Source organism: Haliotis cracherodii, unplaced genomic scaffold (genome assembly GCF_022045235.1).
Source record: "Haliotis cracherodii isolate W230 unplaced genomic scaffold, xgHalCrac1.p SCAF_7, whole genome shotgun sequence".
In the NCBI taxonomy this organism is placed as follows: domain Eukaryota; kingdom Metazoa; phylum Mollusca; class Gastropoda; order Lepetellida; family Haliotidae; genus Haliotis; species Haliotis cracherodii.
Window position 1 is genome coordinate 48,723,642 of NW_027266330.1, and position 72,089 is coordinate 48,795,730.

The 72,089-nt window shown below is 40.0% G+C and overlaps 1 protein-coding gene and 1 pseudogene across 1 annotated transcript; both read left to right on the forward strand.

Moving 5' to 3' along the window:
- Positions 1–3,489: 3,489 nt before the first annotated feature.
- LOC139448939 (involucrin-like) lies at positions 3,490–10,289 on the forward strand (annotated as a pseudogene).
- An 11,588-nt stretch (positions 10,290–21,877) lies between these two features.
- On the forward strand, positions 21,878–59,228 carry LOC139447688 (growth hormone-regulated TBC protein 1-like). The gene is made up of 10 exons (XM_071229125.1): positions 21,878–21,957; positions 41,839–41,996; positions 44,135–44,181; positions 44,794–44,911; positions 50,957–51,084; positions 53,005–53,101; positions 54,961–55,024; positions 55,501–55,609; positions 56,489–56,674; positions 58,017–59,228. The coding sequence occupies exons 1-10, from the start codon at positions 21,926–21,928 to the stop codon at positions 58,095–58,097; spliced, it is 1,020 nt and encodes a 339-aa protein (XP_071085226.1). The 5' UTR covers positions 21,878–21,925; the 3' UTR covers positions 58,098–59,228.
- The last annotated feature ends 12,861 nt before the right edge of the window (positions 59,229–72,089 follow it).

A 72,089-nucleotide genomic window follows, 5' to 3' on the forward strand; every position in this document is an offset into this window, starting at 1 on the left:
CGCTGCTTCAAATGCCAAAAATTTGGTCATGGTCAAATTTCATGCAGAAATCATGTTGTGTGTTATCGCTGTGGAGATCGGGACCATGAAGGATCTGCTTGTGATGCTACCATCAAATGTTCTAACTGCCATGAAGCTCATGTGGCACCTTCCCTGAATGCTCTGTGTTCAAATTTGAGTCAGCAGTGCAGTGGCTCAAGTCAGAAAAAAATAAATTCTACGTTGATGCACGGAAGATAGTCTGTGGCAATTCTCCTGCAGGACCAAAAGTTCTGGTCTGTGTCAAACAGACTGTACATGGGTCAAGGCAAACATTCCTGCATATCTTTCTTTGAACACATATGAATCTAACAATGTATCTTCAGTTTCCGTTCAAACATCCCCCTACAAATGTCCAAACAGAGCAACAAAGAGAAATATCACCAATAGAAGGTATACCCAAACCAGAAGTAGCACGAGCAGAAGTAGTACGACCTTGAATTAAACAAAGTGTTCAAAACAAACCAGAAACGGACAGATGTCCAAAATGACTACAAGATCCTGTCCAAATTTCCAATCGGTTTGGCCTCCTAGAAGACATGGAAGTGACTCCTGAACCAGGTAAAAGTGGCCTTATACATGGCCACTCTTCAAAAAAGAAAGAGGGTTGAGGTAGATCACCTGTTCACCCTCCATGAATCATAATATTATACAATGGAACTGTCGAGGAATTGAAATCAAACTTTTAGCTAAAGACTTTAACCCTGTGGCATTTAACCTCCAGGAAACATTTTTAAGAGATGATCAACTATTTGCTTTACGTCAGCATGACAACTATAGTTCGTTTACAAGGGTGACGAATGGTAAGGTCTCTGGTGGCACAAGTATACTAGTGAAACAGGGAACACTTCATACCCTGTTACACTAAATACTTCCTTACATGCTGTTGCAGTGCGTATAACATTGCATATTACATAACTCTGTGTTCTTTATATATTCCTCCATCATGTGCTCTTCAACTCAGAGAACTAGATAATCTTATTGATCAACTTCCCAAACCACTTTTGATTATGGGAGACTTGAATGGTCATAATCCCTTATGGGGATCATCCCACCATAATGATAAAGGAAGAGTACTAGAAGAGGTAATAGATAAGCATAGTCTATGCCTTCTTAATAACACCTACCTCCATCCTGCAACAGGTACGTACCCAGCTTTGGATTTGTCCATTTCTGATCCATTCCTTTTTAATGAATTTTCATGGTCAGTTCATGGTGATTTGTGCGACAGTGATCACTTTCCTACCGTGCTTAAAGTTCTATCTCCCTTTGAGGATAGTTCCATTTCAAAATGGCAATTTTCCAAAGCTGATTGGCTATCTTTTAGCTCTGTGTGTAGCACTCAATTGAAAGTGGATCATTCCATACATGGCCAGGACCAAATGAAACTGTTTTCTGATACCTTATTAAATATTGCCACTGAAACCATTTCTAAGACCTCGACAACTCCACATATTAATACACCATGGTATAATGTTGATGGCAAACAGCTAGAAAAAAGGAAAAAGACTGAAAGAGTTTTCAATAAACATCCGACTCAAGATAACTTAAACCACTTAAGGATATCAAGAGCAAAGTCTAGTAGAACAATTAAAAACAATAAACGTAGCAGCTAGAGACATTTTGTTTCCAATTTGAATCTCCATACTCCCCTCATTAAGGTCTGGAATATGGTCAGAAGAATAAAAGGTAAAGGGTCCACTAGCAGTGTTCAACACTTGAAAACTGACACTGATACACTAACATCCAAAAAGGACATAGCTAAGAAGCTGGCAGCGACAATTAGTAAAAATTCATCATCTACCAACTATGACCCCAAAATCAGCAGGAAGCAATGATTCTGAATTTCAGATCCGATAATTCTGAAGATTTTAATGAATCGTTTTCCTTAAGTGAACTGCAAGAGGTTCTACATAAAGCTAATGATACAGCATCTGGGCCAGATGATATCCATTATCAATTATTGAAACATCTACCTGAGTCATCTCTTTTAACCCCTTGTACATTTTCAATTATATTTGGGAATCGGGTAGTTTCCCTTCTCTTGGCATGAGGCTACTATCATTCCTGTGCCAAAACCAGGGAAAGATCACTCGAATACTTCTAATTACCGTCCAATAGCTTTAACAAGTTGCATCTGTAAAACCTTGGAACGAATGATCAACAGGCGTCCTGTCTGGTATTTGTAATCTAATAATCTGGTAACTGATATTCAGTCTGGTTTCAGACATCAGAGGAGCACCATTGATCATCTCGTTAGATTAAAGTCATTTGTACACAACGGTTTTATTAAAAAGCAACATGTTGTATCAATCTTTTTTGATTTAGATAAGGCATACGATACAACATGGAAATATGGCATTTTAAGAGATCTCCATAATATGGGTCTTTGTGGACGTATGCCTGATTTAATTACACGCTTTTTAGAAGATAGACAATTTTAAAAGTTCAAGTGAGCTCCACATTATCTGAGGTATATGATCAGGAAATGGGCGTCCCTCAGGGTAGTATTTTATCAGTGACACTTTTTAGCATAAAAATAAATAGCCTTCCAAATGATTTAAATGATAATATTGATGGTTCGTTATTTGTTGATGATTTCAATGTATACTGAACCTAATTAAAAACTTCACAATCCTAAAATTTTAACATTTTGACCAGTTATCACTGTGGGCCCTTATTGTGTATTTAAACAGTAATGGCCGTGTATTGTCTTAAAAAAACACCCGTTTTTGTGCAGGTGAATCGATCAAAATCATGTGCACAGCACTATAGTGGCAAAAGTGTTTTTTCACGTGCAACTGGTCACGTGGCCATACTACCGCCTGTGTTTTCAGCCATACTTGTTAGCAGTCATTAACAAAAAAGAAAAACACAAGAAAACAAAAGTCTTTACGGTCATTTATCATGCCACGACTTTCAAATGTGCAACGTGAACGTGCCACCGGCATGTTGCAGACTGGAACAAGGACGATGGGTTGAAGTCGACGGAATGTTTATGATTTACAGACGCGTCTACAGCAAACGGGTACCACCGCTGATCGCCCGCGGCCAGGTCGACCACGTGTGACGTCACATGCAGGGGATCGTCAGATTCTCTTACGTCACTTCCGTAACCGATTTTTGACGGCTACATCAACTAGAAATGAACTGTTTAGGGGTAGACTGAGTGCGCAAACTGTTTGAAACCGTCTGAGAACTGCTCACCTTCAAGCACGACGACCATACTGCGGGTCGATTCTGACTCAATTACACAGACGTCAACGTCAATTGTGGGCACAGCGACACATACGATGGCCTCAGAGGAAATGGAATCAAGTCGTCTTCAGTGATGAATACCGATTTAATCTTCGAATTGCTGATGGTAGGGCGAGGGTGTTGAGGCGCCGTCATGAACGTTACGCCCAGTGTTGTGTTCAGGAAGTTGACAGATTTCGAGGCGGAAGTGTCATGGTGTGGGGTGCTTTCTGTGGCAATGCACGTTCCAGGCTTCTTGTAATCCGTGGCAACCGCAACGCTGCTGCTTACCGAGACCAGGTACTGGCACCAGAACTTCTGGCTTTTATGGCAGCGCATGGGCCCGGTTTGATGTTCCAACACGACAATGCCAGACCCCACGCAGCAAATTTGACAAGGAATTTCCTTCAGAATGCGGGAGTCAACGTCATGGACTGGTCGTCAAAGTCTCACGACCTCAATCCCATCGAACACGTCTGGGATGCTCTTGGCAGAAGTCTGCGCATTCTCCAGAACCAACCACAGAATTTGCAAGATCTTGGCACCATTTTGCCACAACAATGGCGTCGTCTTCCCAAACAAGTGTTAAAACCTGATGTAAAAGATTTGAAGGCAAGATGTCTGAAAGCACTTGATATCCTTAAGGTGGTATCAAATGCTAAATGGGGTGGATACCAACAAATTCTGTTACATAAAAACATTGATTCGGTCCAAACTTGGTTACTGCTGTTTCATATAGGGTTCAGCCAGTAAATCGTACATTAAAGAGCTTAACATCATTAACCATCAAGGTCTAAGATTGTGTCTGGGGTCATTAAGAACTTCCTCTGTTGAAAGTTTATATGTTGAAGCTAATGAACCTTGTCTTGATAGCAGAAGTATAAAACTGGAACTGCAATACGTAACAAATCTTCATTCGAATCCATCCAATCCGGTATTTAACATTGTTTTTAATCCCCCTTATCAGACTTTGTATGACAAGAAACCTAATTCAATTCCTCAACTTGGTATTCGTATTCAACACATTACAGATGCAGATCTAAATATTTCTTCCATTGCAACATATAAACTACCTGAAGTGCCACCATGGCAGTCAATACAGCCTAATGTCAATTTGGAGTTAACAAACTTGAAAAAGGCATATACGAACAATTCATCATATCAACAAGCATTCCATGAACTTAAACATCAATATAATGGATACACAAGTATATACACTGGAGAATCCAAAAATAATGAGAAGGCGTCAGCTGCAGGTGTCACGCATGATAGTATTCTATCAGTACGATTAACTGATGGAAGTTCACTTTTTACAGCAGAGGCTAAGGCTTTACCCATTAGCCTTGCAACTAATTGAATTTTCGAAAGAGACCACTTTTATCATTTTTTTCTGATAATTTATCCTGTTTACAGGCAATCAACAACCGTAAAACTGACTATCTCTTTCTAGTTGAAAGTCACTTGAATTTGTCCGTGGCTAATAATGACAAAATATTGTGTTGGCTCCCCAGGCATGTTGGAATCAGTGGAAATACTAAAGCAGATTCTGCAGCTAAAGCTGCTTTTGGGAAATCCTTCTCGGTTGGTACTTTCCCATATGCTGACCTAAAACCTGCTATTTTCCAATATGTTGGCAATATGTGGCAGCAAAGTTGGAATAAACAAGTATCGAATAAGCTCCTTGCCATACAACCCTACTGGATTAAGTTGTCAGGATGAATTTGTTATCCGACGGTGTCGTATTGGACACAGTCATTTGACTCATTCCTTTTTATTGGAGGAAGAGGATATCCCCCTCAATGTATTCCTTGCCATAGTCCCTTGACTATCAAGCACTTTTGTTGGAATGTGTTGATTTTGTACTTATTCGTCAACGCTTTTATACTGTTCAAACTATTTCTGAACTTTTCAATGCTGTTTTTAACCACTTAGTTTTAGCCTTTTTGAAAGAAATCAAAGTGTATGACAAGATGTAGATTTTAAATTTTGAATGTCAGTTTTTACAGTTAACTGTGATAAGGGACTGAAAATTTACTGATCGTCGTAATCACTTTTGAATAATGTTGACTAAAGGAAATTGATTTCGTTTTTTTAGTTGCGAGTAGATGGAATTTTGCTGATGCGGCTTAAAGCAACTATTACTCACTCAGTCACTCACTCCCATCCACACAATCAATCCTCTGCCCTTTCACTAATCTCCTTTGGATATATCTCCTATCCCCACAACCCCACCACCATTACCAGAACCCCATTCTTCCCCTTTCTCCGCATCTATCCCCACAATCCCTGATCCCCTTTTCCCCTATCCACAAAAAGCTTCCTCCCACTTTTCACTGATCTCCTTCAGATTAATCTCCTTATCCCCACCACCCCTCTTTCCCTGAACTTTAGATAAATCTTCCCATCCACACAACCACTCCTCACCCTTTTCACTGATGTCCTTTGGATATATCTCCTATCCCCACAACTCCTCCTCCTCTTTCCCGGCTCTTATTTAGATAAATCTCCCTGTCACCACAGCCAGTCTTCTCCTGTTTCCTGATACCCTTTACATAAGTCTCCTTATCCCCCAAAACCCCTCCTTCCCTTATCTCATTGAATAAATCTACCTATCCCAACAACCCCTCCTCCCCTTTCCCGGATCTCATTTACACAAATCTCCCTATCCGCAAAACCCCTACTTCCCTAATCTCATTGAATAAATCTCCCTATCCGCAAAACCCCTACTTCCCTAATCTCATTGAATAAATCTCCCTATCCGCAAAACCCCTCCACTCCTTTTCCCAGATCCACTTAAGATAAATATGCCCATTCCCACAACCTCTCCTCCCTTTAACACAGATCTGCTTGGATCCATCTCCCTATCCCCACAACCCCTCCTCCTCTTTCCCGGATCTCATTAAGATAAATCTCCCTTTCCGCCAAACCCCTCCTCTCCTTTTCCCGGAAACCCTTTAGATAAGTCTCCTTATCGCCACAACCCGTCCTTCCCTGATCTTATTTGGAAAAAATCTCCCTATCCGCACAACCAATCCTCTGCAAACCCCTCCTACCCTTTTCCTTTCATCTGTCTCAGATAAATCTCCTTATGCCTACAGCCCCTCCTTCCATTGATCTGCTTTAGATAAATCTCCCAATCAGCAAAACAACTTCTCTACTCTTTCCCTTTCCCAACAACCCCTCCTTCCCTGTTCTCCTCGTTATCCGCACAATCCCTCCTTCCCTGATATCATTTGGATAAGTCTTCCTATATGCAACACCCCCCACCCCCAGTATACTCAAAAACAACTGTAAACGGAAAGTACATATTGTTAATCAACTTTGTAATTGCATTTGTTTGTTTGTTTGTTTGTTTGTTTGTTTGTTGTTTACTGCCGCAAAACTCCAAATATATGACGGCTGTCTGTAAATAATCGAGTCTGGACCAAACTTGTATGAAAGGGACATGCATTCAGTGCAGGTATGTTAGTTAGTTGGTTGGTTTATTATTTAACGCCGCACTCAGCAATATTCCAGCAAAATGACGGCGGTCTGTAAATAATCGAGTATGGACCAGACAATCCAGTGATTGATATCATAAGCATCGATCCACTCTGAAGACCTATTCTAACCCGGATCTTCACGGGTCCAGTGCAGGTATGATGCAATAGTCACTTGTAATTACTACCAATTAAAAAAACATGATGATAATGGCAAACTGAAGCTAATAAGTATATTCAGCTGGATTATGATGCCAGTTAAAAAGTCACTAGTTGAAGATATTTTATGTGAGCTTCTATAATCCATTGTGTATCTTATAGAATCGTAGAATTTAATGTAGATTATTTAAATGTTTTTTTAAGGATTTGTCAATATGAACATCACAGGTAGTGAATATATGATATAAGCTTGTGTTATTATTCAGCGTGAAACCTGAAACGGTTTGAATAGCTCCGGCACACACTGCTTTTCTTAAAAGGGTTTGTCACCAACCCCAAATTCGTTTACCATCAACCACTTTTCAAGATGCTTTGTTGTTTTTACTGGAGTATAAACGCAGTACTAGAAACCTTCCAGATACCTTCAGCAACCTTCAAATTTCTTGGTATTTTCAAGATACTTTTTGTATGTGTTTCATACGTATGTGTTTTTGGAAGGTTTCCAGAAGGTTCCCAACGGTATCCGGGCCGGATCCAAAATTGGAAGGTATCCAGAAGGTTTCCGGAAGACGGAAACCTACACTTTTTTTGCTGTGAGTATAAATAATGCCAAAGTTAAATGTTTCTTCGTGGACATCTTAAAGTTGAGATGCTAATTACAAAGTGTCAGATTAGGTACTAAATGTTCATTCATATTTTCTGCATGCCTCAGTACTGCAAACAAAGAGCCCCCTTTGAAGAAATTGTAGATACATTTCAATAATTAAAGTCACATGCTATATATTTGTAACTGTGTAAATCATACAAAATGCACATATAATGTATGTGATGAGATTTCCCTTAGATTGGAATTCAGTTGGGGGAGGTAACATCAAGGCGTATAGTGGAAGGAATGAGTATTTCATCACTTGTGTTTCTTTAGGAAGCATTAGGAGTTGGGGTACACAGTAAGGATATGATATATGGATGAACAACTTTATAATAAGGAGCAATGTTTTCGTGTAGGTGATTACAGTGTTAGAACCTACACCAAAACATTGCTCCTAATTGTAATAAAGTTCATCCATATATCTTATCCTTATTCTTGTTTCTGTTTCAGAAATGCCACAGAAGAAAAAGTGGAGGAAGGTGCAGGCCATGAAGCGACGGATGGAAGAGAAGCACCTGAGGGAGCAACAACGACAGATGGAGGAGAAGCACCTGAGGGAGCAACAACGACAGATGGAAGAGAAGCACCTGAGGGAGCAACAACGACAGATGGAGGAGAAGCACCTGAGGGAGCAACAACGACAGATGGAGGAGAAGCACCTGAGGGAGCAACAACGACAGATGGAGGAGAAGCACCTGAGGGAGCAACAACGGCAGATGGAAGAGAAGCACCTGAGGGAGCAACAACGACAGATGGGGGAGAAGCACCTGAGGGAGCAACAACGACAGATGGAAGAGAAGCACCTGAGGGAGCAACAACGACAGATGGAGGAGAAGCATCTGAGGGAGCAACAACGACAGATGGAGGAGAAGCTCCTGAGGGAGCAACAACGACAGATGGAGGAGAAGCACCTGAGGGAGCAACAACGACAGATGGAGGAAAAGCACCTGAGGGAGCAACGACAGATGGAGGAGAAGCACCTGAGGGAGCAACAACGACAGATGGAGGAGAAGCACCTGAGGGAGCAACGACAGATGGAGGAGAAGCACCTGAGGGAGCAACAACGACAGATGGAGGAGAAGCACCTGAGGGAGCAACAACGACAGATGGAGGAGAAGCATCTGAGGGAGCAACAACGACAGATGGAGGAGAAGCACCTGAGGGAGCAACAACGACAGATGGAGGAGAAGCACCTGAGGGAGCAACAACGACAGATGGAAGAGAAGCACCTGAGGGAGCAACAACGACAGATGGAGGAGAAGCACCTGAGGGAGCAACAACGACAGATGGAAGAGAAGCACCTGAGGGAGCAACAACGACAGATGGAGGAGAAGCACCTGAGGGAGCAACAACGACAGATGGAAGAGAAGCACCTGAGGGAGCAACGACAGATGGAAGAGAAGCACTTGAGGGAGCAACAACGACAGATGGAGGAGAAGCACCTGAGGGAGCAACAACGACAGATGGAGGAGAAGCACCTGAGGGAGCAACGACAGATGGAGGAGAAGCACCTGAGGGAGCAACAACGACAGATGGAGGAGAAGCACCTGAGGGAGCAACAACGACAGATGGAGGAGAAGCACCTGAGGGAGCAACAACGACAGATGGAGGAGAAGCACCTGAGGGAGCAACAACGACAGATGGAGGAGAAGCATCTGAGGGAGCAACAACGACAGATGGAGGAGAAGCACCTGAGGGAGCAACAACGACAGATGGAGGAGAAGCACCTGAGGGAGCAACGACAGATGGAAGAGAAGCACCTGAGGGAGCAACAACGACAGATGGAGGAGAAGCACCTGAGGGAGTAACAACGACAGATGGAGGAGAAGCACCTGAGGGAGCAACGACAGATGGAGGAGAAGCACCTGAGGGAGCAACAACGACAGATGGAGGAGAAGCACCTGAGGGAGCAACGACAGATGGAAGAGAAGCACCTGAGGGAGCAACAACGACAGATGGAGGAGAAGCACCTGAGGGAGCAACAACGACAGATGGGGGAGAAGCATCTGAGGGTGCAACAACGACAGATGGAGGAGAAGCACCTGAGGGAGCAACAACGACAGATGGAGGAGAAGCACCTGAGGGAGCAACGACAGATGGAAGAGAAGCACCTGAGGGAGCAACAACGACAGATGGAGGAGAAGCACCTGAGGGAGCAACAACGACAGATGGAAGAGAAGCACCTGAGGGAGCAACAACGACAGATGGAGGAGAAGCACCTGGGGGAGCAACAACGACAGATGGAGGAGAAGCACCTGAGGGAGCAACAACGACAGATGGAGGAGAAGCACCTGAGGGAGCAACAACGACAGATGGAAGAGAAGCACCTGAGGGAGCAACAACGACAGATGGAGGAGAAGCACCTGGGGGAGCAACAACGACAGATGGAGGAGAAGCACTTGAGGGAGCAACGACAGATGGAAGAGAAGCACTTGAGGGAGCAACAACGACAGATGGAGGAGAAGCACCTGGGGGAGCAACAACGACAGATGGAGGAGAAGCACCTGAGGGAGCAACAACGACAGATGGAGGAGAAGCACCTGAGGGAGCAACAACGACAGATGGAGGAGAAGCACCTGAGGGAGCAACAACGACAGATGGAGGAGAAGCACCTGAGGGAGCAACAACGACAGATGGAGGAGTATCGCCTCCCTAAAAATGATGCCGAGGATGGCAGCCTCGTTAAAACCTGTTGTGAAACCACAAACTCATATACTTGCAACTGAAACTATGCCTGACCCAATGCCTAGCCCAACGCCTGAAACTATGCCTGACTGAACGCCTGAAACTATGCCTGACCCCATGCTTGAAACTATGCACGACACTATGCCTGACCAAACGCCTGAAACTAAGCCTGACCTAACGCCTGACCCAATGCCTGACACTATGCCTTACTCAATGCCTGACCCAATGCCTGACCCAACGCCTGACCCAATGCCTGACACTATGCCTTACTCAATGCCTGACCCAATGCCTGAACCTATGCCTGACCCAATGCCTGAAACTATGCCTGACCCAAAGCCTGAACCTTTGCCTTACCCAAAGCCTGAAACTATACCCGACCGAACGCCTCGAATAGTACACATTACGTTGCTAGAAACGGTTGAAGCGCACATAAAAGTTTTTACACGTTGCCGTAAAGGTTTCTTATCTTATTTAGGGAGAGAGAGAGACTTAAGACACATATATGTACATACAGTGAAGTAAAGTTACAGAAGTAAAATAAAACATAAAACATAAAACATAAAACAATACTTTTCTAAAACTGATTGTACAAACTTGACTAGGCAATTTTGCTTAACACTAAGTACATAACCTTTCCCCTCGAGAGGTATAATGGTACTTTTCCAGTCAATGTAAACCAAAGTTACAACATCTAAATCTTAATCTTAATTTTAAAGAAATAAGTATTGGTAAAGAAAGACAATGAACTCTCAATATGTCGAAGTGACTTGTACCTTTTATTAGTATACGAATCTGATAAATTGTCAATGTACTCACACCATGTTTGCCTTAGATTATCTAAAGGACGAAGCTTAAACCATATATATATATACTGACATCAAGAGACACCAGCCAGCCATGAACTGTGACCAGGGAACCTATTTGCCTAGCGCTTGTGACTTATTGTTTTTGATCTTTGTGAGCGCTAATCATCTAGTTGGCTTCCATTTGCCGATTGCTATTTCCATTCTTTCACCTATCAGTGCCAATTACCCCCGCCTCCCGTTTGCCCATTGTACATTGCCTATTACCTGTCAATGATAACATCAATCTCATTAAAATCAGACCTTACTTCTAGCTTCTGCTGAACAAAGATCTGAGGACATCCCATTACGGGTCACGTCAGACCGACCTTGCGCGAACTTTGACCGACCAATGGAATGACCAATCAGAAGGCAGCTTTCTCGTGCTTTACGGCACTAATTTCAAATTGGCGACTTCGCTTCGAAACATATTTTGACAAATTCCGATTAAAAATTCGAAACCTGAACAAAAATCATTCTGGAATGGCTAATAGATGGTCTACATTGTAAGGAATAAGTCGTTAAACCCGTAACTATCGTTCGGTATACCCCATGTTAAAGTTTTCGAGGTTGTATGATTAGAAATCACATTCCGACTGTCACTTTCATAATCTGGTAAGCGACGCACTGATTGGTCGGATGAAAGGTCGGTCTGACGTGACCCCTAATGGGATGTCCTCAGATCTTTGTTTAGCGGTAGCGAGAACTAAGATCTGATTTTAATGAGATTGTAATAACTTAAGTGCTGGCTTCCATCCTATCTAAAGAAGTTGACATCCATAAATTCTCTTCCTTATGTATATAGTCTTTGTTTAGTCTCCATGTTTAAACAGTTGCATAAATAACTTAGAATCACCAACATCTTGAGAACGTCACACATAACCAAAACCAAACTGGAAGAGAATAGCCTTGATATAATTATCCCTTGTTGTTCGACCTGATTCATCAAGAGATTTTACCATAAGATAACACTGGTGGGGTAGTCTGAATGAATCTGGATGAATTAGTCTACATTCAATATTTTACCGCCCTTGACATGTAAGTGAAGTTCACTGGCAATCTCCCACATTCACTTAGAGCCATGATGTTGTTTCCATCTTTACCAACTCTTAAGTACCAGGGGCGGTCGGGTAGCCTAGTGGTTAAACTTTCGCTCGTCACGCCCTTGACATGTAAGTGAAGTTCACTGGTAATCTCCCACATTCACCTAGAGCCATTGATGTTGTTTACATCTTTACCAACTCTTAAGTACCAGGGCCGGTCGGGTAGCCTAGTGGTTAAAGCGTTCGCTCGTCACGCCGAAGACCCGGGTTCGATTCCCGACATGGGTACAATGTGTGAAGCCCATTTCTGGTGCCCCCCGCCGTGATATTGCTGGAATATTGCTAAAAGCGGCGTAAAACCAAACTGACCCACTCACCCACCTTAAGTACCATCTTGGTTTGGTACATACTTTGTGTGGAAGTCTGTTTTGCGACAGCACTATGTTCCCCACACATCAGATCCGTAGCAAAGAATTGAAAGACTAATTGCATAACTAGTTTGAAGAGAACATCACTTGAAATACCACCAATAGTTCTGCGAAAGGAGTACTAGTACATACACATTACAGCTATGTGGACCCGTGAAGATTCCGGGGTAGAATAGGCCTTCGGGTCTTTTACTTGCAGTAAAAGGCGATTAACGCTACAAACACACACATCCAGAACACACAACACATATACAAGGATATGATGACTAAAACAGCCACCAGTGCAACTCATTCTTAAAAAAGTGAAACCTAATATGTATGTCTTCATGCATCAAGAGAATATCAAATTTGTGTCGGACACTTAAATATCCATACAACATAGGTCTGTGTTTGTTTGTTGTTTAACGCCTCACTCAGCAATATTCCAGCTATATGATGGCGGTCTGTAAATAATCGAGTCTGGAGCACCCCGTGAAAATCCGGGGTAGAATAGGTCTTCAGCAACCCATGCTTGCCGTAAAAGGTGACTATGCTTGTCGTAAAAGGCCACTAACGGGATCGGGTGGTCAGGCTCGCTGACTTGGTTGATACATGTCATCGATCCCAATTGCGTGATGTCAATCACTGGATTGTCTGGTCCTGACTCGATTATTTACAGACCGCCGTCATTTAGCTGGAATATTGCTGAGTGTGGCGTGCGGCGATTGTCCAGTTTTATGTATTTGGTTAAATAGTAAAGTACCTAGTTTCAGAGTATTGGCTTTTGACGACTTTATAAAATCAGTAGCAATGCCATCAGTTCCTGGAAATGTATTATTTCTTAATTGATCAATGTTAAGAGTTCACTTCGTGCTGTGTGATGCCATCATCCAAACAGCCTTAATACAATGCAACAACCCTGGTGTTGATGTCTCACAGAGGCGTAATATCAACAAACAAACATACAAAACAAAATTTTGCCTGTGATGTTAAACCATGATCAAAGAGAGCATCAGAGGGAAAAACAATGCCTAAATACCTATAGAATGAAACAACTTCTTACTGTTGACCTTCATAATACCCTCTTTCGTAATTTTTTAAAGGACTTCAATATCTAAAAACAGTGATCTTACTTTCATTTAGATTAACCCCATACCGGTCTGTCTGTAGAATGAATCTAAGCCACCTGACCACATCTTCCGTCACTGGAAGGCTTTGTCAGGCATCCCGGATATAGTGTCCGCAAACAACATGTATTTTACCTTTTCCACCATTAGTTTCTAGAACTGCAAGAAGCTTCTTAAAGAAGATAATTAAAAGCTGTGAGCTTCAGATAAAACCTTGATGGGTAGCCAGATTACTCAACTATCCCAAGATGTAGGGGATACAAATTTGTTCTTATACTCTTTAAAACAAAGGTTACGGGATATGTATAGTCAAACCCGGCACGATAGTATATCTTCTCGTCTCTTTAGCCATTACAAGGATAGCAAGTCTGTTATAGAGCCAGAGAAGAATATAAGTATGATAGATGATACATCGCTTCTTAGGGCATTATGTAAATTCAAAGAGTCATTACACAATTTCAATGTAACTTGTAGACGTAGATGTGAAAAAAGGAACGTTGAAATGGGTATCTGTAAAAACTGCCAATTAGGAGAAATTGAGGATGAATTTCATGTTTTATTGGTATTATTATTCCAGATGAATTTCATGTTTTATTGGTATTATTATTCCAGTTATATCACTGCGTGTCAGCTTAATGTGGGAGGAAAGCCCGAAGTAATGTAGGTCTTAGTCGTTTACCACTTCGGTGAAACCCAAGAGCACGGGTATGATGCTGACAAATCTAGAAACATAATCGCGGCGAACCGGGATTCGAACCCACAATCATAGGTTTCTGGGGTGCCCAAGGGACGCAACTCTGCACAGCGAATCTCGGCGCCTTAGACGACTGAGCTACCCGTGCCCCCCATGTATTTGGTTAAATAGTAAAGTACCTAGTTTCCGAGTATTGGCTTTTGACGACATTATAAATTCTATAGCAATACCATCAGTTCCTGGAAATGTATTATTTCTTAATTGATCAGTGTTAGAGTTCCCTTCGTGCTGTGTGATGCCATCATCCAAACAGCCTAAATACATTGCAACAACCCTGGTGTTGATGTCTCACAGAGGTGTAACATCTCAGATGGCTCACAAGTAAGTAGTGATGAGAAGCGACCGACCCAGTCATTTGCACTAAAAAGAGGAGGTAATTTTATCCTTTTTAACAGATTTCACTAATTTCAAAAACAATGTTTGGGGTCATTACTAGCCCCGACAAGCTTTTTTCTCACAATTGCAATAATGATTTTTTTCGGCTGAAAGTAATATTGAATAAAACGGATCCGTTTGTATTCCTAAAGATAGGATGAAAACCAACCCTTATATTTAAAAAAAACTATGTCGAAGTGAATGCGCTGTGTTAACGCTGACATTTCTCTTAAAGAACATTATCTTAAAAAGACTGCTGTGCAGTCGAAATTGTTAAATATCTGATAATCATCAAATATTGATAGAAAGTCATTTTTTTATGTGGTGATTTTAATAGCCACAATGAAATTTGGGGAAGTGTTGTCCGATCGATTAAAAAAACAATGCTTGATTTTGTTCAACAAATTGGTAAACCTGACACAATCAGAACATGATTGTAATAGGATTTAACTGTTTTTAATGTTCTGTGGTCACATCATCTGCCATTGTACTGCCTGGAGTACAGTCCAACAAAATGCGGCTGCTTCTCTGCGGTATTAATTAAATCTTCTAGCAGGTATTATTTCAAAATTAATTTCGCTTATGCGTTGTTGTTGTTGTTAATGACAGATGTATGGCAGATATTTCCTTTTCAAACTACAGTCAACTACGGTTATAACGAACTCGAAGGGATCACTAATATAAACTCTCGTTATATCAGTAGTTCGTTGTAAGCATATGTACAGCAAGTATACGGCAAATGGCCGGGACCCAAACTTAAGTTCGTTATATCCGCCGGTTCGTTATAAGCGTGTTCGTTATAAACGTGGTTTCTTGTATTTCAAAGATATATATATACTCACTATTATCTATCTATTCAGTCGTATAACTACTACTACTACTACTACTACTACTACTACTACTACTACTACTACTACTGTAACTACAACTGTAACTACTGCTACTATAGCTACTACTACCGTGAAGACCCGGGTTAGAATACTACTACTGTAACTACGACTGTAACTACTGCCACTACAGCTACTACTACTACTACTACCACTACTACTACTACTACTACTACTACCGTGAAGACCCGGGTTAGAATTTGTCTTCAGCAACCCATGCTTGTCTTTCGTAAGTGTGCTATTCCAAACCTGCACTATGCACACGCCTAACAGCAGCACTGTTGTGATATAAAACAAACTGCAATGTCCTTCTGTCAACATGGCGTCAGTCAACGATTACGGGTGTCAATTTCAGTTGGCCTAGAAAATCGGACGGACTCGCTATTTCAAGGCCAGCGAACTGTTCCATAACCCGATACTAGCGCTAAGGCGATTGTTGCTCCTATAAGTCAACATAGACGTATGACAGTCGTAGTGCTACGGTCAAATTTTAGAACGGGGCCCAGGTCGGACATGTTTGTTTGTTTGTTGTTTAACCCCGCACTGAGCAATATTCCAGCTATATGACGGCGGTCTGTAAATAATCGAGTCTGGACCAGACAGTCCAGTGACTGACATCATGAGCATCGAACCGAGCAATTGGGATACGATGACATGCATCAACCAAGTTAGTGAGCCTGACCACCTGATCCTGTTAGTCGCCTCTTTAGATAATCATAGTCGCCTTTTACGGCAAGCATGGGTTACTGAAGACCTACTCTACCCCGGATCTTCACGGGTAGGGTCGGACATGTGCACGCGGTAGTAACTTTAAACATGTTATATATGCTCATGTTGAGCGCATGCCCCACTGTCTAATACTATGAGTGAGTGAGTGAGTTCGGTTTAAGGCCGTTTTTAACAGTATTCCAGTTAAATCACGGCGCGTCAGCTTAATATGGGAGGAAAGCCCGAAGTGATGCAGGTCTCAGACGTTTACCACTTCGTTGAAATCCACGAGCACGGGTATGGAAACATAAGCGCTGCGAACCGGGATTGGAACCCATAATCATAGGTTTCTGCACAGCGAATCGCGGCGCCTTAGACGACTGGGCCACCCGTACCCGCGTGTAATACTATGAGTGCCTAATAAATGTGATTACAATTTGCTATGGTCAACAGCACCTTAACTATATCTGTGATCAAACTCGGTACATGATATTTTAGGACAAGAAAAAAAAGGAAAACAAACACAGAAGATCAATCATTGTGGTGATGATGATGATGATGATGATGATGATGATGATGGTCGTCGTGGTGGTGGTGTGACAAGTTTAGTACGTCCGACATCTGATTAAAATATAACACGTTCTTGCAGTGTGAAGCATTCATGGTTCCTCTTACAATGTAAGAGGCGACTAACGGGATCGGGTGGTCAGGCTCGCAGACTTAGCAGATGCATGTCATCGTATCCCACTTGCGTGGATCGATGCTCATGATATCAATCACTGAATTGTCTGGTCCAGACTTGATTATTTACAGACAGCCGTCATATAGCTGGAATATTGCTGGGTGCGGCGTTAAACAACAAACAAACAAACGCCATGTAAAAGATTCCACTCGGCACAGCGTTTACTTCCCTTTTGATATATCTTTCTCCATCTAGGGCGTTACAAAGATGGCGTATATGACGAAGCCAGCAATAATCATCTAACCAAACGCAATATAATTGTGTCATCGATGTTCCGTCTATGTTCACAACGGCCTGTAAATAACCGAGTCTGGACCAGACAAACCACTTTCTGAGAGATCAGGGGGCACGGGTGGCCCAGTCGTCTAAGGCGCCGAGATTCGCTGTGTAGAGTTGCGTACCTTGGGCACGCCAGAAACCTATGCTTGTGGGTTCGAATCCCGGTTCACCCCGATTATGTTTCTAGGTTTGTCAGCATCATACCCGTGCTCGTGGGTTTCACCGAAGTGGTAAACGTCTGAGACCTGCATCACTTGGGGCTTTCCTCCCACATTAAGCTGACACGCCGCGATATGACTGGAATACTGTTAAAAGCGGCGTTAAACCCAACTCAGTCACTCACTGAGAGATGAAGAAGCAATCAATGTCGCAGCCGCACAATAACACCAGTCAGACAAGTCCCACGGACTGGTCACCCCTTTCAATTAAGTCGACTCTTACAACAAGCATAGGTCACTGCATGGGGTCCAATTCTACCCGGAAACCCCAGAATGAGCTATCAATTGAACACTTGGTGTGTGGTAAGGTCTGTTCCTGACAAGGATATCTTATACAGGAAACCATATCAGAGAACAGTGGTCATTCCTTTTCCGGCGTTGAGAGGTTCTCAATGAGAGCCTTCCCTTCAACACCACACCGCTCTTATTCCACCCATTCGGCCATACTCGGTAGTTTCCGTGATGTACCGAGGAGACAAAGGCATTCGTCACCACTCGCCCCTATCCGTAACCTGCAAGAAGACTCGTCCCCCTATCGATGAATGTTATGTGCGAAAATACGACAAACCAATGAAAATGCGCGTATGATTTCAAGTTCTTCAGTCAAAGAATCCCTCTGGAAATCTTTTGATTTTACATATGTCTTGCATCTAAAAATATACCCAAGACACAGCTAAATGTGTTCAATCATACTGTATAATTCCGCATGTCCCGATGTGCTTTTAATTGCATCTGAAATATATACAATTTAAGGAGAAATACATGTGAACCATTACGCAACGAGTTGACAATTGTTTCAGGTATACCCGTCTGCACTAAGACGGAACCCGGTCGCAAAAATAGCCATGAGAGGGGCACGAGTCGCTATTTGGGTGGTCCCGGAATAACACGAGTTGGTCACGAATGACAATGATTGAGCACACGTTTCCACACGTTTCCCGTTTAATGATCAATCATCAATATGTGAAACATGCACCGCATATCGCCAGATTCTGTTTCTACTATTTATCGACATACTAAATTACTTATGGTGAGGTGAAATTGGGTTTAACGTCGCGTCTAAAATTATTGCACTTATATAGCGACGTGCATGTACGTGTGTGTGTGTACTAGTCCGGAGTAATGCCGATTTATAGTGCTAGCTCACTGGGATACCATGCCGCAGTTTAACATGAATACCCCACTCACACACAGTATACTGACTCCGAGCCGACCAGTCCTTGTTTTAGCCCCTTAATGCCGAGCGCAAGACAGGGTAACAACAAGTACCATCTTATAACGTCTTTTGGTATGACGCGGCCGGGGATCGAACCCTAGACCTTCCGCTCGCCGGGCGGACGCTCTACCATTAGACCACGGAGGCGGTCTTGAATTACTTATGGCTTGATCAGACGTTCATAACGGGAAGAAACAACAGAGTGGGAGTATCAATTGTTGTGAACCAGTGCAGTAATTACGTACAAAATTAAGTTGCACGAGGAAATATGCTTGGTAGTAAATAAAATCACGTGATAAGGGCGTGACATACACAACATCCGTGCGCGGAATGCATGCAATTATCACAATGATAGCAACCACACAAGGCTGTTGTTAATTTGAATTTCGTATATTATTTGGTAGCACTTACGTCTTTTACGTCGGATAAATAACATAATTCCTTCAGTTTTAAACCTGAAGGTGCAGACATCTACATAAGATTGTTACAGCTAATCCTCCACCTGCCATATATACTCTGTACCATGTTCATTATTTAGCCCTTCTTGACAACGGTATAGGGATCTATACCGAAACGACGCCGTAACAGTAAAATAAAGAAGCTGTTATCCACTTTGTCATCCTTTAACTTCTAAGAAATGCCTTTAAATTCATGTTTGTGCAGATTTTTAAATGAATGGTCTGTTCAGAAATATGCCCACAATCCAGAGGTGAGGATAAATGAATAGTTTGTTTTATGGAAAATACCATGACGTCAATTTTAGTGGTGTAAAGGTGCAACATTAATAGATTTTTGATGGAAATATGTTTGGTAGTAAATAAATAATGTGTTGGATACAGCTGGGGAAAACAGATTTTTCTTAACACACACACCCCAAGAAAAAGACCTGGTGTCAAAGTATGTCATACAAAACTTTATTACCACTCGAATCGTAATTCGGAACGACACACGCGTACGTATAATTACTAATCTCAACCCGTGAAGATCCGGGGTAGAATAGGTCTTCAGTAACCCATGCTTGCCGTAAAAGGCGACTATGCTTGTCGTAAAAGGCGACTAACGGGTTCGGGTGGTCAGGCTCGCTGACTTGGTTGATGCATGTCATCGTATCCCAATTGCATGGATCGATGCTGATGACGTCAATCACTGGATTGTCTGGTCCAGTCTCCATTATTTACAGATCGCCGTCATATAGCTGGAATATTGCTGAGTGCTAAACACAACTGAGTTATGTCCCTTTGTAAATATGCGGCCAACAGACAATAAATAACAACAAACTAATCTCAGTTTATGTTCCAATATTACATACATAGTGAACCAGTGACGGTGTGGCATGTTTATTTGAAAGTGTAAATAATAAACAAACAGGAAAAATGCTGTCTGGCATTAATAGATAAAACGTTGGAAACGGGGCAGTTGGATGAAATATCCAGAAAAAAATGGATTAAAAAAATAATATTATCAAAAGTAGTGAGTGAGTGAGTGAGTATGGTTTTTCGCCGCCTTCAGCAATAATCCAGCAATATCACGGTGGGGGACACCAGAAATTGGCTTCACACGATGAACCCACGTCGGGAATCGAACCCAGGTCCTTGGCGTGACGAGTGAACGCTTTAACCACTAGGCTACCCGACCGCCCCTTGTCAAAAGTAAATGAACCAACGTCCCCATTTATCAGATTCTGCCGGCACAGAAACACATCAGGGGCGGTGAGGTAGCCTAGTGGTTAAAGCGTTGGCTCGCCATGACGAAGACCCGGGTTCGATTCTCCACATGGGCACAATGCGTAAAGCTCATTTTCCGGTGTCCCCAGTCGTGATATTGCTGGAATATTGCTAAAAGCGGCGTAAAACCATACTCACTCAGAAACACAAAATAGTACTTTTTCTTTGAAGATTTATACAGTGGACTCAACATGGGTTTATGGGCTCTACAAATATTTTTGTTATTTCAGATTAAAACTAAAATAGATATATACATTGTGTTTTGTGGTGAAAGGTTTGTTTATTCTTATTACCGTGATCGATATATGTTTGTTTGTTTGTTTGTTGTTTAACCCCGCACTCAGCAATATTCCAACTATATGACGGCGATCTGTAAATAATCGAGTCTGGACCAGACAATTCAGTGATTAACATCATGAGCATCAATCCACGCAATTAGGATACGATGACATGTATCAACCAAGTCAGCGAGCCTGACCAACTGATCCCATTACGACAAGCACAGTTAATCGACTTTTATGGAAAGCATGGGTTTCTGAAGAACTATTCTACCCCGGACCTTTACGGGACCGTGAGAAATGTACATTAATAGTTTGAAAGGGGAAATGACGTGTAACATGCATGGTAACCTCTTGTTTGACCCCACTTCCCATATAAACATATTAAATCCACACCATACAGTTACCACTAAGAAGTTTGATGTCTACAGTTACAAAATTGCTTAAGTCATATAATCCTTATCATTTTTAATATTAGGTTTCAATAAATTAAATATGGTCATTCAGACATTTTGACTTTGGGTATACAGTATTCGATCACAGATGTTCAATTTCTTAATATGTGGTATTATGATAACTCTAATTATATCTATTTATACAAAATGACGTCACAATTAAAGTATATACTTTAAGTGTTCTCAACAGCACAAGTTGAAATATGTACAGACATGCGTGTCTATCTCTAAATTAAGTGACTCTGCGACCTGATGTAGCCTATATTAAATATTATACAATCTGTCATGTCTGTCTCCCTAAATAACAATCAACACTTAATGTTGACGGTCATGCATTCATCTAATAATAGGTATTACCGGTCATGAAGGTTTACGAGTAATATCACAACACAGGTGAATATATGGTCCGATCTCTGATTAATATAAAACAGGCTCCTTACAGGGACTTGCGGTGTGTGAAGCTTTAGGGTTTCTGTCACAATGCAAAAGATTTCACTCGACACAGCGGTTACTTCCCCTTTGTACATTTTTCTCCACAGAAGTCACGTAAAGCAGGTGTTAAGTTAGCCAGGTTTACAAATAACATTCGAGTGTCGTGCGAGCGGCGGTTGCGAATGAGAAAATGGCTGGGGGGTCGCAATCGTTTCAGAAAAGGTAAGGGCTTGTCCTTTTAGTTTTATGAATTAAAAGTGTCTAAATGTCTCTCCATAATCTGTGGCGTATCAGTCATGTACATCGTTTTCGTCTGCGGTATCTTCGCCCTGCCTCCCCGATTGGTACTATTTACGTGAGTACTTGCAACGAGTCGTGATGCGAGTGGTGTTCTGCCGATCGATGTGTTTGAATCACTCTAATGGTTGTGGGGCGTATATAGACATATGTATCTAGACTTCTGCTAGTTGACGGATGGTGCTGACGATACTATCTTACATGATGAACTGTTGAATTATTATTGATACCAATTAAAGTGTTTATAATTCATTAGGGGAGGTCGGTTGGCCTAGTGGTTAAAGCGTTGGCTCGTCACGTCAAAGACCCGGGTTCGATTCCCGACATGGGTACAATGTGTGAAGCCCATTTCTGGTGTCCCCCGCCGTGATATAGCTGCAATATTGCTAAAATCGGCGTAAAACCATACTCACTCACTTATAATTTATTAACTCATTTATGTATGTGACTATCAATGATCAGGAAGATCATGGTGTTGATTTCATGATGATGATGTTGATGATGATGATGATTATAATTTCTTAATTCATCCCTCAAATACAATTTTGTGAGAGTTTGTGTCATGTAAATATTATTATATACTGTGAAAGTGACTTTATTTGATGGTTAAATCATTCCATCATTTGTGTCATTGAGTCATTAAGTGAATCACAGCAGTCTGTAGATCTGCATAAAACACATGTGTATCAATATCCACTACAAATATACCATACCGTATTCAACGTAATAAGCGCCCCGCTCTAAAAAGCGCCCACGGCGACATTTGCTAACATATTGGCTATTGAACAATCCCAAATAGCACCCCTTCCGATTGAACAATGTACACACCACTTATTTATTCATGTATAATACGCACTCGTGTGTTATATGCACCCTTAATTATGGGCAATTAAATTCTGGAAAAATATATCTGTCATACATAAACACTTCAGGCTGTCAGCATAAACCACGAAATTTATCTTTCAACTCTGTTTTTTTCGCCAAAATAATATTCTAATAAGAGCCCCCTATTTCTAATTTTGAGAGGGCCCTGGGCGGTTATTATGTCGAATACGGTATATGCAAATTCGAAGTTATCTTTCCTGTACAGTGTTCTCATATGTTGCGCAGATCTTTTATTCCTGATTTGATACCTCTCTGTATGAAGATATTACGACCCTCAGAGGTCAAGCTCGTAAAACCTGACTGAACACTAGCCACCAAAACAAAATGAAGGATGCATTTTCAAGTCAAGCTTTCATTGTCACCCTGAAAGTCTTATGACTATTGAAAAATGCGAGTGAAACGACAGTGTGTGAAATACCCACAACATTAGAGGTAACTTTTATTATTCTCCATTCAGAACTGCCTGTGTGCATTCAATAATGCCACACAAAGGTCAGATATGCTGCTCTGAATGCTTCACTGAACCAAGCTTATTGGTCTATTAAAATACATGGTACAATAACATCTTGAAGTATTGAATCGGAGTGAAACGTGATGAGTATGCATAAACAGTTAAGGTGAGGTGAGGTGAAGTTGAGTTAAACGTCACATTCAAGATTATTGCACTTATATAGTGACGTGCATGCACATGTGTGTGTGCCTGTTTCTACTAGTCCGAACAAATGGTGGTTTATTGTGCTAGCCCACTGAGATAGCATGCCGCAGTGTAACATGAATACCCCACTCACACACAGTATACTGACTCCGAGCCGGCCAGTCCTTGTTTTAGCCCCTTAATGCCGAGCGCCAGACAGGGTAACAACAAGTACCATCTTTTAACGTCTTTTGGTATGACGCTAGACCACGGAGGTGTTCACACAGTTAACAAATGTGCTGATATTATTGTGTTTAATTCGATAAGGCTGAGAGTGGTGAAATGTCAAAAAAAAGAATATTGCCTCATGCACAGCGGGATTTGTTGGATGATAAATTGACGATGAAATTTTTATTCACCAACAATGACAGCCTGTCTGCACATGCAGGGGCACGGGTGGCCTAGTCGTCTAAGGCGCCGCCATTCGCTGTGCAGAGTTGCGTCCCTTGGGCATGCCAGAAACCTATGATTGTGGGTTCGAATCCCGGTTTGCCCCGATTATGTTTCTAGGTTTGTCAGCACCATACCCGTGCTCGTGGGTTTCACCGAAGTGGTAAACGTCTGAGACCTGCATCACTTTAGGTCTTCCTCCCACATTAAGCTGACACGCCACGAGATAACTGGAATACTGTCAAAAGCGGCGTTAAACCCAACTAACTCCCTCACTGTCTCCACATGCGTTTAATGAGTCTTCAGTTTACAATGCAGTGCTCGATTTGGGGAACTTGATTTAAGTTAACCAAGCATGTTGACATGAAAACCTTAAGTTGCACCCTGGTCCCATAAATTTATCAAAGTTGTAACCTGGATGCATAAACAAGTCTCAATAAGCTAAACCTCAGACGTCTGATGTGTCATGACTTACAGATAACACAGGGACTATTGATGTGGTATGGTAAATAAACTATAGAGGTGTCGAATATGTTCACCGACCAGTGTATACATGTCATCGTGTCCCAATTGTGTGGATCATTGCTCATGATGTCAATCACTGGATTGTCTGGTCCAGACTCGTTGGTTGGTTGGTTGGTTGGTTGGTTGGTTGGTTGTTTAACGATGCACTCAGCAATATTCCAGCTATATGACGGCGGTCTGTAAATAATCGATTCTGGACCAGTCATTCCAGTGATTAATATCATGATCATCGATCCACGCAATTGGGATTGATGACATGTGTCAACCAAGTCAGCGAGCCTGACCACCCGATCCTGTTAGTCGCCTTTTACTGCAAGCATGGGTTGCTGAAGACCTATTCTACCCCGGAATCTTCGCGGGTTGGTCCAGACTCGATTATTTACAGACCGCCATCATAAAGCTGGAATATTGCTGAGATAGGCGTTAAACAACAAACAAACAAACAAACAAACAAACTCAGACCTATGTTGTGTGGATATCTAAGTGTCCCACACAAATTTGATATTCTCTTGATGCATGAAGACATAAATATTAGGTTTCACTTTTTTAATAATGAGTTGCACTGGTGGATGTTTTAGTGATCATATCCTTGTATATGTGTTGTGTGTTCTGGATGTGTGTGTTTGTAGCGTTTGTTTTGTTTAACGCCGCACTCAGCAATATTCCAGCTATATGACGGCGGTCTGTAAATTATGAAGTCTGGACCAGAGAATCCAATGATTGACCCAACCATCGATCAACACAGCTGGAATACGATGACATGCATCCACCAAGTCAGCGAGCCTGACCACCTGATCCCGTTAGTCGCCTCTTACGACAAGCATAGTTCCTTTTTACGACTAGCATGGGTTGCTGAAGACCTATTCTACCCAGATCTTCATGGGTCGTGTGTCTGTAGCGACATGTCTAGTTGTCTCCACCTCAGTTACGACAGCAACTCTTTGCAACATGAAGTTTAGAATTTTCTAAAGCTGTCACATGAATAATCCATTGTGTTATGATCAGCCGTGCATGTTCTTTTTTGTCTTTTTACTGGTAGACTGTCAAGCCCTCAGTTTTCACATTATCCTGTAATATGCATCAGGCGTGTCACTCCTGTGATCAATATCACCTCAATTCATGTTTTCATTGATCATGCACCCATAGTTGTCCTAATGGAGCACGTCAGTTTCAGATACTGCTTTCCATAAAGCTGCTCCTGAGGCAGTACGAAAGGCTACAAGTCAAACTCACTTAGGAAGGCACATACCGTATTCGACGTAATAAGCGCCCCGCTCTAATAAGCGCCCAAGTCGATATTTGCTAATATATTGGCAAGTGAACAATCCCAATTAGCACCCCTTCCGAGTGATCAATGTACACAAGACTTATTTATTCGTGCATAATATGCACTCATGTGTTATATGCACCCTTAATTATGGGCAATTAAATTCTGGAAAAATATATCTGTCATACATTAACAATTCAGGCTGTCAGCATAAACCACAAAATTTATCTTTCACTTCTGTTTTTTCCGCCAAAATAATATTCTAATAAGAGCCCCTTATTTCTAATTTTGAGAGCGCCCTGGGTGCTTATTACGTCGAATACGGTAGTTCATTTCTCCATGAAACACATCAGTGTCCCGAAACTGTCACTATCACACACAGCCTCATTTATCCAGTGTGTATATATATATCTCCATTCTATTTTGACAAATAATTTGGACCCATTTGCAACTATAGCTTCTCTATGAGTCCGGTTGAATGACACAACGCTAAAAATAGCCTTCCAATCGTATGACACAGTTCTTACATGATTGAAACAACTGGCTATTTGACAGTACTCACTTCGCCTTGTGGAATGCTTTCTCACTGTCAACAGGGGATGCCATACAACATCCCGTTATCTTAATGCACCAGGGGGCATGGGGCCCCAGTCGTCAAAGGCGCCGCCATTCGCTGTGCAGAGTTACATCCCTTGGGCACGCAAGAAACCTATGATTGTGGGTTCGAATCCCGGTTTGCCCCGATTAAGTTTCTAGGTTTGTAAGCACCATACCCGTGCTCGTGGGTTTCACCGAAGTGGTAAACGTCTGAGACCTGCATCACTTTGGGCTTTCCTCCCATGTTAAGCTGACATGCTGTGATGTAACTGGAATACCGTTAAAAGCGGTGTTAAACCCAACTCATTCACTTATTCACTCTTATTGCACCAGAAAACATTTTTCCTGTTCAAAGATTTTTGTGACCTTAGGGGCCATTTTGACTTATCATTATATGTTATAACTATAGTATCTTCGGAACACAAAAATACAATTCACGAACTTCAATTCCTTTTTTACTGTATTCAACGTAATACACGCCCAGGGCGCTCTCAAAATTAGAAATAAGGGGCTCTTATTAGAATATTATTTTGGTGGGAAAAACACAAGTTTAAAGATAAATTTTGTGGTTTATGCTGACAGCCTGAAATGTTCATATACAACAGATAATTTTTTCCAGAATTTAATTGCCCATAATTGAGTGTGTATTATACACGAATAAATAAGTCTTGCATACATTGATCAATTGGAAGGGTTGCTAATTGGGATTGTTCATTCGCCAATATTTTAGCAAATATCACCGTGGGGGCTTTTTAGAACTGGACGCTTATTACATCGAATACGGTAAGGGACCTTTTGGGTCTTTTCATTATATTTTATAACTATAGTATCTTTGGACACAAAAATACAATTCACAAACTTCAATTCATTTATTACAGAGATTCATGGCATCAAACATTTGGACTCATTTCCCGACTTATAACTGTTTATGCAATAATTTGCTATTTTTAGACATAGACAAGAGAGATGGTGCTGATTAAGTAGGACTGGCTGTCGATATATAGCTCATAGAGATTGATAATCGCTAACTAAATATCGATCAATTATCGAGAAATATTGGAGAAGCAACTGAAGCAAATATGCAAGAAAATCCTGAAAGAAATCCAAATATTTCACGCTGCTGGTGAGCAGTGACACATTTATGCATAGATTACTTTGTGGACGTTTGAGATATGTAACAATTGCTTTTCGTCTTCAACATTTGACATTAATGACAATAACAAGTCTGTTTCCATAAATCTAAACTTTTTTCACCACGATTAAGTTCATGTAAGTCATTATCGTTGACAACAACAGTGATTTTGACACAATATTCTGTATATTGGTCAATGACTTGGACCCAGGAAACGTAATGAGTCAATGGCAAAAGTCAACAAGTCAAACCAACAAAAATGATACAAAGACAGTGCTGCTCAAAATTTCATGATCAACTAAGACTTTGATGGCTGTGCATTGTTTTATTAAATCGATACTGTAAATAGGACTAATCCTAGGTCAAAAGTTTAACTACTTAAACCAACATATGTCAAATTGAAATTTTGTCAGTCAGTGACCTGTGACCAACAATTTCATATGGATAATCGTTAATATTTCTTCCCATCGACGATAATTTTGATTATCGATCCTTTTAGCCGACCCTAGCTAATATGGTTACCTCCAAAACGAGGCTCTGGTTGGGTTTGGGTTGAGTGTGTTTAAATAATAAATGTGGAGATATAATACATTGGATATTGAAGGTTTCATGCAATAATTAATTCAGTGGTGTCTAGGAGATTGGCATTTTCACTCACGGTGTGAGTGAGTCAGTTTGATTTAACACTACTTTGAGTGAGTTATGTTTAACGCCGCTTTTAACATTATTCCAGTTATATCACTGCGTGTCAGCTTAATGTGGGAGGAAAGCCTGAAGTGATGCAGGTTTAAGACGTTAACTACTTCGGTGAAACCCACGAGCACGGGTATAGGAACATAATCAGTGTGAACCGGGATTCAAACCCACAATCATAGGTTTCTGGTGTGCCCACGGGAGGCAAATCTGTACAGCTAATTGCGGAGCCTTAGACGACTGGGTCACCTGTTTTCCTTAATCAGTTGCACGGAATTACTAAGCTTATTGTTGGAGGAATACACTGTGATGCAGGTTGTAGACAATTACCATTTTGGTGAAACCCTTGGGTACACGCTGGAATGGTGCTGACAACCCAGGGATCATAATGCAGCAAGTCTAGGATTCAAACCTATAATCAGCAGATCCTGGCATGCCCAAGCAACACAACTCACCTGGCTGACAGGATCGTTGTTCATGTTATCAACCGCTTGTTTACCTGACTCGTGAAAATCCGGATTGCCGTATAAACAGGCGACTATGTTTGTCGTAAGAGGCGACTAACGGGATCGGGTGGTCAGGCTTGCTGACTTGGTTGATGTATGTCATCGTATACCAATTGCGTGGATCGATGGTCATGATATTAATCACTGGATTGTCTGGTCCAGACTCGATTATTTACAGACCGCCGTCATATAGGTGGAGTATTGTTGAGTGCAGCTGTAAACAACCAACCAACAAACAAACAAACTGGTTTACCTGGCCCCAGAATCATTTACAGGCCGTCATGATGAAACTCAGTGTATTCATAGTCATACAAAAAACTAATTGCTTGTTTTTAAATTGGCTGTGATGCTTTTATCAACAAAAATCATTGAAGGCTCTACACAGGAGGTTGAAGTACTGTAAAATTATTGTCCCCCTGTGTGACACGTAATTCCCATCATAACTGATGTAACTATCATCAACGAGTCTTTTTAAGCCAATTCATTGCTGAGTATTTTGTATTGGCTAGCATTGTGCACAACCACCAGTAGCTAAAGTGATGACGTAAATCCTGCTGGGTTCTCGTGCAGGAAGCTGAGGTATCGTAAGTTCCCATGATCCCCAGTGAGGTGCACTAGCTAAATGTTGTAGATATAATTGTTGACAAATTTGTTTTTGGATATATATTAGTATTCAACACTCAATTATATATATTTCAAAGTGTTCTCGTCGCTATATGGCCGAAATAATGCTGATGTGATGTTAAATTTTAACTCACTCACTAATAAAATACAACTCCTGAGGGATGCAAACATTAAAATTACCGTATTCGACATATTAAGCGCCCTGCTCTAATAAGCGCCCATGGCGATATTTGCTAAGATATTGGCTAGTGAATAATCCCAATAAGCACCCCTTGTGTTATATGCACCCTTAATTATGGGCAATTAATTACTGGAAAAATATATCTGTCGTATGTGAACATTTCACGCTGTCAGCGTAAACTACAAATTTTACGATCTTTCAACTCTGTTTTTTTTCAGCATAATAATATTCTAATATAAGCCCCCTTTTTCTAATTTTGAGAGCGCCCTGGGCGCTTATTACATTGAATACAGTAATTAGAACATGAGAGGACACCAGGATCTTACTCAAAACTTTTGGCCATTCTGTTCCTGTGCTATGGGGGCGGTCAGGTAGCCTAGTGGTTAATGCGTTCACTCGTCATGCCGAAGACCCAGGTTCGATTCCCGACAAAAAGCGGCGTAAAGCCATACTCACTCACTCACTCACTCGATTCCCGACATGGGTACAATGAGTGAACTCATTTCTGTTGTCCCTCGCCATGATATTGCTGGAATATTGCTAACCATACTCACTCACTCACTCTTGTGCCATGACAAGACCAACTCAGATTTCAGACCAGTGATCGTGCATTGCTAAGTAGTTGTTCATTGTTAGCTCACAGGGTTATGCACAGAGTGTTTAATCATTGTTATGTTTATCAAGTGACACTCCAGGACAGTAAACATCCCATGGCCGTTTATCCTTCAGGATTGTTCTGCCATGAAAATGTGAATGAAGATGACATTTGGTCCATCAGCCATCACAGCACTGAAGAATTAAATTAAATTATTTTCTATAAGGCCTTAACATTTTTTAAGTTGGTTTACAAACCGACCGATCGACAAATCAAAATGAAATTAGAAATAAAATTAAATAACTTTTGACAGTTTTGATTTTGACCAACACTGTTTTACAATTATGTGAAATGAGAAAAAAAACGCAAAATTTTATCACCACTGCCTTCGATAAGTGGGGAATAATATGTGTATAATCTGTATTCTAATAAAAACAATATGAATTTTTCTTTTAGTAATTTCAGTATTTTGCCATGTTAAAACTTGTTTGTTTTGAAAATAATTATTTTCCAACTAATGAAAGCTAAAAGACCTAGCAAGTACATTGCAGTGGGGATTCCGGGTTAGAATATGTCCCTAGAAAGCTATGCTGGTCGCACGTAGAGCGCAGTGGGGATTCCGGGTTAGTGTAGGTCCCTAGCAAGCTATGCTGGTCCCACGTACAGGGCAGTGGGGATGTCAAGTTAGAATAGGTCCCTAGCAAGCTATGCTGGTCCCACGTACAGGGCAGTGGGGATGTCAAGTTAGAGTAGGTCCCTAGCAAGCTATGCTGGTCGCACTACAGCACAGTGGGGATGTCAAGTTAGAGCAGGTCCCAAGCAAGCTATGCTGGTCGCACTACAGCACAGTGGGGATTCTGGGTTAGAATAGGTCCCTAGCAAGCTATGCTGGTCGCACTACAGCACAGTGGGGATGTCAAGTTAGAGTAGGTCCCAAGCAAGCTATGCTGGTCGCACTACAGCACAGTGGGGATTCTTGGTTAGAGCAGGTCCCAAGCAAGCTATGCTGGTCGCACTACAGCACATTGGGGATTCTTGGTTAGAGCAGGTCCCAAGCAAGCTATGCTGGTCGCACATACAGCACAGTGGGGATTCTTGGTTAGAGTAGGTCCCTAGCAACCTATGCTGGTCGCACTACAGCGCATTTGGGATTCTGGGTTAGAGTAGGTCCCTAGCAAGCTATGCTTGTCGCATGTACAGCGCAGTGGGGATGTCAAGTTAGAATAGCTCCCATAGATGTTTCATTGCGTGTCATTGTACCCCAACAGAGTGTATCGTTGCTCATACCATCCATCACTGGGTTGTCTAGTCTAGTGCTCATACCATCCATCACTGGGTTGTCTAGTCTAGTGCTCATACCATCCATCACTGGGTTGTCTAGTCCAGTGCTCATACCATCCATCACTGGGTTGTCTAGTCCAGTGCCCATACCATCCATCACTGGGTTGTCTAGTCCAGTGCTCATACCATCCATCACTGGGTTGTCTAGTCCAGTGCTCATACCATCCATCACTGGGTTGTCTAGTCCAGTGCTCATACCATCCATCACTGGGTTGTCTAATCCAGTGCTCATACCATCCATCACTGGGTTGTCTAGTCGTGCTCATACCATCCATCATGGGGTTGTCTAGTCCAGTGCTCATACCATCCATCACTGGGTTGTCAAGTCCAGTGCTCATACCATCCATCACTGGGTTGTCTAGTCCAGTGCTCATACCATCCATCACTGGGTTGTCTAGTCCAGTGCTCATACCATCCATCACTGGGTTGTCTAGTCCAGATTCGACTATTTGCAGACTCCTGAAATATTGCTGTGCGGTGTTAAACAGCAAGCTAATTTCTCTCACTGCTCCCTGCACCGAGTGAACAGACACCAGGTGACCTCCATTTGTAGGGGGAAAGAGCTGTTGCTGTGAGGACATACGGACATGTTATTGATGGCCATTCAGCTGGTTAGCTTGCTCAGACAGGCCAGATGTTGTCAGATCAATGTTTACCAGATTCATTTGCACTTCAATGATATTATCCCCACCTTTGGAAATGTGGGAATGAGATAAAGTGACAGAAATGTAGTCCGGACTGATGCCGATTTATAGTGCTAGCCCACTGAGATACCATGTCGCAGTTTAACATGAATACCCCACTCAGACACAGTATACCAACTCCGAGCCGACCAGTCCTTGTTTTAGCCCCTTTATGCCGAGCGCCAGACAGGGTAACAACAAGTACCATCTTTTAACGTCTTTTGGTATGACGCGGCCGGGGATCGAACCCTAGACCTTCCTCTCTCCGGGCGGATGCTCTACCACTAGACCACGGAGGCGGTCATGTGGGAATGAGATAAAATGACAGGAATGCACAATCAATGAGTGAATGAGTGAGTGAGTGAGTGAGTGAGTGAGTTTGATTTTACGCCACTATTAGCAATATTCCAGCAATATCACGGCGAGGGACACCAGAAATGGGCTGCACACATAATTTGGAAATTACTTTGATTTTCTAAATATTTCTTAAATCAGTCAGATTTAAGTCACTGAATGAATATAATATATAATTTAACTCTCGAATTATAAACCTGTTTCTTTGAGAGAGAAGTGTTACAAATTCGTTGACAGTAAAAAAAATTGAGATCTGCAGTGATAAAAAATGTCCACCAACTTTGGTCCTGACACATATAGCACCACCGAGCATAACAATCAGAACGTAACCCACTCATCAGACACCTGGTCCACGCTAACCAATATCTAATTTTGTAAACAGTATAAGTAATATTTTAAATATCATACCTCGACTGACCAATATATTTTTGCTGAACTGGAAACTACTTGTTGCACAACTAATCATAAGATCACAAGCTTAGAATGAGACCCCAGTGGGAGCATATTAATTTAGAAAGCAGTATAAGTAATTCAATAAATATATAACGCATCACTACACCAATATGTTATTGCTGAACTAGAAACTACATGTTGTACAACTAATCACAAGATCACAAGCATTCCATGAGACCCCATTGGGAGCATATTAATTAAGAAAGCAGTATTAGTAATTCAGTAAATATATAATGCCTCTACACCAATATGTTATTGCTGAACTAGAAACTACTTGTTGCACAGCTAATCACAAGATCACAAGAATTCGATGAGACCCCAGTGGGAGCATATTCATGGACTAATTTTATAACCAGTTCTCCAGATTCACTCGCGCCATATTGTGGAAATCAATATGAAAGTCACAGTGAGCAATTCTGGCACATTCCGCTGTCATTACTCAGTATGCATAGTTCCCATCTGTTGCTAAACTTGATGTGAGTCGAGGTATTTGATAATTACTTCTGTCCTGGGCTCAATGAACTTGTTAGCTTTGCACAGCAGTGTCTATTAAGAGCAGGCTATTCTGGGAGGAAGTTCATGCTATTCCGGTCAGAGATGAGGACTGATCAAATATTGGTGATGCAAGTCTTGTTGCTTATCTTTCCTCAACATGTTTTGTGTAAATTTTGTTTAAAAGTTCACAGCTGGTCACCGTGACAATGAGTGTCCTCTAACTGTTGCATGAATGTTAAGTATCTAACTACACTTATATAATGTTGATACTTTTCACATAGACAGACATTTTGTCCCAGAAATAAAGTTATATAAAGTCTTATTTAAAATTTATATATCTACAAAATAAAAAATATACCGTATTCGACCCAGTTAAAGCGCCCCGCTCTAATAAGCGCCCACGGAGATATTTGCTAATATATTGGCTAGTGAACAATCCCAATTAGCACCCCCTCCGATTGATCAATGTACGCAAGACCTATTTATTCGCGTATAATACAAACTCCTGTGTTATATGTACCCTTAATTATGGGCAATTAAATTCTGTAAAAATATATCTGTCGTATATATACATTTCAGGCTGTCAGCATAAACCACAAAATTTATCTTTCAACACTGTTTTTTTCCACCAAAATAATACTCTAATAACTCAGCCACTATTTCTAATTTTGAGAGCACCCTGGGCGCTTATTATGTTGAATGAGGTAATCCAAGTGGAGCGCAGAACAATCCTTAATTGGAGAGCTAGGCAATCTAGACTTGCCAAATCATTCTAGACTTGAGTTGGAATTTTTTCTCTAGGGCCTTGGAGACTTTTCACACAGCACTGTGTCCGCAGTGTTTGAATTAAGGATAAAAGTGAAGGGGTCCTTGTCACCAGGCTTGTCACCAGGCTTGTCACCGGGCTTGTCACCAGGCTTGTCACCGGGTTTGTCACCGGGCTTGTCACCGGGCTTGTCACCAGGCCTGTCATCAGGCTTATCACCGGGCTTGTCACCGGGCTTGTCACCGGGCTTGTCACCAGGCTTGTCACCGGGCTTGTCACCGGGCTTGTCACCTGGCTTGTCACCAGGCCTGTCATCAGGCTTATCACCGGGCTTGTCACCGGGCTTGTCACCAGGCTTGTCACCGAGCTTGTCACCGAGCATGTCACGGGGCTTATCACCAGGCTTGTCATCAGGCTTGTCATCAGGCTTGTCATCGGGCTTGTCACCAGGCTTGTCACCGGGCTTGTCACCGGGCTTGTCATCAGGCTTGTCATCAGGCTTGTCACCGGGTTTGTCATCAGGCTTGTCATCAGGCTTATCACCAGGCTTGTCACCGGGCTTGTCATCAGGCTTTAGATACTTGTTTGGGCCACTGTGTATTGACTCACATCATTCACATTGGGCAGGTATAGTTTATTCTGGTGTAGTCTCTTTGCTCCCTAACCTCAAGCCTGGGAATATTTTCTACTTTTTTGAAAATTAATTTGGCCCAGAATGCTGTTTCATGTGACTTCTAATGTATCTGTTCGTGTGCTGCCCCAAGTGTGTCCGATGCCACATTTATTGAAGCTTACAACACCAATACAGAGCTCCAGAACTTTTTGAGCAATTGAGTTTTTACTCTTGGGTTTCGATTATATTTGGGTTATTACATTTTTCATTGGGTAAATAATACTTTTTCACTCATCTATTCATCACTCTAGGGTTTTTCTTAAAGTTAGTGAACATTTTAAGATTTTAAAAACATGAAATAATGTTTTAGATGTATATAACTGTTCTAAATATATAGGCTTGACTTGGAAAGTGAATTAGCTTGTAATTGTGTTTCAGAAATTAGCTACTTTGTACACATGCGGAAAAAGCTTCATTGGGTTTTTACGTGAGCTGTTTTTATACATTCGAGTTTTTCATTTAATGCATGCGTTTCTGTACGCAAGTTAACTGAAAGAGTAATTGGGTTTTGAATATTTTTGGGGGGTATTTTACGCAAAAACGCTGCTTATCTGTAGCACTGCAAATACATGTCCAAATTACCAATAACTGGATAGAGCTCTTTTGTGCATTCTTCACAGCAGTAGGTGAGGTTAAATGGGGTTTAACGTCATGTCCGAGATAGAATAAAGCGATAATGTGTTTCTATGTGTCTGTCTGGCTGCTTGTACTGGTCTGGACTGATCCCAATTTCATAGTGCTAGCCCGCTGAGATACCATGCCGCAGTTTAACATGAATACCCCACTCAGACACAGTATACTGACTCCGAGCCGACCAGTCCTTGTTTTGTCCTCTTAATGTCGAGGGCCAGACAGGGTAACAACAAGTACCATCTTTAAACGTCTTTTGGTATGATGCGGCCGGAGATCAAGCCCTGGACCTTCCCCTCTACCACTAGACCACGGAGGCGGTCTCACTGCAGTAGAGTTCATGGATACATTATGCCTGCAATCGAAGAGTAAACACAAATCTGTAAACACAGCCTGGGACAGGGCAGGTTGAAAATGCTAATTTGAGTAATATGTGATTTATTCAAACATGTTTGGTCACAAGAAACTCTGAGGGGGGCATGGGTGGCCCAGTCGTCTAAGGGGCTGCAATTTGCTATGCAGAGTCGCGTCCTTTGGGCAAGCCAGAAACCTATGATTGTGGGTTCAAATCCCGGTTCGCCCCGATTATGTTTCTAGGTTTGTCAGACCATACTCACTCACTCACAAGAAACTCAAAATTAAAAGGGTTATGTTGATTTATTTATGTTGCATATTTGATGCAAATATACAGCTCATCTTACCTGTGAGTGTTAGTTGAATACCATCTTTGCTCGAGGTTTCGGTGCTGAATGCTTGACCTGCATCAAGCCATGCTATAACCACGATAACTGAAATACTTTTCAAAATAAAACCCAAATTTCTCTCTTTATGAAACCTGCATCGAGTAAAGGCTAAAGTGAATGATTGTCACACAGTGTCCGACCCTCAATCTGAATACAGTCAAACCCACTTGTCAGGCCCCACTTAACCAGACCTCTCTTATCCAGAAACAATATCAGACTTTTTTGAAAAATGACAAAAATGACTGTGAAATGCTCCGTTGTCGAGATATCCGTGTTCTGGAATCAGACAGTGAATTTCACTAAGCTACAATACAATTGGAGAGTATTATGCTCCCCTTATCGATCAGCGTCAATGTGTGTGATGTTTGTTCTGGGCTGAGTCCAAATTTACTACCTGGGTACCCGACACCCTATTACCTGACCCTACCTGGACACCCGCTATAGATCTCAAGAGTTGGGTACAAAATGTCCAAATGGGAATTGATTTACCGCAGCCTTGGCCAAAACTATTTAGAAACGTGTATAAAATGATCTGATCATGCATACACTGAAGTTGATAGACGCTTTACAGAGCTCCAGATAAGCTGCGTATCTGCGTGAAATACGCATCAGAAATGCAGAAATACGCATCAGAAATGCAGAAATACGCAGTAAAATATAATCCAAGTGTATCAAATACGCAACGAACATTACAGATACGCTACAAAAATAAAACGATGACAGTTACATCATGATCATTTGCCATCACACTTTCTTGTGGAAGTATCGTGGTATTTTTTAGTCCTATAAAGCTCTCGAACCCACACGACACCAGTTTGCAGGGACTAGATGAATAGTGTTTTTAAATATTTGACTTAAATACCCACATGTGTAAAAACTAGTGAGTAACAGAAATTTGAATAGGCAGGTAGAATTACTGATACCCAATGATTTTAAAATGCATGGGTAAAATACCCACAACACCAAAAGCTTATCTGGAGCTCTGGCTTTATCCTTACTCAAGTTTCTAGGTTTGTCAGCACCATACCCATGCTCGTGGGTTTCACCGAAGTGGTAAACATCTGAGACCTGCATCACTTCGGGCTTTCCTCCCACGTTAAGTTGACACACCGTGATATAACTGGAATACTGTTAAAGGCAGCATTAAACCCAACTCACTCACTCACCTTACTAGGGGCGGTCTGGTAGCCTAGTGGTTAAAGCATTCGCTCGTCACGCCGAAGACCCGGGTTCGATTCCCGACATGGGTACAATGTGTGAAGCCCATTTCTGGTGTCCCCCACCGTGATATTGCTAAAAGCGGCGTAAAACCATACTCACTCACTCACTCACCTTACTCGAGCCTACAAGTGTCAGAACGAATGCTTGCATAGTCAGAAAGAAATGTGAACATTAGTTGCTTGTAGTGTAACCATGGAGATGTCATCAAACAGTACTAACATGACTAACCACGGGTCCGGGCAGTCGTGTGGGTACCCGGGTCCTACCCAGGACCCACCCGACCCCAGTACCTGAGTTACTAGTCCCAGTCCTAAATTTAAACATCAAGGGAGCAGGTAGCATTTGATTCCAGTAGATTAAAGATGCCGTTTGGAACATGTTGGAATGCTATACTGACTATTAATCCAATTTTTATTTGGCAATAAGTGTCAGTTAGGAATTTGACACTGAGGGGAAGAATGACTTTAAGATGGTTTTACCTTGACCTACACTACACTACTTTTACCTTGAACTAAGATTCAATGGGACCCCCCAAAAATTGATTTCAAGGTGTTGTGTACTGTAGTGTTGTAGTGTAGTACTGCAGTTGTCTAGTGTAGTGTTGTGGTTTATATGAGAGCAAATATTGCTACTGTTGGTTTTTCACTGCCTTGACTTGACTTAAAATCAATTACTGATAGCATTGGTAACTTCACCATGGAAACCAACGGATGATTTTGCATAATGCATGAGAGTTGTGACCATCAGGATGAGGAAGTTGATCTTACTGACTGCATTCTATAGCATGTATAGAGGTTACTTGATGTGCTGTGTTAAACGATGGAGATTCTAAAGGTGTGTTTGAGGTAGTGATGCTAAAGATGTGTGAGAGGCAGGGATGTTAAAGATGTGTGAGGCAGTAATGTTACAGATGTGTGTAAGGTAGTGATGTTAAAGATGTGTGTGAGGTAGTGATGTTAAAGGGATGTGAGGTAGTGATGTTAAAGATGTGTGTGAGGTATTGATGTTAAAGATGTGTGTGAGGTATTGATGTTAAAGATGTGTGTGAGGTAGTGATGTTAAAGAAGTATGAGGAAGTGATGTTTAAGATGTGTGAGGTAGTGATGTTAAAGGTGTGTGTGAGGTAGTGATGTTAAAGACGTGTGTGAGGTAGTGATGTTAAAGATGTGTGTGAGGCAGTGATGTTAAAGGTGTGTGTGAGGTAGTGATGTTAAAGGTGTGTGTGAGGCAGTGATGTTAAAGGTGTGTGTGTGGCAGTAATTTTTAAAGATGTGTGTGAGGTAGTGATGTTAAAGGTGTGTGTGAGGCAGTGATGTTAAAGGTGTGTGTGTGGCAGTAATTTTTAAAGATGTGTGTGAGGTAGTGATGTTAAAGGTGTGTGTGAGGCAGTGATGTTAAAGATGTGTGTGAGGCAGTGATGTTAAAGATGTGTGTGAGGTAGTGATGTTAAAGGTGTGTGTGAGGCAGTGATGTTAAAGGTGTGTGTGTGGCAGTAATTTTTAAAGATGTGTGTGAGGTAGTGATGTTAAAGGTGTGTGTGAGGCAGTGATGTTAAAGATGTGTGAGGCAGTGATGTTAAAGGTGTGTGTGAGGCAGTGATGTTAAAGATGTGTGAGGCAGTGATGTTAAAGGTGTGTGTGAGGCAGTGATGTTAAAGGTGTGTGTGGGGCAGTGATGTTAAAGATGTGTGTGATAGGGGCATGCCTTTGCATTAACTGCTCATGAAATCATCCTCTGAATACTGCAACTAAACACAGTACCTTGTCAAGGAGGAAATTATTTGTAATATGCATGCATATTGTGATTTCACTGATAAAAGAAATGTTTCCATAAGATAATGTTGTTATCAGTACACCTTGGACTTATCCAGCATATTTATTGTTAATCAATTTAATCTTTGTACGTGATACTTACATCTAAGGCCACAATAAATTATTTATTAACATTTAATCCACATCAGGTCTATGAAAGGCATTTAGAAGTGATACACATAAGGAAGGAAATATATGGATGTCAACTTCTTTATTATGAGGGACACAATGTTTCAGAGTATATGCTTACACCATCAGGTGAATGAATGCCATGAGGCAGAGAGCATATATATCTACATAGAAGGACAACCAAATTAATAAGATAACAAAAGGTAGAAAATAACAAAGGGTAGAAGCTAACAAAGGAAGCCAACAGATGATTGGCGCTGATAGGTGATTAGCAATAGACAATGGAAGCCAACACTTAAGTTATCATAGATAAGTAATAGGTAATGGACACTTTTGAAGGTGTCCATTGCCAATTACTTATCTGTGAAAGGTTAATTAAGTGTTAAGCATATACTCCGAAAAGTTGTGTTTCACAAAATATAGAAGTTGACATCCATATATTCTCTTCCTTATTGTATCCATTGTTCAATACTTATGAAACCTGGTCAGCCAGTTTCATCTTCCTGAGTTGAGGGAGTTAACTGAAGATGAAAGTCCAGTTTCCACCCTTGCCAAACTAGGCTGGAATATCTGGGCTCAATCGAGTCAGGACCAGACAATCCAGTGATTCATATCACAACCATAGATCCACACAACTGGGATATGATGACATGCATCAAGCAATTCAGCGAGTCAGACCACCCGATCCCGTTAGTCACCTCTTACGACAAGCATAGTCACCTTTTACAACATGCAGCACATGAACTCATTCATGTCACCTGAAACAGCATTTTATACAGAATTAGTTTTTGGTTTCATGATACCCATTTGTAGTAGTGGGTTGATACACCGATGGATCGATTTTTTTACTTCCCGATACAAGTATCAATCACAATTGCACACAGTAAAAAGTATTGGTTTTAGCTTGAATGTATTCTTCAATAAATGTTACACAGACACTAATTACTAGTAAAAATGAGTAGTGAAAACGCAAATATTTTCATCCATTGTGCCATACTTGACACTGCCAACTGTAAATCGTTAGTGTGCCATGTATTTGGCCATCCTGTCTATGAAGAACATGGCTCACGCACCACAGATAGAGCACATGCAAGTATCGTGATACATATCGGATCGTGAGCACGGTTTCATGATACGGATCTGAGATTGCACAGTTAGTGTTTCGTCCCAGCCCTACCCTTTTGACAGGGCCCATGGATGTTAACACATATTGGATAACTGAAGAAAACTATCTTCTTCTCTGCCTAATGTAGATACTCAATGGCTTAAAAATGATCTAAACTCATCACTATCTCTTGATGGAAAAGGGGGCGCGGGTGGCCCAGTCGTCTAAGGCGCCGCGATTCGCTGTGCAGAGTTGCATCCCTTGGGCACGCCAGAAACCTATGATTGTGGGTTTGAATCCCGGTTCGCCCCGATTATGTTTCTAGGTTTGTCAGCACCATACCCGTGCTCGTGAGTTTCACCGAAGTGGTAAACGTCTTAGACCTGCTTCACTTCGGGCTTTCCTCCCACATTAAGCTGACACGCCATGATATAACCGGGAAAATGTTAAAAGCGACGTTAAACCCAACTCACTCACTCACTCACTCACTCACTCACTCACTCTTGATGGAAAGATCTTGTTACTGTACTCAATACAATACTTGAAAACACATGACATGTATGCAGGTATGTGATATTTCCGTCTAAAGTCAGAATTCTGTCATTTCGATCTCCGTGACATCCCAGACTATGGACCTGGTGGGGGCTAGACGACTGTGTTAGTAATATGCGCCTGCCCGTAGGCCGATGGCAAGAGGATCTTGTGTCGGACCCGTAGTTTTAAATTTGCATTGTTCCTTATGGCCTGCAGTAAATTTACTTGTTGTTTTATTTTGTCACAGTAAGATACATTTTTTTACATTAAAGTCCAAGGTGTTTAGTCCGGACCTGCAGCTGCTAATATCTGTGGGTCCTGATGGCAGCCTGGCATTTATTTATTTTTTCAACCGCTGCTTGAGGATTCTAATGCACCTCCCTGGGTTGTTTTTTAGTGTTTTTTGTCATCCTTCAATCACATGGTCATATTTTACATTGTATTCATGTGTTGTTTTGTGTCGACACATGGTCTTGTGATTATATCGTGGATTCAACTTCCAAAGTGTTTCTAGCAAATATGGGGGCGGTCGGGTAGCCTAGTGGTTAAAGCGTTCGCTTGTCACGCCGAACACCCGGGTTCGATTCCTGACATGGGTACAATGTGTGAAGCCCATTTGTGGTGTCCCCCGCCGTGATATTGCTGGAATATTGCTAAAAGCGGCGTAAAACCTTACTCACTCACTCACTCACTCTAGCAAATATGTCTGAAAGTGGCATGGAGCCCTATTATATCCCACTTCTGGAGCCAGGAACTTATTTTACTTTTTGGTTTTTCAGCAAAGTCGACGGCTATGGGTTTGAGCGACCGGAAGACTTCGACTTTAAGTCGTATGAAGAATTCATGGCTTCCTACTTGTCCGTGTTGGCGAGGCGGGCGCAGAGGTGGAAAAACACTGTTGGAGATCAGACTACAGCCATTTCAAAATCTCGAAAAAGTTAGTGCATTTCTTTTAATACTGATGGTTGATTCCTTATATCACCCATCTTATATTCCCACCCAACACCAGTGAAATTCCATCTTTTTCTCTCACCAAACACCAGCGAAATTCCACCTTTTATCCCACCCAACACCAGGAGAATTCCACCTTTTATTCCCACCCAACACCAGGAGAATTCCACCTTTTATTCCCACCCAACACCAGTGAAATTCCACCTTTTATTTCCACCCAATACCAGTGAAATTCCACCTTTTATTCCCACCCAACATCAGTGAAATTCAGCGTTTTATTCCCACCCAATGCCAGTGAAATTCCACCTTTTATTCCCACCCAATACCAGTGAAATTCCACCATTTATACCCACCCTACACGAGTGAAATTCCACCTTTTATACCCACCCAACACCAGTGAAATTCCACCTTTTATTCCCACCCAATACCAGTGAAATTCCATCTTTTATACCCACTCTAAACAAGTGAAATTCCACCTTTTATACCCACCCAATACTAGTGAAATTCCACCTTTTATACCCACCCTACACGAGTGAAATTCCACCTTTTATACCCACCCAACACCAGTGAAATTCCACCTTTTATTCCCACCCAATACTAGTGAAATTCCACCTTTTATACCCACTCTACACGAGTGAAATTCCACCTTTTATACCCACCCAATACTAGTGAAATTCCACCTTTTATACCCACCCTACACTAGTGAAATTCCACCTTTTATACCCACCAAACACCAGGAGAATTCCACCTCTTATCCCATCCGATAACAGTGAAATTTCACCTTTTATACCCACCCTACACGAGTGAATTCCACCTTTTATACCCACCCAATACTAGTGAAATTTCACCTTTTATACCCACCCTACACGAGTGAAATTCCACCTTTTATACCCACCAAACACCAGGAGAATTCCACCTCTTATCCCATCCTATAACAGTGAAATTTCACCTTTTATACCCACCAAACACCAGGAGAATTCCACCTCTTATCCCATCCGATAACAGTGAAATTTCACATTTTATACCCACCCTACACGAGTGAAATTCCACCTTTTATACCCACCAAACACCAGGAGAATTCCACCTGTTATCCCATCCGATAACAGTGAAATTCCACCTTTTATACCCACCAAACACCAGGAGAATTCCACCTCTTATCCCATCCGATAACAGTGAAATTTCACCTTTTATACCCACCCGATAACAGTGAAATTTTACCTTTTATACCCACCTGATGACAGTGAAATTTCACCTTTTAGTTTTATACCCACCTGATAACAGTGAAATTTCACCTTTTCATCAAACCAAATCACAGTGAAATTCTAACCTTTATACCACCAAATCACCATGAAAATCCTCCTACATTCTAGCAGTGAGTCCCAGTGATATCTCACCCTTATCTAACGGGAAACTTCAACTAATCTAGGTTTTCTATACCTCTATCATATTCAACAAGTACATATAAAATATTTTAAAACATTTCTGAATATCCCTTGAAACAGATATAGCTCATTTTCATGATAACATGGGTTTTATCTAGGCCTGATGAGGGGCCAATTTTCAGCTGCAAGTTAGCTGCCAGCAAATGTCAGCAAGATTTCCAAATTGTAATTAAACATTTCCCAATTCATGTTATAGTAATGACTAATGTTATGGCTTTGTGAGGTGACTTGTATTTCACTGACAACAGGACCAATAAAAAGGAATAATAGTTCAACGTTATTGCATTGAATGCAATGTTAAAATTCAATGTTGAAATACTTCTGAATTGCGGAAAATAAGAACTTTTAAAGTCACGGGCGACAGAGTATGTGTGATGGCAAATACTCATTGCTGTTCCCTTGTTTGATTCCAAACTTTGTGTTTGAGCTGACATGGAACATCCAAACATTGATTGTATTTCTTTTCAGATGTCAGATAAAACTTTTGTAAATGCTACAGTTTAATTAATTTCTCTTCACATATTTATCTAGGAGTCCAAACTGTGTGCCCTTGGCATGCTGTGTTTCAATTATTTTTAAAATAAGAATTTGGCTTATTTGAATTAATTTCTTTTACACTATTTGATACTGAAATTTTTGTATTTATATCAGTTCTTTTGATAATTTCATATTTTCTTTTCAGTTAAAAGGTTTTGCAGGAAAGGAATACCATCAGATATAAGAGCTGATGTGAGTGGTTTTGAAACTTGAATTAAAATATAAAATAAAATTGCAATTTTATCAGATAAATTCTTTAATACTACATGCATACTACCTGGTCCCTGACAAAGTTATTGAATCATTAAGTATCATTACGGGGCCATGTCAGTAAGGATATGTCAGTTAAAGGTACTGGTATGTTGTTATTGAGGGTAATGTGGTAATCTGCATGGTTTGTCTTGAAGAAATGTCAAGATATGGTCACATACTCCAATTTCCCTTCATTCACAAATTAAATTTATTGAAAAAAGTTTTAAAACTATGATTGAGAATAAATTATTTATTTTTTAAGAACTATTATATTTTGCTATTGTTTTATAGTTTTGATAACTCTTATTGAAACCTTGAAAGATCAGAATTTTTTTGAATTTGTAAATGCATTAGGAATTTGTAGATTGTATATTTATAGACTGTAGAATATATAGATCATAGATATACAGACGCTGAGATCAGTCTTAATTTGCTTTGCTTTGATGTGTTCATGATGTAATAAATATTAAATGGTAGTAAATTTCAAAGTGTCTGAGCAGGACATGGTCAACTAGATTGACATCCTTTACACATTTGTTGCCATGGAAACAGGTGTGGATGGTTGTGAGTGGTGCGGAGCAGAGAAGGATGGCGGACCCGGAACTCTACCAGCGTCTTGTTGACAACCAGCTAGACGACACACACCCCGTCCAGTGTGCCATTAACCTTGGTACGTGATTTGTCTTGTTCACACTAGGTTCCCTACACTGCATACAAATAGATCATTTGTTCAGTTACACCTCCTTCTTCCTTTTATGTGGTGATTTGTGGATGAGGATACTACACTTAGCTACTTAATTAATTAATAACATGTATGCAGGGTTAAGTCTGAACAATAGGTTAAGAAAGTCTTTGACATGATTTAATATCTCAAGGTCGATAGAACATTGTTACTACATTGTCACTGCATTGTCACAACATTGTTAATACATTGTTACAACATTGTTACTACATTGTCACTACATTGTCACAACATTGTTAATACATTGTTACAACATTGTTACTACATTGTCACTACATTGTCACAAAATTGTTAATACATTGTTACTACATTGTCACAACATTGTCACTACATTGTTACTACATTGTCACTACATTGTTACTACATTGTCATCCATTGTCACTACATTGTTACTACATTGTTACTACATTGTTACTACATTGTCACAACATTGTTACTACATTGTTACTACATTGTCACTACATTGTCACACCATTGTTAATACATTGTTACTACATTGTCACTACATTGTCACAACATTGTCACTACATTGTTACTACATTGTCACTACATTGTTACTACATTGTCATCCATTGTCACTACATTGTTACTACATTGTTACTACATTGTCACAACATTGTTACTACATTGTTACTACATTGTCACTACATTGTCACAACATTGTCACAACATTGTTACTACATTGTCACTACATTGTTACTACATTGTTACTACATTGTCACTACATTGTCACAACATTGTCACTACATTGTTACTACATTGTCACTACATTGTTACTACATTGTCACTACATTGTCACTACATTGTCACTACATTGTCATCCATTGTCACTACATTGTTACTACATTGTTACTACATTGTCACTACATTGTCACAACATTGTTTCTACATTGTCACTACATTGTCACTGCATTGTCACAACATTGTTACTACATTGTCACTACATTGTCACTACATTGTCACTACATTGTCACAACATTGTTACTACATTGTCACTACATTGTCACAACATTGTTTCTACATTGTCACTACATTGTCACTACATTGTCACAACATTGTTACTACATTGTCACTACATTGTCACTACATTGTCACAACATTGTTACTACATTGTCACTACATTGTTAATACATTCTTACTACATTGTCACTACATTGTCACAACATTGTTTCTACATTGTCACTACATTGTCACTGCATTGTCACAACATTGTTAATACATTGTTACTACATTGTCACTACATTGTCACAACATTGTTACTACATTGTCACTACATTGTCACTACATTGTTACTACATTGTCACTGCATTGTCAATACATTGTCACAACATTGTTACTACATTGTCACTACATTGTTAATACATTCTTACTACATTGTCACTACATTGTCACAACATTGTTTCTACATTGTCACTACATTGTCACTGCATTGTCACAACATTGTTAATACATTGTTACTACATTGTCACTACATTGTCACAACATTGTTACTACATTGTCACTACATTGTCACTACATTGTTACTACATTGTTACTACATTATCACTACCTTGTCACTACATTGTCACTACATTGTCACAACATTGTCAGTACATTGTCACTACATTCTTACTACATTGTCACGACATTGTCACTACATTATCACGACATTAGTACTACATTGTCACAACATTGGTACTACATTGTCACAAAATTGTCACTACATTGTCACTACATTGTCACTACATTGTTACTACATTGTCACAACATTGTCACTACATTGTCACAACATTGTTACTATATTGTTACTACATTGTCACTACATTGTCACAACATTGTCACAACATTGTTACTACATTGTCACGACATTATCACGACATTAGTACTACATTGTTACTACATTATCACTACATTGTCACAACATTGTTACTACATTGTTACTACATTGTCACAACAATGTTACTATATTGTTACTACATTGTTACTTCATTATCACTACCTTGTCACTACATTGTCACTACATTGTTCTACATTGTTACTACATTGTCACTACATTATCACTACATTGTCACTACATTGTCACAACATTGTAACTACATTGTCACTACATTCTTACTACATTGTCACGACATTGTCACTACATTATCACGACATTAGTACTACATTGTCACAACATTGGTACTACATTGTCACAAAATTGTCACAACATTGTCACTACATTGTTACTACATTATCACTACATTGTTATTACATTGTCACTAAATTGTCACAACATTGTTACTACATTTTCACGACATTGTCACTACATTATCACGACATTAGTACTACATTGTCACAACATTGTCACTACATTGTCACAACATTGTTACTACATTGTTACTACATTGTCACTACATTGTTACTACATTGTTACTACATTGTCACTACATTGTCACTACATTGTCACAACATTGTTACTACATTGTTACTACATTGTCACTACATTGTCACAACATTGTTACTACCTTGTCACGACATTGTCACTACATTGTCATCCATTGTCACTACATTGTCATCCATTGTTACTACATTGTCACTACATTGTCATCCATTGTTACTACATTGTCACTACATTGTCATCCATTGTCACTACATTGTCATCCATTGTTACTACATTGTCACAACATTGTCAGAACATTGTTCTACATTGTTACTACATTGTCACTACATTGTCACTACATTGTTACTACATTGTCACAACATTGTCATTACATTGTTACTACATTATCACTTCATTGTCACAACATTGTCACTACATTGTCACTACATTGTTACTACATTGTCACAACATTGTCACTACATTGTCACAACATTGTTACTACATTGTCACTACATTATCACTACATTGTTACTACATTGTTACAACATTGTCACTACATTGTCACTACATTGTTACTACATTGTCACAACATTGTCACTACATTGTCACTACATTGTCACTACATTGTCACAACATTGTCACTACATTGTCACAACATTGTTACTACATTGTTACTACATTGTCACTACATTGTCACAACATTGTTACTACCTTGTCACGACATTGTCACTACATTATCACGACATTAGTACTACATTGTCACAACATTGTCACAACATTGTTACTACATTGTCACTACATTGTCATCCATTGTCACTACATTGTCATCCATTGTTACTACATTGTCACTACATTGTCATCCATTGTTACTACATTGTCACTACATTGTCATCCATTGTCACTACATTGTCATCCATTGTTACTACATTGTCACAACATTGTTAGAACATTGTTCTACATTGTTACTACATTGTCACTACATTGTCACTACATTGTTACTACATTGTCACAACATTGTCACTACATTGTTACTACGTTATCACTACATTGTCACAACATTGTCACTACATTGTCACTACATTGTTACTACATTGTCACAACATTGTCACTACATTGTCACAACATTGTTACTACATTGTCACTACATTATCACTACATTGTTACTACATTGTCACAACATTGTCACTACATTGTCACTACATTGTTACTAAATTGTCACAACATTGTTCTACAATGTCACAACATTGTTACTACATTGTCACTACATTATCACTACCTTGTCACAACATTGTCACTACATTGTTACTACATTGTCACTGCATTGTCAATTGTCATTTGTTAATTACACATGAATGTTGGATTCTGATTGGCTGAGACTAATTCTATTATTTTCAATGTAGCTTGCTAACATGAAGGGTGCATTTCTTATGTTCCCCACTCAAATTGTCAAGAGCTTGGGATTAGCTCCATTCATTCACTGCAGACAGATAATCTGTCATTCCTCATTATGGGTGATGGAGAAACATGGAATACACAAACCGTGAAGTATTGACAGTGAAGTATCTAGACATTGGTATTTCCACAGTTTAAGGACATGAGTGGCCTGTGGTCTTAGGAGCAGAGTTGCTCCCCTTTGTTGTGACGAGTTGCTCCCCTTTGTTGTGAAGAGTTGCTACCCTTTGTTGTGCAGAGTTGCTCCCCTTTGTTGTGCAGAGTTGCTCCCCTTTGTTTTGAAAAGTTGCTGATAATAGGTTTGAATCCCAGAGATGTCCTTTGTTTGTTGCTCAGCATCCAATGCTGCTGGCCTCACAAGAGAGGCAAATGTCCATGACCTGCATCACTGTGTGATGTCTGACATATGAAGCCACCTCCATGGTCTTGTGGTAGAGTGTCCGCCCGGAGAGCGGAAGGTCAGGGGTTCAATCCCCTGGCCGCGTCATACCAAAAGACTTAAAAAGATGGTACTTGTTGTTACCCTGTCTGGAGCTCGGCATTAAGGGGCTAAAACAAGGACTGGTCGGCTCTGAGTCAGTATACTGTGTCTGAGTGGGATATTCATGTTAAACTGCGGCATGGTATCTCAGTGAGCTAGCACTATAAATCGGCGTCAGTCCAGACTAGTACAAGCAGCCACACAAACACACACACGTACATACACGTTTCAATGTAAGTGCAATAATCGTGGACGCGACGTTAAACCCAATTTCACCTCACCTCGATTTGCAGTGAATATATAACTGAAACATCTCAAACTCCACTCACTCACTAACCCCGGCAGTCTGTGTTAACACCTCTCAAGCTTATTTATCTTCAGATATATATACCTAAAGAATACATGTTTATAAAAAATTTAAAATAAATGCATAAAAAATTAGAATTTTTGTCTGTATCCATCCTCGACCAAAATTGGAAGAACAAAAAAACAAACATTACAAATTTGAGAAATTAATAGGGTGAGGTTATGACATGATATTATCATCATATACATTTATGAAATGAAAATAAGTATTAATCTTATCAAATTCACCACACGATCCCAGAGTCAGTAAGCCTAAGGGACCTACTCGGTGTGTTTACAGTCGTCCACATACACTGTGCAGACACTCAACAGCTCATACCCATTGTACAACAGGTTGTAAATTGCCTACTGCGAGGTGATTGCAGATGTCAGTGTGGCGACAGGTTGGACCCCCTTGCTCAATGCAAGCTCAGCTACTTTCAACGGTAGGCACTGAGGTTAGAGTGAAGGTAGCTGTAGTCTGAAGTTACACCCATGTCACAAATCAACCTAATCTGATCTTAACTTGGTGTGCCAATTTTTGTAGCCCCTATTTTTTTTTACACCTTTCACAACAGCCTGTGTCAGTCCCTACGTGTGTTTCTGTTCAATGTTTCGTGTTGTGTTCATGGCTTCTCTGTCCATACCCCCAATCCATCTCTGCTGCCGGTGAGTTTCCTGTCCTTTCCATTGTATCAGAGCCAGGGTCATAGGTGGCCATGTCTGAAGGATGAGGATGAGGATGAGAGTTGTGGCCCTATGGTGGAAATCTGTGATTGTGGGTTCAAATCTGATTCGACCTGAATATGTTTCTAGGTTTGTCAGCACCATATTTGTGTTCATGAATTTCAAGTGGTAAATATTTTAGATGTGCATCACTCCAGGCTCTCCTCCCACTTCAAGCTGACATGACTGACTGACTGACTGACTGACTGACACTCACTCACTCACTCACTCACTCACTCACTTACCATCTTCCCGAGGCAAGAGAGTTAACTGACTATCTCGTCAACAAATATTTTCCAAATATTTTCATGTTTTAATCAAGGTGCTCAAGCAATTTGATGCACTTCGCGATGTAAGACCCGTTTTATAACACTATTGAATTTGATTATCGATCAGATCGTCTTGACTGGGCGCCGCCATTTTCTTCGATACAAATGCAAGTGACCTGATTGGTCCATAGGAGAGGCTTCGAAGGGATATAACTCGTAATAACCACTGGTGGCGCTACGATCGAGCCCAGAAATTCCAGCCTAGTTCGGCAAGGGTGGAAACTGGACTTTTAAAGTCAGTTAACTCCCTTGCTTCAGGAAGATGCTCACTCACTCACTCACTCACTCATGTTCTGTTGTAGATATACATCGAACATTCCCGGAAAACATCCATTTTGCTGACACAGTGGACGCCAATGGTCTACGGAAACCCCTGTGTCGAGTCTTGTCGGCAGTGGCCAAGAATAACACCCAAGTGGGATACTGTCAGGTAAACAACTGCTCATCTTACTCAAACTTTTTTTACTTTTAAAAACACCTGGAAACAAGCAGAATATACAGGATTTTATCTTTCTAAGGCTTTTCCATGTGGAAATAAGTAGAAAGTAATACTTTACTGTTTCCATGTGTATTATATACATATATATCTGGGGCGGTCAGGTAGCCTAGTGGTTAAAGCGTTTGCTTGTCACGCCGAAGACCAGGGTTCGATTCCCGACATCGGTACAATGTGAAGCCCATTTCTGGTGTATTGCTGGAATATTGCTTAAAAGCGGCGTAAAACCATACTCACTCACTCCATATCTGTCTGTCTATGTTTTGTTCAAGATTGTGCATGGTCTTCAACTCATGCATGTCGTAAAAGGCGACTAACGGTTCCTTAAATCAAGAAAAGTAAACACACCTACAGTAAAACATGATTATGCCGAATACCAGGGGACTGGTCAAATGTGTTCATTATATCCATAGACCCCTGAATCCACAGGTCGTAAAAGGCGACTCACGGGACTAATATTCCAGCTATATGACGGTGGTCTGTAAATAATCAAGTCTGGACCAGACAATCCGGTGATCGATATCACAACTGGGATACGATGACATGCATCAACCAAGTCAGCGAGCCCGACCATCCGATCCTGTTAGTCGCCTCTTACGACAAGCATAGTCGCCTTTTACAGGGTTGCTGAAGACCAGTATTGTACCCTGGATCTTCAGGGGTGCACTTCATTAATTGATGACTGGACTCACACAGGCAAAGGATTGTGATAAATTGTTAATTAAGGAATTTTTATTGCAGAATTCCAAAGTTGAAAGCAATAATAAACCTACAGTCGAGCCTGAAATGAATGTACTAATTGCAGGACATACAGAAATATGATCTTTTAACAGTTTTGATGGTACTCAGAAATATTGATTTAGTTCGGTCGGATTAGATTTCAAACTAACACTAGACTTAATAGTTCATTATAGAGTCGATATTTCATTCAACAGATGGCTGTCAATTTGAAAATATTTGCAAATAAGTTTTATACTGGACAGAGGACAAGACCATTATGCATTCAGAATTGTTTACAGAATTTTGCAAAATTTGCAACTTTGGTGAGGAGCTGTCACTTAGGTTTATGTTTAATGTCTAACACAGCAATATTCAACTATGTGATGGTGGCCTGTAAACAATCTATATTACGAGTGGGTGAATGTGTTGGCTTAACACCGCTTTTAACAGTATTCCAGTTATATCACGGCGTGTCAGATTGATGCGGAGGAAAGTTCAAAATGATGCAGGTCTCAGACATTTACCTCTTGGGAGAAACCCATAAGCACGGGTATGGTGCTGACAAACCTAGAAACATAATCGGGGCGAACCGGGATTCGAACCCACTATCATAGGTTTCTGGCGTGCCCAAGGGACGTAACTAGACACTTGCCACTTACCATGGGCTTGGCTATCGTGCTGACAAACCTAGAAACAGAATCAGGGAAGATCCAGATTCAAACCCACAATCAAATTTTTGGGGACGTGCCCAAGGAACGCAACATTGTAGCAGCCATCTGCATAATGCTACCCCAGCGTCACAGGGCCATATGACACAGTTGAACCAATCAACTGAACTCGAAAGGGTGCACGGGAATCACGCATGCACGAATACCGTGTTAGCGTAGGGAGTCCATATTCCCTTTCGAGTTGAGTCGATTGGTAAACGTCAGTGCCTTAAATTACCTTCCAGACTATAGACTGTGCATAGTCTCATAAGTCCATCCAAATAATCACTCCATAATTCTAGCCTAGTTCAGCAAGGGTGGAAACTGGACTTTTGTGGTCAGTTAACTCCCTTACCTCGGGAAGATGTACGTGTGCATGTATGGCAACCATAACAATTTACTGTTTACATTTATTTTGTTCGATTAGGGTCTAAACTTCATAGTGGGCCTCCTCCTTCTCATCGTAAGGGATGAAGACAAGGTGTTCTGGTTGATGGACACGCTCATCAATAATATATTACCAGGTGAGATATTTGATATATTAATTACCAGGTGAGATATATTAGATATCAAACAATACTTTATCAAATGTGATACCTGTATATATATATATATATATCTTATGCCAGCTATATATATTATCAGGTGAGATATAGAGATTGTATAAGAAATATATTACCAGGTGAGATGGTAAGATCTTTATGTTTTGGGTAAAAGATTTTCTCACAGTTTGCCCTTGAAATTCGAAATACTGGATTAGTTTATTTGATCAAGTCGGAATCTGAACTGTCTGAGTGTAGAAAGAAGGAAGGTGTTCTGTCATTATAACATGTCTGATGATTTTTGTACCAATATTTCCAGAGGGCCAAAGAGTGTTCTTTTGTTCAAACTCGTCCTTTATGTGTCAGATGTGGAAGAGTGATGTAAAGATTACTTCAAACCATTGATGGATGTTTGTGTATGTTGATGGATGTTTGTGTATATTGATGGATGTTGGTGTATGTTGATGGATGTTTGTGTATAATGATGGATGTTTGTGTGTACTGATGGATGTTTGTGTATACTGATGGATGTTTGTGTATATTGATGGATGTTTGTGTATATTGATGGATGTTTGTGTATATTGATGGATGTTTGTGTATAATGATAGATGTTTGTGTATATTGATGGATGTTTGTGTATACTGATGGATGTTTGTGTGTACTGATGGATGTTTGTGTATACTGATGGATGTTTGTGTATATTGATGGATGTTTGTGTATATTGATGGATGTTTGTGTATATTGATGGATGTTGGTGTATAATGATCGATGTTGGTGTATATTGATGGATGTTTGTGTATATTGATGGATGTTTGTGTATATTGATGGATGTTTGTGTGAACTGATGGATGTTTGTGTGTATAATTACTGATGGATGTTTGTGTATACTGATGGATGTTTGTGTGTACTGATGGATGTTTGTGTATAGTGATGGATGTTTGTGTATACTGATGGATGTTTGTGTATATTGATGGATGTTTGTGTATATTGATGGATGTTTGTGTATATTGATGGATGTTTGTGTGAACTGATGGATGTTTGTGTATATTGATGGATGTTTGTGTATACTGATGGATGTTTGTGTATACTGATGGATGTTTGTGTATACTGATGGATGTTGGTGTATACTGATGGATGTTTGTGTATATTGATGGATGTTTGTGTATATTGATGGATGTTTGTGTGTACTGATGGATGTTTGTGTATACTGATGGATGTTTGTGTATACTGATGGATGTTTGTGTATATTGATGGATGTTTGTGTATATTGATGGATATTTGTGTATACAGATGGATGTTTGTATATACTGATGGATGTTTGTATATACTGATGGATGTTTGTGTATACTAATGGATGTGTGTGTATACTGATGGATGTTTGTGTATACAGATGGATGTTTGTATATACTGATGGATGTTTGTGTATACTGATGGATGTTTGTGTATACTGATGGATGTGTGTGTATACTGATGGATGTTTGTGTATATTAATGGATGTGTGTGTATACTGATGGATGTGTGTGTATACTGATGGATGTGTGTGTATACTGATGGATGTGTGTGTATACTGATGGATGTTTGTGTATACTAATGGATGTGTGTGTATACTGATGGATGTGTGTTTATACTGATGGATGTTTGTGTGTACTGATGGATGTGTGTGTATACTGATGGATGTTAGTTTATACTGATGGATGTTTGTATATACTGATGGATGTGTGTGTATACTGATGGATGTTTGTGTATACTGATGGATGTGTGTGTATACTGATGGATGTGTGTGTATACTGATGGATGTGTGTTTATACTGATGGATGTTTGTGTATGTTTCTGTGTTCCAGGGTACTATTTCCCAGACATGAAGGCCCTGCAAGCAGAACAAGAACTCGTGGGGGACGTGGTGAAGTACGTAGCTTTCTTTCTGCTGGGGAGTAGCACACTGAACATAAACAACAGACATTCTATAGCTGCTCATGTACTCTGAGTGTGTGCACATTACAACACTGTAACCATGATAACTAACTCATGCTTATATATCTCTCCCACAAAAATGACACAAACTTCCAAATGTTCTTGTATGTTAACCTGTCTCAAAATGCAACCCTCCTTTTACAAATATCTGCACTTGCCACAGTAAGGACATAGATCATGTTCTGAGTGGCTTTATACAGTGAGTGAGTATAGTTTTACGCTGCTTTTAGCGATATTCCAGCAATATCACGGCGGGGGACACCATAAATCGGCTTCACACATTGTACCCATGTCGGGAATCAAACCCAGGTCTTCGGCGTGATGAGCTAACGCTTTAACCACTAGGCTACTCGACCGCCCCAGCTTTCAACAAACTCGGGGACATGCTGAATGTAGGACATGTGTTACAGATGGAAGTTGCCGGAGGTGGCAGCTCACATGGAGGCTCTCGGGGTGCAGTGGTGTCTGGTCGGCATGAAGTGGTTCATCTGTCTCTTCGCTGACGTCATGCCTGTCGAGGTGAGAACAGTTACACAATCTGCTACACATTACACAACCCCCATTTAGCCGAGTCCACAGAAAATAAGTGTTGAATTTAGTGTCAAGCGAAATTAAGTGTTGAATTTAGTGTCCAGCTTCAATTGTTTTGTTTCTTTCATCTGATATTGTTTTCCCTTCGGATTCCTGGTGAAGAAACTTTGTGTTTCAAAAGCCAGTGATGATATCATGAATGAGTTAATGCATGACACTTTTTATGGATAGCAACTTCTTTTATTCTTTGTCACTAATTTTAGAGCGACTTCTTGCACCTTCATCAGGAGAACGTTGATGGAGTAAGAAGTAGCTCTGAAACATCAGGACATAGAAGATATAAGAAGTTGCTTTCCATAAAAAAGTGTCATGTGTACATGTTCTTTGAACTTCTAAATTCTAAATTCAGCTATTGCCATAGTATGTCATACTTTTCCCCCCCGCAACACGTTTTGTGAGTGTATTAAAATGGGCAAGATGTTGTTTAAGGAGCAGATCTTGAAAACATTACAATATATCTTTACTAACTTAGTACATAGATATATCTAGTGGTAAACTAGTGCCTTTTGATTGTTTGGGATTTCTTAAAGAAAGATTTTTTGAGTTTCCATGGAAACAAATTTCGTATATATTTATTCACAAGAAGTATTTACTTTTGCAGTGGATATCGATGACTTTGTTGTCTTGTGTTTGTTAAATGTTTGTGATGATGTTTGAAGAAGGAAGCTGCTAGATCTGTGTGTATCCTATAGACATGGTCAGTGGGATAGCTCTCTTGGTCAAGGGTGCACAAAAGACCTTTCTTGATTCCTCGAATACATGAGTGCCCTTTCCTGTTCACATGGTCGGTCTTCATCTGTTTTTCAGACTGTCTTGCGAATCTGGGACTGCTTGTTCTTTGAAGGCACAAAAATACTGCATCGCGTGGCCTTGACCTTAGTTATAGCTAACAAGGAGAAGATTCTGGCCACCAAAACATTCCCCGAGGCTGTGGACCTGTTCCGAATGATCGTCTCCACGCCTCACACCCAAGACTGCCACACATTCATGAAGGTGAGTAGACGGCCTTTTGGAGCAGACGTCACTTTGGGCTTAAAAAAATAAAAGAATTGGTTCTCAGGCAATGGCTTGTGAAAATCTGGTGCCGGTGGGCGAGCGGGTTGCCTTTGCTTTTTTCTGAGGGGGAGAGGGGTGTGTGTGTGTGTGTTCAAACTGGTATGTAACCAAATCAACCTGGGAAAGGGCCTCTCTACAGAACTGTATTCCTTGATTAGTAAAATCAGGAATACAGTATTTGACTACCTTTGGAATACCAGTGTGTGCACAATACACGCATACATATATTTAATTTGATATTATTTAACAACGCAAAGACGTTATTGTGAGCACACAGCAGGTCAACAAATCTGTACTTAAGTATGCAAGTTAGTCCTGTTATTACACTATCTGGCTGTAAAAGTGTTCATTGTGTATCTGGACTTATGTTTGTAATCCATTTTATCACTTTTATCCAAGATTACATTGATAATTTAATTAAAAAATAAAGAATACATTACATTTTTATATATAAAGCCTAAGGAAAATATTTCTTTATTTAAGAGAACTAGGCAACATTTTCTTGTTTGGGGAAATCTTACTTGTTTCCTAGGGGTAGCATAGTGGTTAAAGCATTCGCTCATCACACTGAAGACCTGGGTTCGATTCCCGACATGGGTACAATGTGTGAAGCTCATTTCTGGTGTCGCTCACTCACTCACTCACTCACTCACTCACTCACTCACTCACTCACTCACTCACTCACTCACTCACTCACTCACTCACTCACTCACGCACGCACGCACGCACCCACCCACCCACCCACCCACTCACTCACTCACTCACAAAATATTTCTTAAAACATAAGCAACACATTCTCAGTCAGGAAATTAGTTCTGCCAGGGAGCTAACACCTGCTGCATTCAGATCCCCATTCACAGTTACCGTATTCAACGTAATAAGCGATCAGGGCGCTCTCAAACTTAGGAATAGGGGGCTCTTATTAGAATATGATTTTGGTGAGAAAAAACAGAGTTGAAAGATTGTAAATTTCCTGGTTTATGCTGACAGCCTGAAATGATACAAAAGAAAAGTCTCTGCATATTATACACGACAGATATATTTTCCAGAATTTATTTGCCCATTATTAAGGGTGCATGTAACACATGAGTGCGTATTATCCACGAATAAATAAGTCTTGTGTACATTGATCAATCGGAAGGGGAGCTAATTGGGATTGTTCACTAGCCAATATATTAACAAATATCGCCGTGGGCGCTTATTATAGCGATGCGCTTATTACATCGAATACGGTAGCCCCAGTGGGAAATGTTTAAACAATATCTGTTTTATTTTTCAGAATATTTTTGAATTAACAGGATCCTTTCCGCGCTCAAAACTGGAACAGATGAGAGAGGAGTGTCGGAAGAAAGTCAAATGAAGAAATTGTTTTGTTTATGACTGGAAAGGAAAATGTGCAATATGAACAAATTCCAATCATTAATTTAAGTGTGTCAGAGACTATTTTACATGTGAAGATAGCTATTTTACTGAACAGAATATAATTTTGATCATGTGTATTCAACATTATTTACATTAATCTATTAAAATTTAATCTTAAAGGTTAAATTTCTACATTTAGTCCAACAGCTTATGTATAGTTAGTCATACAGAAAGCAGTTTGTGACAGCTTATGTATAGTTAGTCGTACAGAAAGCAGTTTGTGACAGCTTATGTATAGTTAGTCATACAGAAAGCAGTTTGTGACAGCTTATGTATAGTTAGTCATACAGAAAGCAGTTTGTGACAACTTATGTATAGTTAGTCATAAGGAAAGCAGTACCGGTAATTGTTTTTGGGTCACATACATGTGACAACATCAGGTTGGCATATGTTTCGCCTATTGAATATGGAGGTGAACATGAAAATGCTAATTATATAAAATGATTGTCATACAGGTATTTTTCATAGAGAATTTTTAAGGCAGCAACAAATTGATTATTTATTTAGATCTATGCATCTATTGAAGACATTCTACCATTTTACCAAAAGATTGGTGACATTTTGCAGTGGTGAATTTATGATCACCATGTTTTTAAAATTCTAATTTTATGATGAATTTGTCGTTTCAGCAGACTTTATCACTTCAGACAAAAAAACCAAATGAATGAATAATCAATTTGCTGTGTTATTGTTTAGCTAATTTCATTCTCACGTGTGTAAATGAGGCTTGTCTTTTCCCTGATACATAAGATTATATTGGTCATGTGATACCTACCTGTAAGGATTTAAAATAATAGTTGTAATAATATTGATTATGATTATGATCCTAGGTCAGCAACATACCCTTGCTTGTGTTTTAAGTCTTTGCCCTGGTTACTTCAGGCTTTCCTCCCACATTAAACAGACAAGCCTTTCTGTAACTCACACACTGTTCAAAACTTCAATGTGGCGTTAAACTCTCTGCGATGCCGAGGATGTTGCTTCGGCATCCTAAGCAGTTTATCAGCTATTCTAGTCAACGTGACCTTTGTTTGTTGTTTAACGCCGCACTCAGCAATATTGACGGCAGTCTGTTAATAATCGAGTCCGGACCAGACAATCCAGTGATTGACATCATGAGCATTGATCCACTCAATTTGGATACGATGGCATGCATCAACCAAGTCAGCGAGCCTGACCAGCCGGTCCCGTTAGTCGCCTCATACGACAATAGTCATACGACATAGTCGCCTTTTACGGCAAGCTTTCTTGTGCTTTACGGCACTAATTTCAAATTGGCGACTATGCTTCGAAACCAAATTTTGACAAATTCTCTATTACAAATTTGAAACCTGAACAAAAGAACATTTTGGAATGGCTAATAAATGGTCTAAATTGTATAGATTCAGTCGTTAAACAGTCGTTCGGAATACCCCGTGTTAAGGTTTTAGAGGATTCATGGTTAGAAATCACATTCCGAATGTCACTTTCCTATTCTTGTAAGCTATGCTCTGATTGGTCGGATGAAAGATTGTTCTGGCGTGACCCCTTATGGGATGTCCTCAGATCTTTGTTTAGCGGTGGCCCCGTCCCATCGTGGAATGGATTGATTTCAGTCACTGGATTGTCTGGTCCAGACTTGATAATTTACAGTTTGCCATGATATTGCTGGAATATTGCTGAGTGCAGCATTAAACAACATTCACTCACTGATCGTGAGAAACGTTTCAAATGTTGATAGTCTAAACCCTCCAGGTATAATCACTGCGGCATTGTCTGCTGGAATAATGATTCTTTTTACCAGCAAAGTACATTTTGCACCGTCTTCCCGAGGCAAGTGAGTTAACTGACTATAAAAGTCCAGGGTCCACCCTTGCCGAACTAGGCTGGTATTATGGAGTTACATTTTGGCTGGACTAACGAGTCTATGCATAGTCCATTTAAAATTGCGCACCAAAATCGAAATCCGGTTCATGCAGATTTCAGTCGACTGCAGGATTTGCAAAGCATGTGCACCGCTAACTCGTTGTCAACAGATATTTTCTAAATCTTTTCATGTTTTAATCAAGGTGCTCACGTGATTTGATGCACTTCACGATGTAAGACTCATTTTATCACAATGTAGATCTTGATTATTGATCAGATCGTCTTGACTGGGCGCCACCGCTTTGTTTGAAACAAATGCAAGTGATAAGAGAGGTTGAATCTGATTGGTCAATAGGAGAGGCATAGAAAGGACATAACTCGTAATAGCCACTGGTGGGGCTACGATCGAGCCCAGGTCTTCCAGCCTAGTTCGGCAAGGGTGGAAACTGGACTTTCAAAGTCGGTTAACTCTCTTGCCTCGGGAAGATGATTTTGCACTGACACATCCAACATTTTTTTTAGATTTTCACATTTGTTATTCGAATAAATTATTTATTGTATGAAACCAGAGCGTAAAATGGAAAATGTATCCAACTGATAATACAGGCTCTGAAAGTTAAGAAAATGGTGATATAATGACATTGTTATTGGACAAGGACGATTGACTGTGCTTAATTAACAAATAGTCAATTCGATATTAATTATGCAATTAACAAAGGACATATTGGTATGTACTTTTGTGACCATTTCATATGCATATCTTTTTTAAGGTGTTGAATATTTTTTTGGTCAAAATTATTCAAAAACATTTTCTTATTGGCTACTTCCTCTAAACATTTCGTGGTGTTCTAGTGTTGACACAGAAACATATGGTTGTGTTTTTGTTTTGTCGCGTCTTGTGAAGATGTTTCTAATGTTCTAATGAATATGCATTAACTAAAATGAAGCAACATCTCCAGATGTGGATCTATCTTTCGGCTTACGAAACTATTGAATGAGTGATTGTGAATCTGGTCATGACAATGTTGTCTTACAAAGGGCGCAGAGTGTTGTTGTGACAGTTGATACAAAGACCTTATTTCTTAAAACATTTTGTGGAAAATGGAACAGTCATGTCTATAGACATGTCTGAGTTATCTGCCCTTTCATAGGAAAAATGCAAGCTCCTCACAGCGATAGCCCGTTCGCGGAGCTCTCTATACTATCGCTGCCACCAGTCAAAACTCCCCACTGTGAATAGGTGGCCACAACCATGCTTGGAGTTGAACTCGCAACCGAATGACCGTTGTGTTTACAAACAAGTGACGACTGTCGTGACGCCGAATACACATATCGCTGCTAAATTACATTCTTCGTTTGTCAATTTGAATTTCTGTTTCATTAAAACTATCGTGTTATTGATATAGTAAGAATGTAAGGGAGAAGTTGGTTGATTTTCTGTTAGTCTGCAATCTCGATCCAATCTGATTGTTAAAACAACAAAGTAAATTCACCTGGAAAACATGGTCAGTCGTAAACCTTTTCAAAATGAAATATGATGACATTCCCAACGACATAAATAAAAGTATCAACGTTACTACATTTTGGGTTATAGGGCAAACTTCAAGATTCTTGTAATGGCCGCGCCCACACTGGTGGCAGCGATGTTACCGAGAGTGTAACGAAGGTGTCACGCGCTGGGAAGGGGCTTGGGAAAAATGGAAGCAATCAATCTGCTCACCTCACTCCCTTAAAACATGTTGCTGTATGTCATATTGAATACCCAAGTTTATAGCTGTAATGTTTCATTGCAATATATTAATCGGATGCTGTTTGGATGGTATATGACATACCAGGAAAGCTTGCCTTAATTGTCCAGATGATGGCTCGATGTGATGTAAAATTACTACTCGCTCACTTGGGCACTATCCTGGGCACTATCCTGGGCTAATGTTCATGTTGCTATCCTTTCATGTTAAGACTCTTTTTTTTTTAATTCTGTTTGACCAAAAGTGTTACTGAAAGGAAACGATTATGGAATCTTACAAACAACAATATACATGTAGATGTGACAGTTAAATTAATTATCAGTGGTTTGAACAAGTTGAAACACAAAAAAGTGGTATGATTAGGGCAGTTAAGTTTTGATGACACCATGATGGATTTCCTGCACTTACTGGGGGCACCAGTGGCCCAGAGAACTAAGATGTCATTCCTTGCAGAGTTGTGTCCCTTAGTTGTGTTAGGATCTGCTGATCTTTGTTTCCTTTACCTGATTCAACCTGATTATGGCCCTTGATATGTCAGCTTCTTACTGTTAATTGTTTTGCACGTGGGTTTTACCAACACGGTAAATGTCTACACATTTTGTTGACCTATCTTCTCTCATAGGGGACCAGTTCAAATTCTGATGTCGGACAAAACAATTAATTCCTTAAGTTTTGAGGCATAACCTCCCCCAAAAACTTAATTCGGAAAATATTTCGTGACCTCTTTTGTCATGCATCCATCTGTTTTCCCCTGCATTTTCAGAATGTTTATTGACTGAAGTTTATTTACTAGGTGTTGAAAATTGTTTGAAGGGATTTTATAGATTAAATCTGGCATTCCACATCACACACTGCACTAGATGGACTTACCATATTCTACGTAATAAGCACCCGGGGCGCTCTCAATATTAGAAATAGGGGTCTCTTATTAGAATATAATTTTGGTGAAAAATACATTAGTTGAAAGATCGTTAATTTCGTGGTTGATGGTGCATAATTAAGGGTGCAAAAACACACAGGTGCGTATTTTACGAGAATATATTTAAGTCCTGTGTACATTGATCAATCGGAAGGGGTGCTAATTGGGATTGTTCACTAGCCAATATATTAGCAAATATTACCATGAGCGCTTATTATAGCGGGGCGCTTATTACGTTTAAAACGGTAATACTATTGCTAGTGACGATAAAACCCAACCTAGTGGGAGACTGGATGTGTTTATGACAATTCCTGGAATGAAAATAGGATCGGTTTAGTTTAGTTACTATATAACACATTGAGAAATCAGGTAGATTTTGTCAGATGGAAAACTTGTAGGGCAATTACCCCCACCACCCCTAAACTTAATTAAGATATTTATCTGACATTAAACTTTTGAACTTGTCTCTACACCATACATACCGTGATATAACAATTGTGTGAAACTTGCACTTCTTTACATATTGTTGATTGCTCAGTCCATTTCACTTATTCCGTATTATTTGAGATTTATTTTGTGCAATATATTCACTTGTGTATTCCTCAATGTTTTACTTGATTAAGGTTTTAATTTTATTTATAATCGCAGATCATTTAAAAATGTCAAATGTTTGTATATATGTGGTGTATGATTTTATCACTGATGAATTTTGGTGTAATTTGGTGATATTCTTCTGCATTGGATGTGTGATGTAACAATGTTGTACAAGGTCATGACACAACTTGTACTGCAATACAACGTCATGATGTAACTAGTACTGCAAGACATCATTATATAACTTGTACTGCAATACATCATGGTATAACTTGTACTGCAATACAAGGTCATGACACAAGTTGTACTGCAATACATCATGATATAACTTGTACTGCAATACATCATGATACAACTTGTACTGCAATACATTAGGTCAAGATGCTGAGCAAACAAATTCTTTGCAGAACAGAGCGCTTCACTTTCCTATTCAGTAGATCAATTCGACGTAATAAGCGCCCCGCTCTAATAAGCGCCCATGGCGATATTTGCTAATTATATTGGGTAGTGAACAATCTCAATTAGCACCCCTTCTGATTGATCAATGTAAGATCGTGTATAATACACACTCGTGTGTTATATGCATCCTTAATATTGGGCCATTAAATCATGGAAAAATATATCTGTCGTATATAAACATTTCAGGCTGTCAGCATAAACAACGAAATTTACGATCTTTCAACTCTGTTGGTTTTTTTTCACCAAAATATTATTTTATTTAAGAGCCCCCTATTTCCAATTTTGAGAGCGCCCTTGGCGCTTATTAGGTCGAATACAGTATCTATTGTTATATATACAAGAAAAACTATTTGCTGTAATAGAATCCACAAGGTCTATTTTGTATGCCAGACATATTAGTTTGAACTCACTAAACACAACCAGGAACTGTGGATGAGCTTTCAAGTAGACAATCAGTATATATAAACTTGTGTATGGTCATCCAGAATCTTTTTCATTCGTTGCTTCATGGTAAATATAGGATGACAGAATATAACATCGTGATGAATAGACACATTGTATTTTAGTGAATGCTGTTTGTCGACAGCTTTTAATTTACCTTGACCTTGTGTGTGAGATCTTCATCACGTTGAATGGTTATTAGTGATCCTTGAAACAGTTTTCACCTTGACCTTGTGTGTGAGATCTTCATCCATCACAGTGACGGGTTAATAGTGATCCTTGAAACAGCTTTCACCTTGACCATGTGTGTGAGATCTTCATCACGGTGAGGGGTTAATAGTGATCCTTGAAACAGCTTTCACCTTGACCTTGTGTGTGAGATCTTCATCACGGTGAGGCGTTAATAGTGATCCTTGAAACAGGTTTCACCTTGACCTTGTGTGTGAGATCTTCATCACGGTGAGGGGTTAATAGTGATCCTTGAAACAGCTTTCACCTTGACCTTGTGTGTGAGATCTTCATCACGGTGAGGGGTTAATCGTGATCCTTGAAACAGCTTTCACCTTGACCTTGTGTGTGAGATCTTCATCACGGTGAAGGGTTAATAGTGATCCTTGAAACAGCTTTCACCTTGACCTTGTGTGTGAGATCTTCATCATGGTGAGGGGTTAATAGTGATCCTTGAAACAGCTTTCACCTTGACCTTGTGTGTGAGATCTTCATCATGGTGAGGGGTTAATAGTGATCCTTGAAACAGCTTTCACCTTGACCTTTGAACTTAGTTTAGGGTGGAGGATCACGTTGACCTTTTAACGCAGTTTCAGAAGTTTCCAAACTTTTTGGAGTTAACCAACTTGTGTTTTCATGCGACAAGTTTGTGTTGTTACTTTGTTTCTTTTCACTTCTTTAAACCCTTGATGCCATTTTGAAGCAGCCATACGCTAAAGTTATTTGTTATCTATGGTGTATCTGATTGGTTGTAAACGACCAACATATATTTGACAACCATCAGGGTAGCCACAGCAACATGAGATTAAAATTCCATGACATGACCCTAACTTTTCCCTGACAGATTTCCATTTTCACTGATCAGCCTCAATAGAAAAGTACATTACATTTAGTCATAAACAGTCTCCATTTTCAATCCACCCATTTTACCCAACATAGACCAAGTACAGCATACAAATTGCCATGGAAATGAATGACTGTCAATGATGAATACAAGATTCTTATATCAAGTGGTAAAATCAGAGATCTGGAAACCGGTCTGTGCGCCGGACTACAAAATTTACTATTTTATGGTATTTTAACGTAAAATGAAAAAAATTGGAACGTTCTTAACTTCAAAGATCTACATGATTAAAATTAAAAAAATGAAAATTGGAAAGCAATGATAGAAGTTTTATTCTGGTAAATGTAAATTCACGTACATAATTCTTTTGTGAGGAAGTGAAACAAAATGAAATGAAATATCAATTTGATCCGTTAAAGACTGTTCAAGTATCTCTTAATTATACTGCGTTGTTAAAACATTGATATTTATGATGGACATTCAAATTCAATCTTTCCTGCCCAATGAGACCAATCAGAAGAGAACTACATAAAGATGACTTCATACGCAAGGCAGTTAGTTCTCTTTGACAAAGACAAAAATATATTCGATCTACAACATCCAGTTTTCCCTGACAAAGGGCAATTTTCCCTGACTATTCGGTCAGGGAAAGTTGATATATAGAAAAAAGGTAGTTTTCTCGGACTTTCCTCTGACCTTGAGAAAAAATACTTTTTCCTTGACTTTTCCCTGACCTGTGGCTACTCTGACCATTAACATGTCAAAATCAAGTTTGAAAAATCTATAATCTTCTATAAAATATTGGTGAGTATAAGACCAATTATATTTCTCACGAAATTTGTCACACTTCACAAATCAGTCTGCAAAATGTGTTTGCTTTTGTTGACGCAAATCTGTGAAATTACTTTATGCAAGGTCATGCAAGGTCATGCAAGGTCATAATAGGCTAGTACTTTGATCCTTTAAAGTACCGGTATCTAAGAATGTGACTACACAGGCTACCCGTGAAGAACCGGGGTAGAATAGGTCTTCAGCAACCCATGCCTCAGCCGTAAAAGGCGACTACGCTTGTCATAAGAGGCGACTTATGAGATTGGGTGGTCAGACTCGCTGACTTGGTTGATTAATGTCATCGATCCCAATTGCGTGGATCGATGCTCATGATGTCAATCACTGGATTGTCTGGTCCAGACCTGATTATTTACAGACCGCTGTCTTATAGCTGGAGTGCGGCGTTAAACAAGAAAAAAAACAAACTTCACAGGCTTTCACCCAGATCCTTTAGATTTAATACAAATTGCTGTGCTGAATTGCCTACCTTAGTTGTACCAGGATCTGCTGATTGATGGTTACAAAACGTGGAGCATGGTCCATACAGTACCTGTGCCTGTATTCTCCCAAGTGCTAAACATAGAGAACCTGCATGAGGTGAAATGGGGTTTAACGTTGCGTCCAAGATTATTATACTTATATAGCGACGTGCATGCACATGAAAGTGTGTGTGTGTGTGTTGCTGCTTGTACTTGTCCGGACTAATGCCAGTTTATAGTGCTAGTTCACTGAGATACCATGCCACAGTTTAACATGAATACCCCACTCAGACACAGTGTACTGACTCCGAGCTGACCAGTCCTTTTAACCCCTTAATGCCGAGCGCCAGACAGGGTAACAACAAGTACCATCTTTTAACGTCTTTTGGTATGACGCGACCGGGGATCGAACCCGGGACCTTCCGCTCTCCGGGTGGATGTTCTACCACTAGACCATGGAGGCAGTTCTCACTTGAAGCTGACATGCTATGATGTTTAGTGCCAGAGCAAACCTACTACCAACTCACTGATTAACTCACTCACTCACTCAAGCATGTGCCGATGTGGTGTAAACATTACCATTTGTGTGTGTCAGTGTTGTAACAATCAAGGGCGGATCCAGACTTTTTTAAAGGGAGGAGTCCAAAATATTAAAATCCTCTTTGAGATAACTTTACTGCCAACAACATACATCATTTGGTTTTCCCAAAAGGGGGGTCCGGACCTCCTGGACCTCCACTCTGGATCCGCCTGTGAGAGTGATGATCAGTTAATCCTGTGACTTTGCTGTGATAGCCTATTCACCCTCAATCTCATTAAAAGATCTTTTAGTCAGATTCAGTTCTCTCACAAGCGACGATGGCTACCAAATCACAAGCTGGGATGCTCTGTATTTTGAGCAGCGGTAGAAAATAACGTTTAGTCCACTAGTCCTTACAATGATAACATATAGCAAAACCCCTAAAAATGTCAAATTTCTACTAGTCCTTAGGATACCTTAATTATTGGGCAGTTTGGCAAAGACAACAGGACCATGCAGTGCCAATTTCTAAAACTGTTGAGCCAAATAAAAACTTTACCATTCCACTGCCCTTTTTTTTCCCAATTCGGAACTGCTTGTTTACATCTGTTTTCAAGATACTAAAATCAGATTTGCTTGTCTGAATGCTTTTCTCATATGAAAAATTTAGAAGACTTTTTAAGATTTGAAAGTTTACCAGACGTGAAATCTAAAGATCTTGATATCAAATTGGGGTAAAACATCATATTTTAATGAGATTGCTTCACCCTCACAGTATTCACACCAAGGATGCAGCAATAAAATGCCTTATCCATCCTCCTTGTGTTTGTGTTGTCCCTGATTGACTACAGTCCTTTTAGCAACATTCCATGCCGTCCTCAAGCCCTCCATTCTTCTCCGGGAGTCTTCATAGTTTGGGCACCAGTGAAACTTCTGTTGAGGGGATCATGCATGGATGCTCTTGCTATCACCCACTGATTTGCTTGGCTCAGATTTGATTACACATAGGTCATGGTGATATTGTTGGAATATTGCCAATGACAGCAAATAAAACATTCTTTCATGAATCTGAGGGATATGTGTTCCAGTAATTGGGTTTATATTTTGTTTGTTGTTTAACACCTCACTCAGCAATATTCCAGCTACATGATGGCAGCCTGGGCCAGACAATCCAGTGATTGATATCATGAGCATCGATCTACTCAACTGGGATACAATGACATGCATCAACCAAGACGGCGAGCCTGACCACCCAATCCCGTTATCACCTCTTATGACAATCAGTCGCCTTTCACGGCAAGCATGGGTTGCTGAAGACCTATTCTAACCCGGATCTTCATGCCGGTCGCATAATCGTTAAGACTGAAACTGATACGAGCATACAAATGCAACTCACTGCCTTTATATATATTCTAGCAAAAAAAAATTGGAACTGTTTCTCAGGCTTCATCACGTCAATTTAAATAATGTTTCTTAACAATAAAAAATATATATTCTGATGTCCATAAAATGACAAGCTTAATGACTGATATTGTATTAAAGGTCTGTGTTCAATGTGTGGCCACTTGTGTTAGTTGGTATTCTGGGTGGGAACAAATTTAGAATTCCTCCCACGTCATGTCTGTTTTCAATATTAACAAGACAAAAAGTTAGCAGGGCTCACTAATACCCACTACTTCGACTCCCAACATATTTTAAAGTTAAAAACATGAAAAAAGCAATATTTTCTCAGAAAATCCACTTATTGAAATCAAACTGTGAACTGCACCTATCCTATTGCTATAGATAAAGTACCCCCAATCGGAAAAGAATCCATGAAGTATTTTCAAGTTATAGGTCTCACAAATGGCGAAGTAAAAACAAAAAGTTAAAAAAACATGAAAAAAATCCTATTTCTTTTCAGAAAATACACATTTCAATATCAAACTTCACACTGCACCTTTCATATAAGAATAGAAACGGTTTCCTAAATTTGAAAATCATCCATGAAGTGGATATCAAGTTATAGGTAACAAATATTTAAGTAAAAAAATTCTAAGTAATCAAAATGAAAAAAAAACGCTGTATTTTTTTTCCGAAAATCCAAATATTGAAATCAAACTTCCTGTAGGTATAAAAAGTGTTCACCAAGTATGAAAAGAATCTATTGTTGTAGTTTTCAAGTTATAGTTAGGTCACAAAAGTCCTCTGAAGGACGGACGGACGGACGGAATTGCTTGGTATAACTATATACCTCCACCCTTTTAGGTTGGGGGCGGTCAGGTAGCCTAGTGGTTAAAGCGTTCGCTCGTCACACTGAAGACCCGGGTTCGATTCCCGACATGGGTACAATGTGTGAAGCCCATTTCTGGTGTCCCCCGCCGTGATATTCCTGGAATATATTGCTAAAAGCGGCGTAAAACCATACTCGCTCACTCACTCACTTTTAGGTCAGGGTATAATAAAAATTACGTCCAACCAACCTCCTCACTTTTGAGAAAATGTCTCCAAGAAACTTTATGCAGCCCAATATATATAAGACAACACCATCAACACTTAAAGCATTTTATTTTTTATACTCAATAATTATATATATACATTTATGATTATGCAATGTACATTAAAATAACAAGAAAATATACACAAACTGTACAGTCAGCATAGTCTACAGTTGCATGTAAAAGTCACATTCATCAGCGAACATAGAGGACACACAGGAGGTCAGAGAAATAATGAGAAATGTCACTCCAAAAACATTTACAGTGCACTGTGACAATCACAGTACTGACAATACGCCTCATTCACCTCACTGCTCCCTGTACACTTCTCACTTAAACAAATGTCATTAAAATGATATTTAACTCAAACACAATGACTGTGAAAGTGGCACTTCCATGAGGTCACATTAGGCGAACTCTGTGCCCATTTTACTGGATAAATAAGGTCGTGAAGGTTCTTAAACCCAATCAGGTGTACCAGTAACCTTTCTAAAACAATTCGGCTTTATATCTATACCAGCCATTAGTTAATTTTGATTATAAGAAAAAAAAAACTAGTACAAATATTCTTCTGATGGTACTCTCTTTAAAGTTTTATATGCCCCAGCACTCAGAAACAACGTGTATGAATAACAATTTAGCCTTTTTTGTTTCCAATCTGAACTTGCCATTATGTTGAAATTATACAGATACAGAAATTAGCTGAAAAAGATGAGATGCTAACCCAAAATGGAGGCAGGTGAGACTATCTGGCATAATTGGGTTCTAAACAGACGGTAGTCATTATAATGCTTATTGCCACATCAACAATCTTGCCATTCATTATTAGTATGATTGACTGCATGTAGGATTTTGATAAATAAAAATAATTTTGGCAGTGCTTTTTACCACCTACTGTAAATCACAAGCTGAAACATGAGATTATTGATAACGAATTGGTTGCAATGACTACAACATCAATAACCTAAGCTTAAATTCCTGGTGATATATATTTCACCTAATCATATTGAAGGAATATTGTTCAAAATCTCTTCGAGTCCACCAAGATCAAATAATGACTGGATCTCTGCATTCTGAATACTTAATGCAAAGTATCTCTTGGCCTTGGACAACAGAATTTCCTGTTAGAAACCATCTTCCCTAGGCAAGGGCTATAAAACAGTATAAAAGTCCAGTTTCCACCCTTGCCGAACTAGACTAGAATTTCCAGGCTCAATGGTAGCGCCACCAGTGGCTATTACTGGTAGTTATGTCCATTCGATGTCCCTCGTACTGACCAATTAGATTCCACCTCTCATGTCAATTGCATGTGCTTTGAATAACATGGTGGCACCCAGTCAAGACAATGATCAATAATCAAGATCTATATTGTAATAAAACGCGTCTTACCCCGGTAATGCATCTTAAAAAAAAACATGAAAAGATTTGCAAAGTATCTGTTGGCACTAAGTTGACGGTACACATACTTTGCAAATCCTGCAATCGACTGAAATCTGCACTGACGTTTACGAACCAGATGTCAATTTCTTTATGAGATTTTGATTGGATTATGCATAGACTCATTAGTGACCAGTCAAAATATAACTCGGACAGTACACATGCTTTGCAAATCCTGCAGTCAACCGAAATCTGCAAGTTGAAATCCATGTTGTTTACGAACCAGATGTCTAGTCCAGCCAAAATATAACTCGGACAGTACTGATGCTTTGCAAATCCTGCAGTCAACCGAAATCTGCAAGTTGAAATCCTTGTTGTTTACGAACCAGATGTCTAGTCCAGCCAAAATGTAACTCTGGAATTTCAGCCCTTGCCTCGGGAAGATGGTGTGAAAGAGGAAGAAGAACAATGGTAGGAAGCTGTAAGTCTTGTCAAAAGTTAAATGAGGAGTTAATTTCGATTTCCCCTAAAAAAAATCATCTCAAATATTTATTTGTTGAAAACTGTTGAAATTCAGAACAATTATTCACCCATCAGTCTTTAACTAAAAAAAAGTGTCACGGTGATGTTTGTTTCATGTTTGTTGTTTAACGCAGCAGTCAGCAATATTCCAGCTATATGACAGCGGTCTGTAAATAATCGAATCTGGACAAGACAATCCAGTGATTAACATCATGAGCATCGATCCACACAATTGGGATACGATGACATGCTTCAAACCAAGTCAGCGAGTACCACCCAATCCCGTAAGTCGCCCCTAGCGTCAAGCATAGTCACCTTTTACGGCAAGCATGGGGTGCTTGAAGGTGAAGCGAAATGTGTATCCTTTACTCAAAGCGTACATACAATTATATGTAGTCTCTGGTGATAAGACCGTTTTCTGGAACGGACAGGAGGTAATCTAACAACCATCAACTGAGATGTCTTTGAGCACTGGAGAGACCTGCACCAATTAATTTGTAAAGTTTGTCGTGACTCCAAATCACTTCTGCCCAGTGCAGTTCAATCATCAAATTGCAGGTCACTTTGAGAAGTTTGTGAACGAATGAGAAAATGTTTAATGAGAAGGAAGACACGGGACTCATAAGGTGACACATGGTGGTTTAGA

Bases quoted from the DNA above. Each gene is read 5' to 3' on its own strand.
- LOC139447688 (XM_071229125.1), top strand. From the start codon at position 21,926: ATGGCTGGGGGGTCGCAATCGTTTCAGAAAAG. The intron at 41,997-44,134 runs GTTAGTGCATTT...TTTTCTTTTCAG, and splicing joins CATTTCAAAATCTCGAAAAA to TTAAAAGGTTTTGCAGGAAA. The intron at 56,675-58,016 runs GTGAGTAGACGG...TTTATTTTTCAG, and splicing joins ACTGCCACACATTCATGAAG to AATATTTTTGAATTAACAGG.